Source organism: Neltuma alba, unplaced genomic scaffold (genome assembly GCF_004799145.2).
Source record: "Neltuma alba isolate B1F8T4 unplaced genomic scaffold, ASM479914v2 tig00010421_pilon, whole genome shotgun sequence".
Taxonomy (NCBI): domain Eukaryota; kingdom Viridiplantae; phylum Streptophyta; class Magnoliopsida; order Fabales; family Fabaceae; genus Neltuma; species Neltuma alba.
This window is the reverse complement of record NW_021635323.1, coordinates 1,111,224-1,183,312: the sequence shown is the minus strand read 5'-3', so window position 1 is coordinate 1,183,312 and position 72,089 is coordinate 1,111,224. Positions and strand designations below refer to the sequence as shown.

Genomic DNA, 72,089 nt, shown 5'->3' with positions numbered 1-72,089 from the left:
TCCTCTCTACCCTGATAACCTCTCAAAATTCCTACTATTCAGCTTGTTTTCGCGCTCTTTTATTTGGTTTGGAAGTCAATTTTGCAAGAAAAAGCCTGAAGCGAGTAAGGAATAGAGATCAGAAGTAGAGAGGCTGAAAAGAGACCAACCGCCACAAGGGCTTTAACAGAGAGGAAGGTGTGCACTTCTATGTGAGGCGTCACGGCTCTTGACCATATTCGCCGTGGCGCCCAAGCTGTCCCAAAAGGAGTCCCTGTTCAGTGTAATATGCCATGGCCTATTATCACACCCACCGCAGTGCCAAAGCTGATCGCAAGAAAGCCATTCTATGTAATCCGCCGCGGCAGATGACCACATACGCCGCAGCGCCTGCCCCTCGCAGTTGTGTGTTTTATGATTTAACTTAAAAATTAGGGTATATACAGGGGGAGACTCAGTTTTTCTAGGGACACTTCGACTTTGGGGTGATTTTGGAGGCTTGATCTGCTAACACACTGCGCAATTAGACCTATGTGCCTTATCATCCCTAAAGAAGACTCCTTCCCTGTTGCGATGGATTCCGTCTTGGAGGCTTGGAATCTTTGGGCTTAAAGCTAGAAGAGATTCGAAGCTTTTTACTCAATTTTTTTGGGTTTCTTTCTTCTTTCCTTCTTGTTTCTATAATGGCTAATAGCTATTCTTATAGTTGTGGCTTCTTACTAAACATGTATAGCTAAATCAGTTTTTCTAGGGTTATTTTGATCTATTATATGGATTGAGACTTGGTTTTACTATCTCTTAAGTATTAATGATAATGTTCAGTTGTTTTTACATTGCGCTTAATGCTTTCTTATGACTGGCCATCAGTTGGAATGATTGTTTGATTAGTTTAAACTTGAGATAGTTAAATTAATCTGTGAACTTTGGTAAAAACATGCTAGTCCGGAAGTTTAACTGAGTAAATAGATGGTTTGTTGATAGAACAGAGATGTATCTGTTAACCTGGCATAGACTAAATGGGTTTTGGTTTTCAAAGTGCAACCTTTTCAAACAAATGCAAGACATTGTTATGTTTTATTGTGATCGCAAACATTTGGTTTTGACTTGAGAAAGCTTAATCAATTCTACAAACCTCGGCTAACTGAACTTATTGTTAATTATTACTTAAGAAGTGATTAATCCAGTTTTATGAAGTATTTTAGTGAAAAATAACCCTAGTCCCTTAATTGTTTCAAAGTCAAGTTGACTTTATATTGCCTTAAATCATTGTTTTTCTAATTTCATTTCACAAACTCTTTTACAACATTTGTCTTACTTGACCTAATCAAGAACACAATTATGATTTTTTTAACTCATCTAGCTTTAGTCTCTGAGGGAACGGTACTTTTTATATTACTTGCGACTCGTCCGCTTGCAGTTTAGCTAATCGGCGAACATGCCCCTAGCTTGACAAGTGGCACAATGAGAGCCAAATAAAAAGATGTGTACTTTTTACCTTTTTCAGCACCCTTTTTTTACTGAAACAACTCCGTCTTTTTCTATATCAGTGATTTAAGCTTCCTAATAAATTTCTGTTAGATCCTTAACACTTCCTTATCAATTTTTCCTTCCTATAGAGCCCTCCTCTGCTCCCGTAATGAATTTATATCATTAAAAGAAAAGAAAACCAATTTTCTTACCATATTAGTTTTCTTACTCGGGAGTTACTTTTTTGAGTCTCTAGGCTCAATAAAACCTTCCTAATTATTTCATAACCTCTTATTAATTCTGTAGAAGTTTAATAAATTTTCTTGGAATTTATCTAGCCTCATAAGTATTTATTTGGAATTTTTCCAATTAAATCCCTAAATAGCATAATTGGACTTTAAATTCCCTTAAAGATTAACCAGGGGTATTTTGGGAATAAAACCACTTGTACAATGTCTTATAATGTTCAAGACACTTTATCCTTATTTTTCCTTAATTTTCTAAGGCTCAAAACTATTTTTCATAATTAATTTTTGACCAATTTTTCCTAATTAGTCAAAGTTCAATAATTACTGAAAATTCAATAATTATTACTTTCCATTATAATTTCAACTTTTGAGCCTAGAAAACTATCCAGGGACCTTTTCTCTACCTTTCATAATTATTTGCTAATTTTTGAGAATTTTTAACATATTTTCTCAGATTTTCATATTTCTTTCCACTATTCTGGTTCTTAAATGTCTAGAGATTTCCTTACTCTTAGTTATGAAATCTCTAGATGTGACACCGAGAATCTATCTTCAGGTACCAATACTATTTATTCATCATGAGGAATTCTTCTAATTTTTCTTAAGTCAAAAGTCAACCTCTATATAGTTGACTTTGACTTTTTTTGAATAATGTATAAATAAGTTTTAAATTCTATTAAAACCAATTTCTTTGCTTTTTGGGGACAGAATTATTTTTAAAACCTATGATAATTTTTCAAGTATTTTTTTTTCATTTTTCTGATTATCTAAGGCCTCCCTATACTTTAAATAATTTATTTTCAATAATATTCAAATCAGTCAAAACCCTGGGAATTTCACAAATTCCTTCTAGAGGCATTTTCGTCATTTTTAGCCTCATACGGGCCTTTGAACCTTATTCCTATTTTTTTAAAATTTTTCTGAAATATTCAGGCCTTAACCTACCATTTTTCATTTTTTGGGATTTTTTTGGGATTTTCGGGCATAATTTCTATTTTTACCCTTACAAACCCAAAACTTTACAAAATTCCAATTTTGTCCCTGATTTGGCTTAACCTCATAATTCACCTAATTGAGGCCTCTAACATAACCATTGGCCTATATTTATCTTTATTTCTCATTCCTAGGCCTTGAGACTTCCTCCGAGTCTCTAACTTCCTATTTTCTCAGTCCCAAAAAACTTTTCTTTTACAATTTAGTCTCTGGGAATCTCTTTATCCCTCCAAGGAACCTCTAGGGCCTCTGCCAAAAAGAGTTTGGTAGCCTGCTTATTTTAGACTAATTCTGATACTTCTAAACTCAAAATTCGAGATGTGACAAGATCCCTTAATGAGAAGTATTCTTTTTAATTCCACTCTTTCCCCAAACAGTTGGTTTTCATTTATTTGTTGTTAAATAGCTAGTATTCTATATAGTTTTGCAATTCAAAATATTAATGTGAAACGTTATCTTTCATGCATTTGAAAGTTACTAGATTATCTCAATTACATATTATTATTATTGATACTACTACCACAAATGCCTACTATCATGAATTAACGTAAGATAATATAATCACACAAGATTTCAACATGCATTTTGCGACAATGCTCTCTTTTTTTTCAAACCTAATATCATCAAGTTTTGATTATCATTATCTTAAAAATCCACAGATTTTTTTTCCACATCTACACTTATTTTGTGATAAAAAAGGTCTTACATCTTCCTCTAAATAGTAAGAAAATATTTGATAATAAATTTTATCATTTCTCCGAATGAATTAATTGTTTAAAAAGAATAATAAGGGTAAGTGATTATCAGAAATATATTTATTACTTCTCCTATAGAGAGTTTAAAGAGAAAATTTCTATCAATAATTATTTATACTCTTATTAATATCATACTTAACTAAATTAGTAGTCTCCACTTACATTAAGTGACACATTTTTTGTGTGACCTTACTATTAAATGTGATGTGAAATTTACTTATCTCGCTTAAACACAAGATTACCTTAATTATTGTTTATTTATCATCTCATCTTATCCATTTGTACCTCTAACATTCAAGTTTATTCATACAAATTGTCACATCCAGTCATTTGATAAATAGGAGTATGGATATTTCTAAGTATTTAATGGCCAAAATAATAGGAAGAACTAGAAGGATACAATTCCCAAAATTTACGTTAGTGTCGGGGTAAAAGAATAATTTCTAGAAGTTATAGGCAGGCTTACGTAATTTTTTAAAACATGTTGGAAATTTTCAAAAATTATGAAATATAGATAAAAGCCCCTTGGACATTATAGTAATTTTAAAAAAGAAGAATTTTGATCGGAATCATTTATTATGATTTTCCAGTCAATCTTGAACGCTTGACTAATTAAGGAATAATTGGTCAAAATTAATCACGGAAAAATATTTTCAAGCCTTAGAAAATTGAGCAAAAATAGAGATAATGTACCTTGAAGATTATATGATAGTGTATATGTGGTTTTATGCCCAGATTACCCCTAAAAAATTATAAAAGTATTTAAGGATGAATTAGGCCAAATTCAGGTCTTTTATTTGGAAAATTCCAAATAAATACTTTTAAGAGAAATAAAATTCCAAAAAAATTCATAAGGTATCCCAAGAAATTATAAGAGATTATGAGATTGAAAAGAGCCCCTTAAATGTTCAGGATTTTCTTAATTCTCATGCTGAGTAAAGAAATCCCTATGAAAAGGAAAATTGTTTTTCTCTTCATAATTAATAGAAAATTAATATGGTAACAAAGGAGGGTATTTTGGGAAGATAAAAATGAGAAGAATGGATTATGGATCCAATAGAAAATAATTACAGTGGCCAGGATAATGTAATTATAGAATAAGAATTAATCTCAAAGCAAAGTGCACTGATAAAGTAAAAAGCACTTTCTTATCTTTTACTCGACCCACAAGTTGCCACTTGCAAGCCACCAATGGAGAGAATTTGAGTGCCATGTGTCAAGCCAAGGGTGGAGAGAATTTTGACTTTGGAAAATTAATTTCATTCAGAATTAAATTAATAGTGGAAAAGGTTGCAAGAAGAGATAGGGAAGTGACACCTCACCATTGCAATTAGTCTGATCTTAAGGGGTTAATGCAAGAGACTTGGCCTATATATAGACACTCCCTCACCTCTTGCAAGACCATATTTTTGGCCACCTTGGAGAAGGTCTTGTAAATTGATTTCTTGAAGTGTAATCAAGAGGAAAGCTACTACCTTTGGTCAACCAAACTTGAATCTAAGATTAGTAGGTTAGTAGGTTGTTTCATATGTTTCTTGCTTTGATTTCTTGGTTTGGATAGTTAGAAATATTGTTTCCCTTATGGAGAGGTGTTGGACGAATTGTCTTGGGTTAGGGAAAGGAAGTTTTAATGCTATACTTAGCTAAAACACATTGAATAGAGGTTGTTTCAAGTGGTTTTGTGTTGATATGTGACAGATTTCATGATATGGTTATTGATGTTGCTATTCAGCCAACCTGAAATCAGTACCCTAGGATGTGATTTTCATAGTTTTGATGCTTCCATTGTGTTTAAAATAGAAAATGGTGTAGGGTAAATATAAAGAACAAGCATTGGAATTAAAGTTAGAATTTTTGGATTTTAAGAACAGCTATTCAGCCAACACTGCTTCATAAGGAAGGAGTTTTCTTTTCATGAACCCAAGTTCGTATTTGGATTGTACATGAAAAATTATGTAGGATTGAACTAAGAGGGTAAATTTTAGGTTAAAGAAAACAAAGCTCCAAAATTCAAAGAATTAAGGGTTAAAGGGTTACTTAAACTTTATCATTAAGTCTTGTGTGGTTTAAAGTGTAATGTTGTTGCCTTTTTTGCAATGTGATATTTAGGCTTTGATATTTGTGGAGGGAAGGAGCAAAACAAAGATCAAAGAAGCAATTGGATCAAGGTAGCAAGATTTAATTAACTTTTAATATTGATATTGCATTAATTATTAATGCATGGATGATTGCTATTATGCGGTTAAACTATAATGATTGTTATGTGGCTGCTCCTTGAATAGCCTTGGCTATTGCATGTTAGAGATTGCCTAATTGTGAGAAAGAATTAGTTCTCCAATGATAGCTAATGTTAAAATGCTTTGATGATAATGCATGTTTGATGTTATAGTTGATTTATCTTGCCATTGAGATTTCAGTGAAATCTCATTCCTTCCAAATTTAATTCCATATTCTAGGGGCTAAACCATCCAAGAAGAAGAAAATTCATGAATGAATTGTGTATAAACCATGAAACCACTTGACTTTTGACAATATATAACAATGTATGCATAGATGCTGTAACCCTATTAAGCTATTGAATTGGAGCTATATTTTGACTACATTACTGGATGAATCAAATTCTAAAATTTGGTATGTTTATAGTTCACATCTTGAGCTTCAAATCAATGGGTATAATGTTCCAATTGGACATTTGTAGGATTTATGGTGATTTTTCAAACTTCAGGTTTGAAATCTGAAAAAAGTTTTTAACTAATAAAGTAGTAGTAACTTCCATACAAATCTGGCATTGTTTCACATCAAATTGGTTCTTCAGATTATTTTTTCCTTAAATAGCATTCAAATAGCTTTTAGTAGGACTTGGAACCACTCCATTTTAATTTTTTAGGATTAGCTATGAATTTTTAAAGTTGGACAGAGATTCTAAAATGATCAAATAAACAGTAAATCCAAAACCAATGTCCTAATTACATTTTCTTAAGATTAAGGCCATCCAAAGTGGTCTGAATTGATATTAAATAGATTCTAAGGTGTTATAAAATTAAGGTGTAACACAAATATAACATTATCTTCTTTATCTGGCTCAAAATTGCATTGTTTTTTTTCTTTTGTTTTGTTTGTGCTAAGATGGGTTGCATCCTTAGGATATGTTGAAAATTGTATAATACAACTATAATCTACATGCAATGCAACAAACAGACCTTGGAGTTGTAAGATTGTAGGCTCTAATACCAAAATAAAATAATCTTCATAAATAAATTGATAAACTCAACTTTTCAGAGTAACTACAAGAAATAATTTTATTTCTTTTATAATCAAACCATGCTAGCAACAAACTCAAATCTATCATAATCATATAAACTAAGACATTATATAATAATGTTATTTATGATAGAAAAGAATAGCACCCAATCATACAGCTTATCACAGATAAAAGAATTTTTCTTAACTCATTTAAATGCAAACCACGTAAAAAAATATCAATCTCATCTAATATAATTATAAAACAACATATTTATATACCTCATAAATCAAAATAGTAAGAATTAAGTCCTAATTCATATTTTATAATAAATTTATAATAAACAAATCACATGTAATCTTAGGCCTTTGGCCAACTACCAACATGCGTACCAAAACAAAACAGATAAAAGAACACAAAAACATGATAGTTCATAAATCAATTAGATGTAGATTGTCTTAGGGTGACAATATACAAGAAACAACATAACTCATGATCGAGGAGGTGCTACAAGTTGCTATTGTAGCTTTACTTCTCCTTAGTCTTTCCTAACATCCCTCCTCTAATGCTTTCAACTAAAAATTGTTAAATAAAAGGGTGAGACAACTTTTTAGTAACTAAATCCCTACATATCATACACTAACATGGGCTAGCGAGGTATCGGGTGGGATACACAGAGTTAATAATAGTCAATAGACATTTATTTAATAGTTAAATCCACAATGACTATATAAGTCAGATATTTCTACTAGTCTCATGCAGCTGATAATATTATAAGAGATAACATACTTTTTATTTATTCAAAAGATATAAATATCAATAAAAATTTCATGTCATATGCAATCCATAAACCCAAATTCACCCTTATATCGTTCTTATTTTTGCCGATTAGACCCATGGGCTAAGTTCTTTCCATTTGACTAGCTACTCTCACAAGCTCACCACAAAAGTGCTGTGGACCGGCTGTACCATCCTAATTTTTAATCTCTAAGACTTAAGTAAATCTTTGGGTAAATATTTATTGGCATTGCTTTAATAGTCGTTAAATATATATACGCAATTAAAATATTTATGATCATATGTATGTATTTATATATATAACTATTTATGTATGAATTCATAAATAAAACAAAAAGGCTAAGAAGTCCCCCATCAACTAAATGATATGAAGACGGGACTCTATGAGCTTTATAAATAGGTGGTAGTGGGGGAGAATTAAGAATAAGTTAAATATTTTCACACAAAACTGAGACTATCTCAGTAAAGTGTTGTGTCCAAGTCCATAAACCGTTAGATTAGGCTGCAATTTGGTCTACTAGTCAAAGACATCTAGCTCGCCAATTTCAACGGTTGGATTAGTGATTCAATCTTTGAGGTATGAGTTATTAGATATGCGTCAAACTTTTTTTTTTTTTAAATTTTATAGATAGAACCCTGAGTAGTAAAGTATCATTTTTAAATTTGTTGACCGTTATATCGAACTAAAATTTTGAGAATAGACTCAAGACATCTAATATTTTAATTTCAATAGTTAGATTAAAAATTGAATATCTGTAGTGAGAATAATTTAACCCATATTAAATATGCTTCTCTAACTTTTTTGAAAATAGAACATAAGCTACAAATTGAGGGTTTTTTACTTAGGTTATGAATCAGTCATAATGATATAATTTAGAAATTTAAAGATAGAATGAGCTAAAGAAACTTAAAAATTGAATCTAAAGCATGGTATCCGTGTTCTTACTCTAGATCATTAAAAATTGTACAGGTTAGAATTCTGAGTAACAATTCAGAAATCTTAGAGAGGGAGTTATGCGTTAAAATTTAATACATAGCTTACCCATAAGATACTGTAGTAATGTTTTTTTTTTTTTTTGTAGATATGATATTTGGTTTGACAACCCTAAGTTCAGGGTCTGAATATTTGACTTGTAAGCATTTGTTAGACACCAGGTAATATGAATTCTTACTTGTTTTCTCCTATTGCTTCCTCTATGAGGAGTTTTTAATTAAATTGAACCCTTTAGGATAGGTTTTGAATAATATGGAATAAGGAAATTGTTTTGAAACAATGAAAAAAAAAACTTTCTAGACATTTGAAAGTTGCTCTTATGAAAAACAAATCAATTGCTATAACCTTAGGACTGGATAGAAGCCTGATGAGTGATTTTTGAATGAAATTGTGGAATTGGGATGTACTTTGTAGTCTGTTGTGGTGAAAGGTTATTTGTTCACCAAGGTGAAGTGTCCAAGCTGCTATTTTATTTAATTATGTTTTGTATGTTAGCATGAGCCTTTGGAATAATATGTTTATGCCCTTGATTATCTAAGAATACTATTATATGGTACAATATTAAGTATCTTACATGACTGACATATGTTTTAAATCTCTTAAGATACATTTTCTTTAGATATCTGATGAGAATTAAGAAATGTAATGACTATGATTAATTAGTTTAACATCTGGGGGAGGTGTAGTGATAGAGATTAATATACATATATTACCACGTGGTTTGCTTTCATAGCATGCACTATGGTTGGCCTATTAAAGAAGGCAGCATCCCCTTATTTGTGACACTCCAAGAGTATCCCGAGGTAGCATCCCTCGAGGGTAGCATCCCTATTAGGATATTGGGTAGTAAACCCACTGGGGCAGAATGCCCTTTTTCTGGAGGAACCTATGGCCTGTGTGTACTTTGCTGACTTTAGCCGGTTTGCATCACACATATAGGAAGGTCGTGAGAGTCACCAACCATGTGATTAAAACTTAGCCCATGGGTTTAAGTTAGCAAGTGTAAGGAGGATGTAAGGCAAGAATTGAATGATTAATAATGATAATGAATGATGAGTAAAGCAAGTACATGTGATGATATTTTTCTAGCTTTTATGTTTGTGATATCTAGTATCTATTACGTGACAGTAACATGTTTAACGATTCTTTTAATTGTTAGTCCCATTTGGCACCTCTTAAGCATGCTAGTAGGTAAGGTGAGTAGGAGTTTTCATTACCGAGACAGTAATCTCATTCTATTACATCTACCATTTTTAGGTGAGAGTAATAGAGGAGCAGTGGCGAGGAGGGAACTAGAGGCATGAGGTCACCTTCATTGGTGATCATACCCTAAACTCTGGTTATGTTAAGTCATTAGCTATTTACCACCTAGGATATCATTATGCATCTCTTTTTATATTCCCCATGTTGAAACATTTATGATTATACATTTATAAAAACGTTCTTGAAATAAGTTAGACTTAGTTTGGTTATATTATTTGTAACAAACTGTGTCAATCAGGTATATGAAAGATTTTTTATAACCATGTTAGGGATATAATCTTTTTGTAACATAGTTATGCATAATGGGTCAATATAATTCTTTTATAAACATAATATGTTGTATTGCTAACTATTTGTCTTATTCTTTTATATCATGGTTATGTGACAATAAGTAAGGAAATTTAAAATAAAGTTTGTAAACCATTTTCTTTAATTATCATGGTAATGATGTTGACATTCTTATATTATGTTAAGTTTGGCAAGTTCCTAGATAGGGTGTTACACCAGCCAAATACCATAGAGCGCTCAGTGGACCATAGGTTCCCTCTCAAAGAACCAGTGATGTGTCGTAGTCTCTTAAAAAACTAGCAGAACAATAATAGTGGCCAACCATAGAGCTCCGTATGGAGGCTAGTACCACGTGACTAGTATATAGATCTCAATAACTTTGATCATCTTCTCTACAACTCATCCAAAGTGCACATGATTCAAAACATTCAAATGAATATACAAATATACAAGAACATAACTCATTAAAACTTTAACTCACATCATATTCCAAAGATCAATTATTTCTAAACTCACTATATTAGATTTCCTTCAAAACAATATCCTACAAGAGAGTTTATGCAAATAAAACTTCATATAAAAGAATTTAATTATAAAAACTACTCACCAACACATACTGAAGCATGCAACAGATAAAAATTCAGTTATCTAGGCTCTTAGCTAATAGTCAAATACAAATGATGCCTGTACTAAAAAATACCATAATAGTATGTACATCTACAAATGAAATTAAAACATTATTTGTACAATATTAGAGTAAACTATCCACAAATTTCTAGCCTATAACTCTCCCTCTAATACTTTCAACTGTTACTTAGAATTCTAGCCTGAAAGGCTTTTTCTAAAGTTTTGGGTAAGAATACATATATGAGAATTTAGATTCAATTCATAAGTTCCCTTAACTTATATTATCCTTTAATTATTAAATATATCATCAGAATCACCAAATTCATAACCTAGACAGAGAACCCCAATTCATAGCTTATATTCTATCCTTGAAAATCTCATATAAACAGACTTAATATGAGTTAAGTTATTCTTATTAAAGGAGTCTAATTATTGATCCCACCATTGAATTTAACATCTTAGATGTCATAAATTAATTCTCCAAATTGTAACTTGATCTAATGGTAAAAATATTAAAAAACAATAATTTACTTTAATAACTCATACCTCAGAGTTCATATTGACGATCTAACTGTTAAAATCAATGAGTATAAAGTCCAGGACCAGCTAACCAAATTGCAGCCCAATCCAATAGTTCATGAACTCATAAATAGCACTTCACTGAGATTGTCTTAGCTTTATGTGAAAATTACTTAACTTACTCTTAACTCTGCTCTCCTACCATCTATATATAGCCCCCAAGACTCCATCTACCCATCATTTAGTAAATTTTGGACTTCTCAATATTGGTATTTTATCCATCTTTACCATTATTTAGTCAATATAGGACTTCTTAATATTATTATTTTATTCATTTATTCATATATATGTTTATACATAGACATAAACACATGATTTTAATTGCTTATATATATATATTTAACATCTATCTATTCTATCTTAAAAATTACTTAAATCATAGAGATAGAAAATTAGGATGTTACAATAGCTATACTGGAACCTCGATAAAAGATTTACAACATGTTGTCTTTATCACGACATTTGAGATGGAAAAATACAAAACTTGCAGATACCAGGAGCTTTGATAGTGGGATCTAGGCCTTCTAAAGTGATTCTTTCGACTTTACAATGGACTTCAAAACTAATTACTTCGTTCATGCTACAGTGATAAAGTAAAATTAGCTGAATGGGCTATTACTATCATCTTTGGAGACCTGGTATACAATAAATGTTGTTTCCTATGGCAGGGTCTCTATGATCTAAATAGCATCATAACGGGTTGATAGGTAGTGGCTGAGGATTTCAATGCTACTCTCTTTCAGGAAGACCAAAAATCTTCAACAAGAATGCATGTGTCACTGAAGTTGTGTCTTGGTGATAGGTGATGTCTAGTGATATGCTTGATGTAAGGCTGAGTAGACCCAAGTATACTTGGTGTAGGGGAACCAATTATAGTCACATTGATCTGTTGCTAGTCAATAGTCAACAGTGCAACACTTTCTTAAATGCATCTATCACCCATCTTGTTATTATAAATCAGACCATTGGCCTCTCCTCGTCTCTACGGGCCCTAGTGATAGGTCCGTGGCATATAATCAGCCATTCCATTTCCTTGCTCCTTAGGTAGTGCATGAATAGTCTATTAGTTAGAAATAACTGGCCTTAGCAAGGTGAATGGGCTGAAAATATTCTGAGATTCACAATGGAAATCCATCGATGAAACAAAGATATGTTTGGTAACATTAATAGGAGGAAAGAGTAGTTTTACTGACATTTGGAAGGTCTCAATAAGAAAATAGCCTTAATTAGATCCACAGAATCTTGAACATATTAGAAGAGATTTGTGGATACAATTAAAGGAGGTACTAACTCAAGAGAAAGTGATGTAGCTACAAAAATCACAATGCAATTAGTACCAATATGATGAAAGGAACACACAGTACTTCCATGGTGTAGCTAACAATAAGCGTTGAAGGAATAGAATCAAGGCTTTTAAGCTTGAATAAGGTAAATAGTCCTACGACTCCAAAGAGATTATAGATATGGGAACAAAATTCTTTAAGTTTCTTTATACTAAGAAAGATAACTCAAGTCACCATATTTTCTTTGATGCGGGGTTCCCCACGATGGATAGTGCTTACTTAGAATGTTTAGGGAAACTGATCAATAATAATGAAATTAGACTAGCTTTGCTTGACATGAGTCCCCTCAAAGCGCTGGGACCTGACGGTTTAAATCTCCTATTGTTTTAGGGTCAATGGGAAGCCATAAGTGAAAGAATCATAAGAAAAGTGGAGGACATTTTTCAAGAACCGATACTAGTGAAAGATATGAATGGCACTCAGATAGTATTGATCCCTAAGATAGATACTCCTCAAACGATTAGAAAATTTTGGCTAATAAGCTTCAGTAATGTAATATACAAGATTCTAACAAAGATTGTTACCAACGTACTCAAGGAAATTATGCCTATTACCATTGCTCCTATTCAATGCAATTTTGTGATAGGGTGGCAGAGCACAGACAAAATAATCCTAGCTCATTAGATTATTCACTCAATGAGGAATATGAGGAAGTCTAAGAGCTTTATGGCTATGAACATTAACTTAGAGAAACCCTATGATAGGATTCGATAGAGCTTCATTTTTTACTACTTAAAGGAGTTGCGTTTTTGACCTTGTGTGTCTAGCCCCACTATATACCTCCTTTGGAATGGTGAAAAACCTAAGCAATTTTGGCCTTCTCAGGGTGCTCGATAAGGTGACCCTCTTTCAATGTATCTCTTTATTATTGCTATGGAGAAACTTGGCCATCTTATACAGGAAGCAATAAATCATGATGAATGGAGGCCCTTCAAGTTATATTAAAGAGGTATAACAATTTCACGTTTGTTTTTTTTGTTGAATTTCTTTCTTTGTTTACAAAAGAAGATATGGAACAAGAAAGAATTATTAAAGCCATCTTAGATGATTTTTGTATGATCTCCAGTTAAAAAGTTAATGCTTCAAAAACTACAATCTTCTTCTCAAAGAATCTAAACCATATTCAGAGTAATAAGATGAGCGAGTTCTTAGGGTTCCTACCCATAGCTAACTTGGGCAAGTATCTCGGTATGTGTCTTTATCATGAGTGTGTGTCAAAGGCAAATTCCTTCTCCCTTGCAGCACAATACACTTTGGTCTCTTCTATGGTTTCTACCACACCAAACTATGTGATGCAAACTACCGCACTTCTAGCTACCACGTGTGAAGAAGTAGATAAAAGAGAAAGGAAAACCAAAAGCCATACCTTGTTTCTTAGGACACCATCTGTCGTAGCATGTTTACAGCTGAGGCATGCTTCTGATCAGAATTCTTACTATATGGTGAAATTAGGAGGGGGATTAGCAAAATGTCGAGACGCGCCATGGGTTAGATTCTTGCGTGAGAAATATAAGTGTGGAGATGATCTTATCCCTAAAGTTGAGAAAAGGCAAAATTGCTCACAGACATGGTCTAGTATCTATGCAATGTGGGACCACACCAAGCAAGGCATTTGGGGGCAATTTGGTTCATGACAACAAACTGATTTCTAGTCTCATAGGTGGACCCCCAAGGTATAATATTGGAAGATATTGCTGTTCAAGATATCCCTAGTGATGTCAAACATTAGAAGCTTATTGATGTCATATCAGCCTTTAGTAGCTGGGATTGGACGAAACTCAAGCAACTTCTCCCTATAATAGTTCTTGCCAATTTTTGTCAATTAAGAATCCCATAAAATAATATTGATGATTTTCCAATTTGGACGTGGACGGCGAATGGGAGATTTAAGATCCACATACCAATCTCTTCGACCAACTCTATAACACCTTAATTTACCACCCTGTTTTATTTCAAGTAGAACTAATTGGAACCATTTAACAAGTCTCTAAGTTAGAAAAAATTGAATTTTTAAATTTCTTTATTCAGGTTACTATTCATGGTAACCCTAAATTTGGCTCAAATTTAAAAAATCATAACTAATTTTAGAAAAATTTAAATGATATGGTTCCAAATTTTACTTTAAGATTTCAATGAGATCTTTAAAAGAAAAATACTTCTAGATTGTGATCTTAGCTCATGTGCGCTCAATTCTCATGTCAAATTGTACTGTTCATTTAGTTAATTTTTTAATTTTTTTAGAATTTATGCCTAACTTAGGAAAGGCATAACTTTTTGTAGAAAACTATAATTTTTATAAATTATCACTCATTTTAAAGCTAAAAATAAGATATGTTAATCTACCAAATTTCATGACAAAATTCCTTCATTTGCTTAAAATCATGTGTGGTCAAATTTTGACTAATTTTAGGTCAACTTTCATCCCTTAAGTGTTCAATTTGCCATAATTTAACTTTAGCAACTCAAGCATATTTAAATCATAATTCACATCATATAATAAGCATATTCACATAGATTACAAGTCTCAAATAGTTAACCATTCACCATCTTATAATTATTACAACATTATAACATAAAGTTCATAAAATATTATCAAATCATTCCTTAAGATATGTCTCACCTCCTTCCCTTTCTCATGACCACTTGCAGCCCTAATAGTATTATTTTAGACATAGAGAAGAGTGAGATTTCATGAAAATTTCAGTAGAAAAGAACTACAATTATAATGTTAATCAAGCAAGGTATGTCACATGCAATCAAACAAAGTATCAATGAGTTTTCATGCCTTGAGAGAGAGCATTAAACCATTCCACAAATCAAATCAACAATGCATATAGCCAATACATATAATGCACTAATTCAAACACATTATCATCTATCAAACTCATCCATAACATCGCATACAAACAAGGATTTACATATAGTAACAACCAAGCAAGATAACATTAAATTCCATGTTCTAAGCTACCTTTAAGTGTGGGGGAATTGATAAAGCCTAATTTTTATAAATTTTATTCCACATTAATTTACGATTTAAATGATAATTTTGAGCTTAAATGAACTTTTTATGCATTATTGGATTAATTGGTTAATTTTTGGATTTTGCATAAAAATGGAGATTTTGGATTAAAAATATAAATATTTTGTGATTTCCTATTTTTGACTTGGAATTAATTTTTTTCTATTTCTTTGGAAACAAGTCTCATATTTTCAGAAAGCTTTGCAATTTCTTGCCTAATTTTTGTGCATATCTGATATTTAATTTTTGATTATATTTGGATATAATCTACATTAATGGATGCACTTAAATTCTTGTAGGTCAAGAAAGAGTACATAGGAAATCCAATGGTACAAGATTATTTCTTGGGATTTAAGCACAATCCAATGACTAATATCAATGAATTCATGCCTAATATCCGAAGTGACAGATCACGTTGAGGCTGGCAGTCAAAGAAATTATTCACTTCTACATTATTCTTGCGCAGTGCCTATATATTCCCTTTATTCACGTCACGTAGCAATCGGAGGATTGAAACAATTATTTCACTCTCACACTCATCTTTTCCCTACGCAAGGATCCACTTCATCTCCACATAATAATCATCTTCTCTTCTTTACTCCTTATGGCCACGGCATCTGATCACTTTGGAGGGAAGATAATTTTCATGGAGGCTTAAGCTTGTTAGGGAGACAACTTGGGAGGAGCATAGAGGAGACTTGAGCCTTAAGCTAGCATTTGAAGACCACAAGGAAGTGATGTTCCATTTATCTTTTTAATTCAAGGACTTGAAATTATTTAGTTTTAAATAATTTTAAGTTGTATTTCTGTTGAGACAATTTAGTTCTAGATTGTCACTTTTATGCTTGGATTGGATTGATATTTGGATTTTATTTGTGTTGAGACACTTGTTGGAATTTATTTTAGAATCTTTGTATTGTTAATTGAATTTATAATTGAGTTTTCATTATGAGTTTAATTATCAATGTGGTTTGAATTGTAAAATTTGGGTTCTTTTGCCTCTTAATTGTTTAATTAAGTTGGTTAATTGTCTAATTGTTTAATTGGATAATTTCAAACATAATTTCCAGAATTAATTTGAATTATTTTCATTGGTTTTAATAAGCTTAATTAACCAACCTTATACTGTTATAAGTTCTCTAATAGTTTAAGGGTTTTTGAGATTGAGGGTTCCCTTTGTTTCAAGTAGATAATTAAGTTTATTGATTCCACTCTCTTATCACTTCCCTTTGGTCTAATTAATTGATTAAGGTTATAAAGGTTAAATCCATGCGAATCCTAAGTTGTCTCCTCTACCTTACTGAAAAGAACTTCTCAATTTTCACTTGTTAATTTTCTTTGCTCTTTAGTCAATTTTCTTCATTTATCATTTTAATTTTTTTCAAAAAAAATCCCCCCCAAAATTTGCATTGCATTCATTTAAGTTTAATTTAATTTTCATATAGGTTTTAGGACATTTACATCTTTCATTTAGAATTAGAATTTTGCATTTTAGTTTAGGTCCAGTTTATTGTATTTTTTTTATCACCTAAATTTTTTCCTAAGAAAACCCATAACTTGCTCCTTGAAAGTAATGACCTAGGTCAATCCTAAACTACAAATTAATTAGGACCTAGTTTAATTGAGTGCTTTAACGACAGAGGCATCATCAGCTACCCATGGTGGTTTGACAGTGAAAAATAGAAGAAAACTAGGGTTAGATGAGAGGAAGTGAGAGAGAATGAGTGAGAGCGAGAGATGGAGGCTGTATGTCAATGAATGATGTTACTTACCCCAAAATAGGGTTTTTCAACCGATAGTGAGGTGTATTGGGTCAGTTTGCATGAATGGGTAAGCAAAATTTTCAAAAATGGTTCAGGTATGGGTTGCTAATTCAAAGAGTTCACCGTGGTGAACCATGCCGAGAGGTATATGGCTTGATGTTGTGGCTTCGCCGCGGTGAACCTTTCCCAAGAGGTCTTCTGGTGATAATCCTAGCTTCGCCATGGCAAAAGCATAAGTTGGCCGCAGCGAAGTATGGCAATGTTGATGCTGTTGAACTTGTGTGCTACACTTTCTTGGTCTTCACTTTTGGCTCCACTTCTTGAGTGTCCTGCAATGAAAAGCAATGGTTAGAGGTATCGATTGTCCTAAAAATCAATTGCATGCAATTAATGAATAAATATGACAATTTTACCCTCAAACAGTACTAATTCAAAACGAAGACTCTCAATCTCAATTAAGCACAATTATGACCAAAAGGAGCCAAGAATTGTAACAAAAACCTTAAAAATATCATCAAATAATATAGACAATTTATGCTCAATCAATTAGTGTTTAGGGCAGGTAGTAAAATGATCCGTTTTACTACCTCTGGTCCTTTGTTATCTTTTATTTTTTTTGTTTTCTTTTTCTTGTTTTCCTTTCTTCTTTTTCCTTTTTTTTTCCTTTTGTTTTTTTTCATTTTTTTATTCTCCTAAAACCTGCAATCAAAATTCAAAAATAAGGTAGTATTAATTGTCTTTAAAGATCAATTAATCACAATTATGATAATTTTGCCCCTATTATACACTAATTCAAAGTAAAGCACTCTAATATGAATTATACTTAAATAATGCAATTAAGAACCAATAATAATGATAAAAGCCCACTAAAAAGATATCAAAATGCATGTAAAACATATGTTTGTCATCCTTTCTCTCCTCTTCTTCCTCTTCAAATAGCTGAACTCCTTCTGCCTCCAAAGCTCCAAATGGGTCAAAAGAAAGGTGAAAGAAATGGGGAGGGAGTGGTATATATAAACCTTGAATCAACTTACCATGCATCACAATCTTAACCCTTAATTTTTATCACATAACACATGTACAAATCTTCTTCATTCTCCCTTGATTTGGCACCACCTTAATAGCTTAGGTGTCCTCCAATTTAACGAAATTGCCACCTCATTGGACACTTAATCATCCACATGTGAACATTCCACATATTTTATTTAAAAATCTATTCTTCCAATTCTATCCTTCAACAAATTGTATTATTCTATCTAGGTCCTCAACCCTCATAATTGGCGCCATTCAAGTTAGAAAAATAGGAGGAAATTTGACCCCATCAAGTGTAAGGTTAACACACTGTGTAATTTTACGTAATCGGTTAAATTTTTCTTGGATACTATTAAATTCACCATCCCAAAAATTCATTTCCTTGCACCAATAGCCTCCTCTTAATGAGAAATAGTTCCCCAAATTTTATAAGATTTCATTTTAGCCTATAACTCCTTCAATTGAATTTTCCGATAAAATTTTTATTTTTAAGTAATTTAAAGCTAACCTCTACATCTTTGGAGGTTGAAAACAAATTTAAAATTCATAATAATCCTTCAAATAAATTTTCTAATTTTTTCATGAATTATTAAGGCCCTTATATATTTTAAATAATTCAATTTGGCCAATTTTTTTAATTACCCAAAATTCTAAAAAATACAAAAAATTCTAAAATAAATTATTTTCATCCCATTTTCATCTTCTAGGCTTCAAATACTATTATTTATCCTTTTTTCTATTTTTCATGATTTTTGAAAAATTTTCTAGAATTTTCAATCTACATTCCTATTCTATTTAATATTGACCAGATATTCCAACAATTACAGTCTGGTCCTGATATGCTCAATTCAAAAGTTGTGCCGTTTCTTTGTTGGCTACCCTGCTTAATCCATAGCCTAATTTATATTCTGATTTTTAAGATTAAAATTAACAGGACATGACAGGCTCCCATTCGATATTCATGTCAGTATTGGCACTACTTATAGAAGTTCCGGGTACCACGAGGACACCGGATTTTTCTCTGGCTTAGTGCAAGGAACAAACTTATAACAAATGAGTCTCGAAAGAAAAAGGCGTTGCATGATTCTGGTATTTGTGGGTTTTGTCGCCTCTATATAAGAAAGGGAAAATGACATTGAGGTCCTATGGAGAACAAAATACATCAAGTAGGTCCCCTGAAATCTGATAATTTTTTTGAAGTCCCAAAGGGACTTGTATGCAATTTTTAGAATCTTCAAATGACTTATTTGCCCTTACTCATGATTTCCTATTCGAAATTGCTGAGACTGAATTTGAAACCCTGTTTGTCGTTCGACCGAAGAAACCGTATGGCGCCTTCGTTCTGTCCGAAATCCTTCGTGCTGAGAATTCAGCCACAACCCACCGTGCTGCTTCAAATCTACTCACAACCCACCAAAAATCATGACCGAAGTCCTTGAAAGCTTGTCGTGGTGGCTCTATTTTGGTGGAGCGAAGTGAAGTGAAGCGGAGCGAAGTCCCAGTTTTGGAAGTGAAGCGGAGTGAAGTGCTGGCGTCTCAGTTAATCAGTGTTTGAAGCAAAGTGGAGGTCGTCCTGGTGTTTGAAGTGAAGTGCTGGCGTCTCCCTTGTCATCCAAGCTCTATTGCCATTTTAATCGTACCCTGTTCTATTTCAATTTCTCTGTATTCCAGCTGTGTTTCTTCTGATTTCTGGTCGAAGCCTCTTCTCTTGTGGTGGGTGGTGACTGTGCGCTGTCGTTGAAATCATCCTCATCGTCGGAGGTTGGAATCATTGTAGTGAAGACCGAAACCGAAGTCTAAAAGCATCGTCGAAGTAGTTATAGCATCGTCGAAGGTTGGAATCATTGTTGTCACGGTAAGCAGTAAAGAACTCGATTTTTGTGTTTGAGTTTGGTATTTGGCCATTGTTCGTTGTTATAGCTCTATTCGGCAATGTTCAAACTTTCAGGAGCCATAATGATTGAAAAAGAGAATTACTTCAAATTGGATAACTGATTATTTGAACCTTTGTGACAATAGTAAGACAAAACTTTAAAAGTAATTTGGAATCCCTTTAGTAAGAAAAATATGTTTGGTTTTTGATGGCTTCATATGTGGAACTTTGTTGCTCGGTAACCTTACGATACAAATTACAAGGCACATGCATTAGCTTCCATGATGAAATACCAGGGAAAATCCAGCCATGATTCACCCACCCACCTTTATGTCTGTGTTTTTAGATCCTTGTATTAAACAAATATTACCCTCCACTTTGAACAACAACAATCAATATGCAGGGCACAGACACAATAAATTTGTATACCATTTAATTAGTGAATTGATAGTATTGAAAAAAGGAAGACATTACCTTTCAGCAAGCATAGCTGATCCTTCTTCGAACAGTTCCTCCACTATATTTATAGCCGAAAGCTTTGTGCTTTTATGTAGTTTGTATATGATTTGAAATAAGAAGCAAAACAGGAAACTAGGAAAATAATTGCTTGATTTTTATTTGATGATATCTTTGAACATAGCCTCTTGAAAGAAATAATTTTGGCATAATTGATGGTTTTATTTACAGAAATGGATTTAGTGCTATTTGATCCATCACCTTTAATTTGATTCATCATTTGTTATCATGCCACATCATCAAATAAGTGTCAGATTTTTTTTCTTTGTTTCGTAGTGCTTGTAAATCAATTTTCTTTTCTATATCTAGGAAGCTCTGCATCTCTGCAAAAGTTTACTAGGAATTCAAAAAGAATTGAAGTTCAATGCATTGGTCTTGTTTTGCAGGTTAAGAAGATGAGGAAGGATGGAACCAACAAAAGTGCACAACAAAGAAGCTGTAATTTTTCTAGGTATGCCTTATTCACAGAGGAATTCCATAAGAAAAGCTCAAGGAAATACAAATCACTTGAATCTAGGAATGAACATGTGAGAAATGCTTGGGACAAATTATCTAAACAGCAAAAAGAAGAGTATTGTAAAAGAGCTAAGGAACAAAGAGCTCCCACAAAGTTCAAGAAGTATATAGTTCCTTTCTACACTAGATGTGCACCAAAACAATTTATGCAAATTTGCAAGATAATCAAAGAAAGGAAGGATCTAATGGACAGGCTGAAGAAGATAGGTTTTGACAAGCTAGTGGAAGTATGTGTGGAGAGTTTATGTCTGCATTTGATCTTGCATCAAAAAACATTTCAATAAGAGGGAAGAGAAGGGAAATGAGGGCAAAAGATGTGCATGAATTTTTGGGGCTACCATTTGATGGAGAAGAGATTAAAGTAGTTGTTAATAATGAAGATGAAGTGTTCAAGCAGTGGAGGATTGTGTATGGCAATATTCCATACAAGAAGATAGCATCATTGTTGAGTGAGGAGAACCAAGATGAAAATTTTGAGGTGCTGTTTGTCATGTATGCATTGGGAACATTGTTATGTCCTAATGCAAGTATTTGTGTGGGTGATTATTTGTTGAAGGTAATACTATCAACAAAGGATAGATTGGATAAGTTTGATTGGTCCTCTTATGTGTTGCATGAACTATATAAGGGGATTGGAGTATACAAGAAACAATTGGAAAAAGGCAAGTTGACTGAGAAGAAGAAGAATGTGCCAAGTTGTCTATACTTCCTAATGGTAAGTGCTGTAATAATTTGTATATTTCTGTTGTCATTTGATGGTCTGAATGTTGTCAATGGCTGCTGTTAACTTATCATTCATGTCACATGTAGTTATATTGTCTACAAAACTGGGAGAAACAAAAGCTGGACATGTAAAGCATGCTGTTGCATATTGGGATGAAAAGAAAGTGCAGCAAAGAGTTAAAGAGGAGAAGGAAAGCAATCGAGGACTCTTGCATCCGGCAAAGCAATCCACCAAATTTGATCCTGAAAATTTAACTCACCTGGTATGTGGACTTGTAGGCTTAATGATTAATTTTTTGTTTTTTTGTTTTTGTTTTTCTACTATTGCTTACTGTTCTGAATTTTATTTGTATAGGATATCAAAAAGACATATAGCTTATGATTATTTGTATAATGTTTTTCGAAGAGTAGTGGCATTTGGAAATATTTGTCCTTCTCCAATAATCAAATCCTTCCATTTTGTGGAATTCATTTGTGGTGTAGGTGTTAGGATCATTTCAACAGCACAAGGAATTGATTACGGCTCTCCAATCACATCAAATAAGGTAGGTGGAGACATAGGCAATTCATTGACACCTCCAAATGATTGATCAATCCTGCAAAAAATGACAAGTCAGGGTGCATGCATTGACAAGTTGGTAGCAATACAGTAACAACTGACATACTAAGAAATCACAATAACAGTTTTGGTAAACTATACTTACACATCTTGCTCCTCCATTGTATTATCCTTTGTTGCTTCTATGTGGTCCTCATTTTCATTTTCTTCGACATACACATGACCACTTTCTTCATTGAACTTTATTAAATGTTCCACCCCATCATCATCTACCAACTCCACAAAAGTTTTTTTTATCAAACACAACTGAGAATTTCAGAAGAAATGATTTGCTTTCTTTTCCAGCAATTGATGATATAATTTCCTTCAATTCTTCATAACTTGTGCCCTCCTTTACATTGGTTGTTCTTACACTACCTCCCACATATCTCATATCATCTTCTCCATCATTTATAAACTTTCCCCCTATGTGAACAAAGAAAAATAGATGTTTTCCAGATGTACTTGTCATCAGTAACTTAAACCTGCATCAAGAAGCACGCAACTGTCATTGACAACTTAAGGAGCTATATTGACAAGTTTAGCAGCACACATTGACAACAATCGCAGCCTGATTGACAACATAGTCCCATTTCGTGCTAAGGGTTTCTACCCTCACTAACCTTCATCTTTTTCTTCCTTTGCCACTAAAGTAACGTCAGAACAGAGGAAAACCACCCAAAAACAATCCAAAAACAGAGCACCCATTATCATTCTACACACCCAACTTAAATCACAACACACGCCAACCAAAAACACAGCTTTTCCATTCATTAACTTCTGAATCCTAAACCAAAAACAAAAGCTTTGAAATACCATCAGTAACTTAAACCTGCATCAACCAGGACGCAACTGTCATTGACAACTTAAGGAGCTACATTGACAAGTGTGGCAGCACACATTGACAACAATCGCGGCCTGATTGACAACACAGTCCTATTTCGTGCTAAGGGTTTCTACCCTCACTAACCTTCATCTTTTTCTTCCTTTGCCACTAAAGTAACGTCAGAACAGAGGAAAACCACCCAAAAACAATCCAAAAATAGAGCACCCATTATCATTCTACACACCCAACTTAAATCACAACACACGCCAACCAAAAACACAGCTTTTCCATTCATTAACTTCTGAATCCTAAACCAAAAACAAAAGCTTTGAAATACCATCAGTAACTTAAACCTGCATCAACTATCATTGACAACTTAAGGAGCAACATTGACAAGTGTAGCAGCACACATTGACAACAATCACGGCCTGATTGGCAACATAGTCCCATTTCGTGCTAAAGGTTTCTACCCTCACTAACCTTCATCTTTTTCTTCCTTTGCCACTAAAGTAACGTCAGAACAGAGGAAAACCACCCAAAAACAATCCAAAAACAGAGCACCCATTATCATTCTACACACCCAACTTAAATCACAACACACACCAACGAAAAACACAGCTTTTCCATTCATTAACTTCTGAATCCTAAACCAAAAACAAAGCTTTGAAATACCATCAGTAACTTAAACCTGCATCAACCAGCACGCAACTGTCATTGACAACTTAAAGAGCTACATTGACAAGTGTGGCAACACACATTGACAACAATCGCGGCCTGATTGACAACACAATCCCATTTTGTGCTAAGGGTTTCCACCCTCACTAACCTTCATCTTTTTCTTCCTTTGCCATTAAAGTAACGTCAGAACAGAGGAAATCCACCTTAAAACAATCCAAAAATAGAGCACCCATTATCATTCTACACACCCAACTTAAATCACAACACACGCCAACCAAAAACACAGCTTTTCCATTCATTAACTTCTGAATCCTAAACCAAAAACAAAAGCTTTGAAATACCATCAGTAACTTAAACCTGCATCAACCAACACGCAACTGTCATTGACAACCTAAGGAGCAACATTGACAAGTGTAGCAGCACACATTGACAACAATCACAGCCTGATTGACAACACAGTCCCATTTCGTGCTAAGGGTTTCTACCCTCACTAACCTTCATCTTTTTCTTCCTTTGCCACTAAAGTAACATCAGAATAGAGGAAAACCACCCAAAAACAGAGCACCCATTATCATTCTACACACCCAACTTAAATCACAACGCACACCAACCAAAAACACAGATTTTCCATTCATTAACTTCTGAATCCTAAACCAAAAACAAAAGGCAAAAACGATTTTTTGATTTCTCATTCCCAAACAAATCCAGAATCTGTCAAGAAAGGTAGGAGAGGAGAGAAAAGAAAGTTTCACACCTTAAGATTTGTGAAGATTCACATGGAAGCACTTTGGAGTTCAATAATGGTAATGGAGAAGATTTTTCATCATCAATGGCTCCTTCTCTCTTTCTCAATCTCTTCTCCCTCAAGCTTCTTGCGCGGGAAATCCTCAAAGTTCATTCTCCCGTCTTTTTTTTTCTGATGGCAGGGGCAGGGCAAAACGGTAATTAGTGGATTCTGAAAATTGTATCTAAGTCCCTTTGGGACTTCAAAAAAATTATCAAATTTCATGGGACCTATTTGATGTATTTTGTTCTCCATGGGACCTCAATGTCATTTTCCCTATAAGAAACCACATTACATGCACTTCGCGACTGTGATAATGCACAGCCGATGATTGTCCCATAGAAATGGATGAATAAATTTTTCCATAACACAAGTGTTAGTGACTGGATCAGATGGAACATCTATATTGCTGACCCTGTTGATAATTTTGAATGGAAGCAGTGGTTCGCAGTTATCTACCGAAATATTTGGCTCGCTAAGAACCGCAAAATCTTCAATGAGGCTTCTTTGGATCCTTTGGATGCTTTAGCACGAGCCAGAGCTTGCCTATCCTGGAGCAAGCCGACCTTCCCCCCCCCCAATAATCGGAAGGTGTGCTGCAATGGACCCCTCCACAAGAGGGTGGCATCAAATTTAATGTGGTCGGTTCATTTGGCGGACAAAGGAATATCAGAGGCGGCTGTGGCGATATCGCTAGGAACCAAAGAGGTGAAGTGGTCTGTGGATTCCTCCACCGTATAACAGAAGGATCTGATCTCACTGCTGAGATGTTGGAGGTTCTTTGGGCCTTGAAAGTAGCTTGGGAGCAGGGGTTTAGAAACGTTGAAGTGGAATGTGATTGCACTGAGGTGATCAATGCATCCCTAGCTGGTGTAGACGAAGATCACCCTGAATTGACTGTTGTAACTGAGATTCAGAGCATGTTAGACCGTGATTGGGGCTGGGCAGTGGAAATTAATTCGTGTCATAACTGCATTTTTTTCGGAGTAACCTGAATGGTTGCGGCGCTCGTTCAACGATAAGCAAGTTTCTAGGTCTCACAAGTTAGTTCAGGCTCTAGGTAGCTAGTTATGATGCTTTGTAATATCACAAAATAAATAAATAAATAAGAAGCTTACCTCCGAAATGTCATCAAAAAGACACCACGAAATCAAAAGGCCCAAATATTTTATTCTCAAATTCTTTCAATCTGGACAAGGTATTGATGTTTTGAAGTGATTTTTCGATTCTCTCATATAATCCAGAGCTGATAAAATAAGATGGGCCCAGGGACAACTAACAGAATTTTAAAATACTACATCCGGTACTTAATATAAAACCTCTTTTGACTTAAATATAAAATCCTAATCAATTTTGTCTCTCACGTTTACTCAATTTTTTTCAAGATAGTCCTTCTAATAATTATAGTTTTAACTAATACACTTAATTAGTAAGGATATTTTAGGAAAGACAATACCTATTTATTACAAATAACTAACTTAACTTCTTTCCTTAATTTTCTCAAATTAGTCAACTAGCTTTTATAATTAGAACTGGAGGTAGTATTTCTTGTTTTTTTTTTTATGCTAGACCCCGAACTCAGGCCCTTTTAGTTTACCCAAAAACAAAAACTTGGCTGTAAAGCACAACGACTCGACAAATTCAAAAGATCCATTCTCTTCTGTACTTTATCACCCAAAATACACGTCTTAGATATGCATTCGCATAGCCGGTTAAAAAAAAAAAAGATATGCATTCGTATAACTTCGTCAAATAAGCATTTTTGCTACAATAAGTTGCAAATAGGCATTGGGATATACTCCTCTATTTCTAAATATAAAACCCATTTTATAGTGTAATTTATATTAAAAATAAGTCTTATATTTAAAACCGAATGAATATATTAGCAATATAAATCAGAGTACTTCGATTAAATAAGCCTTAATCCTACCCAGTTTCGTTTTTCTAAATCAAGTGCAGGTTACCAGGTTTATTATTCAACCCCGGAATAAGTTAATAATTAAATATGTTGTTAAATAATTTTACAATTAGATAAAAATTCAATATATTTTCAGGTTCTGCACGAGCTGCAGTTATAGGCCTCTAATCGGCTTTTCAGGTGGCTTTAAAATAAAGAGGGAAAACAAGTGAGGTGCTTTTACCTCAAAGATTAAATGACAATTTGATACCTTATCACCAAATTTGTCATTTCACTTATTGTCCTTTTAAAATTCAACAAGTATTTTATTGACATTTTTTCAAACATTGTAAATACTTATGGGGTTAAAATACATCCAACACCCTAAATTATTTTCCTAGACACGTTTAATATCCTAAAATATTTTGATACATCCAACACCTTAAAACATTATTTTAAATACGCCTAGTACCTTGAACTATTTTTTGATGCATTCAGCTAGATGCGTCTAACATCTAAATATTTTTTGACACATCCACGACTAAGATAAAAAAAAATACAAAAAAAATACCTCAGGGTGATAGACCCACCTAAAAAATAATTCAAAGTGCTAAATACACCACAAAATACTTCAAAACGTAAAATGCACCATAAAATACATGACACTAAACGTACTTAAAAAAATACTTTAAGGCTGAATAAACCCATACTCGTATTCTTTAAGTTTGAAAAATCACCTTACCGTCAATGAACATCAAAGGCTATAACCTGTTTTGTTATAATGCAATTATGACGATATTTTAAGTTTTGAACTCATTACATATATGAACCAATAACTCATCCTAATACTACACTCACCCGCGGGGCTTCTTACATTTTTGCCCAAAAATCCAAAAAGACTTCGTACATAATTTTACAGCTCAAACTAACTTATAATAATCATTGCCATTTTTTGTGAATCAATTTACCTTATTGAAAATAATCCACAAGTAATGTTAGTGATGTACTCATACTTTGTAAATTTGCAAGGGAAATGATAGCAGTAACTGATAAAGTAATCCTCACCCATCATATACCTAAATCATCACATGGTTGTAAATAAAATAAAAAATCAATCATATTACAAATTATAAATAGATGCAACGAAACAGCTGTGAACTTTTTTTTTTTTTTTTAAATGCGAATCCGTTACATGCCATTAAAAACAGACCTCAAAGCGAAAACTGACATTACAAAGGAATCAACCGGAAATATTAGAACATATTGGATGCAGATTCCCTGATCATTGTTTAATGAAATTTCTGGTAGTATCTCATGACACACTAAAAAAAAAAAAAATGCCAACTACCACCAAAACCCCATTCTCGATGCAAAACACAGCAGCTAGAAACTCAACCAAAATAATACTTTCAGGGACCTATAAAGAAACCTCCATCTGCAAAGATCCTACAAATATTTTACAATGAAGATTATGACCTCAATATGGGAAATGGATCCTTACTTTATCATATAAATAGGCCCTAAAATAGGGGTCAAATAAAACACCCCCACCCCACATCTCATCAACTTAAGCGGGTTAAATTCTTTTCAAACTTTCGGAATTCAAATCCTTGCAATAATAGTTTTCCCAAGAATCAAGAAAAGCAAATTCCCTGCCAGTAAATGCCCCCGTTATTCATTCTACATTAGTCGTTACTATTACCAATTTAAGAGTATCAGTAGGCAAACTACAGTGTTGGGAGCTGAAAAGGAATGCCAAATGCCAAACAAAATATAATGCAAAAACATTAATTCTGACAGCTCGCAAGACATAACATTCCGTGCTAAGGTTACATTTTGACAGGTCGAACTATTGACTGCCTCTCTTATTTCAACCTAGCCCAAGTTAACCAGGACTTCTCTGAATAATACAAAAATGCTAATATCTACCAAGGGAAAAAATGAAAAAATAATAATTCAAACTATTTCTAGAACACTAGATTATAAGCCAAAAACAAAAAGGTTAAAAAAGGAAAAAACAAAACAAACCTTTACAGAACGAGGTTATCACCTCCTTTGCCTTGCATGATCTTTTGCGGTGCCAGTGCGAACATGTTCCAAGTGTCCAGCATTGAAAGGCAATCACAAAATATAACACAATCTCAACCGTGTTCATTGCCCTGATACTCTAAATTGGCCACAGAAGCAAGCTATCCCAACAAATCCATAAGGGGTGGCTCCTCAGACTTGGGATGAGCGGACCTCATGCTTGAACCAGCTCCCCTCCCTCTTCCTCTTCCTCTTCCTCTACCTCTGCCCACGGCAGTTGAGGGCGGTGGTGCAAGCTTAGGTGCAATCAGGTCATTCTGATCAGAAGCAAAGATGGATCCAAGATCTGTGGACTTGTTCTCTGTCTGTGGAACATTGGATGCTGGAAATCCCTGACTCTGCTTTAAGTACGCAAGAGAGTTCTGCGATTTTATACCACCATGCAGACTACCAGTGGTTGAACTGGAATTACCAAGGCTCAAACCAATTGGATCTTCTGAACTTGGGGTTTTAAAAGACCAACTATTGGTAGTTTGATTATTCCTAGCGTTTGAAGCGTTTGACATTAAACTAGGTCCATTTTTGTCTAGTGGAGGTCCTGAAGCACCATTGTTGGAACTTCCAGGTCCACCTAGTGAGCTGCTAGGACGTGGAGGCCAATTAGCGAAAGGATCAATGTCATCAAGAGTAGACGTAGAAGACGTTCCTGTTGTCTTCATGTGACTCTCAGAATCACCTAAATATTGGTTACCAGCAGCAGAAGCACGAGGAGGCCACTCTATATCGACTGAGGGGCATGAAATTGTAGCCTGCTGATTAGACACAGCAGATGAGGATGAATGTTGCTGTGAGGATGTTATTTGACCCATTGGGATTCCTGGCACAGGTTGACTTGATTTGTCAGTAAAACTTTGGGAAGAAGTGGTGCTCCCTTTCATAGTGCCACCCCAATCTTCATCCCAAGAAGAGCTGCTCTTGGTTGAAGCAACAGTGCTGTTTGTTTTAGCAGTGGCTTCATTGTGAAGACCATTAATTGGAGGAAATGGTTTGGTGACCTCAGGGATTCCAGACTGTGTCACAACCACTCCTCGCTTCTCCTCTATCATCCTGTACCAAAAACAGAAGTTATGAAAAGAAATTCAAAGAACACCTTAACTTACAAATGAAGCCAATTAATGGGAAAATCTGACAGGTGTTTTGTTTAGAAAAAAATGAAATAAAATAATATAAACCTTAGCATATCCTTCACAAAGAGCATATATTTGGCAAACTGCTGAACATTCAGTTGTTGAGTTGTCAGGAGGGGTATAACCAAAGGAAGCACATGCTCAGCAACAAACTCTACTCCATACTGGAAGGAGGAAAATCAAACAAAACAAAGCTGAAACTCCATAAATCTTTGGATGAAGCCGTCAATAAATTAAAATTACTTCAGTTATCAGGCCCATCATTGAAACTATTACCCGCTTATAAATAGCATTTGCAACCCCAAGTGTACACATAAGGGTAGGAGGAGAACGGTCAACAGCAGTACAGCGCTGAATAGTCTGCAAGATGTCTAGGACAGCAGGTTTATCAAGTCGGATAACCATGTCTCCTAAGCACAGCAAGGCATTGACTCTAACCTGTCAAGCGCAAAAATATAGCCTTAATATATTGAAATATTGGAATAGAGTTAAACAAGCAGCAAAACACCTATATAATGTCAGCTGGGATAACTCCAAAGTCATGCAATACATGTGAGTCCATACTCATTACACGGGGGGAAAATGGCAACGTATCAAGTACTTTTAAGAGACATTGAAAAATAAATTAAGATGATCAAGTCTCGACGAAAAATATAAGTACTTCAAATTACAAAGATTAAATAGATACTATTTCTTTAAAAAAATGTCCAGGAATGACCCCAAATATTTGCCAATCAGAAGAAGAAAATAAGAAGTGAAGTTGCAGGTGTGCGAGAAGAGAGCCAAGGTTGGTATTTGGTAGAAGTCCCACATTGCTAACATTGATGCATTGGGTGGAGAGCATTTGATATAAAAAGGAGGGAAACTTCTGTCAGTTAAAAAAGTTATGAGAAGCTCTGGCCCTCATGCATTAGTCCAGAAGCATTGTTTTTTCCTCTCTTTTTTTTTTCCCCCCTAGATTGTTCATGGTGGTCCAGTTTTTTGAGTAGAACCAGTCCGATTTTGACAAGTTTGGCTGGTTGTCCATCAGCTGAGCAGGTCTATGATTGGTTTTCTCTAAGGCCTGTTTGGGAGATCTTCCCAAACTGGACCAAGAGCTGGTTCCCAGTTTCAACCAGTTGAACCGGCCAGCCCCGTCCTGTCTTTCAATCCTTGCAAAATAGTGAGCAGATAACATTAAAATCTTCAAGACAACCATAAACGCAACATCTATTTTCTAAGCTGATGCAGAACCAAGCTGCAAGTTTCAGCATTGTACTTTTCATTTTCCACAGGTTTAGGAATATTAAGAAAAGTAAGTAAAAAAAAATCAAAATGTACATTGGCATGTGTCATTTAAGGATATAACTTGGTTATTATGTATGTATGAACTAAGGAGCCTAAACAATTAAGCGCTAAACCATGAACATGGGGCAAAACCAAAACCAACTCAGAAAGGAATGCATATTAGCGTGATAAAATGATAAAAGTCAAAACAAAATAGAACATACCGCAGCAATTGTCGTTTTAAGCGCTAAACCATGAACACGAGGCAAAACCACTTGTTTGACCAGCTGAATGAATGAAAATATGATAATGATTACTACTTTGATCCTGAAATATCATTATATCATAAATAACAAAATTTATTGCAAGATACACTAGGTATAAGTCATGAACAGTATAGCTCATTCATTAAATTTCATGCCATGTACTGCAAATTATATAATCCAAAATAACCTCTGGTTGAAAAACTAATCCAAAATAACCAAAAAAATGCATCACTCATAGTCATCAGAATATAGCCATCACCTGGGTATCAAGTTGCTTAGCAAGGGATACAGATTTCTTCAGAACCTCTTCTTGAACACGAGCATCATTCTCATCGAAAGCCCGAACAACCATTGGCAGAACATGTGAAACTAAATGATCCTGACTAGTCTAAATAAAGAAAGAATGACCTTATTACTGTTGGTTTATAAATATCATTGACAGTTTCAACGGTAATGCTGAACAATAAAAGAGAAGTTTTTAAGCTTCAAGAAAACTGACTCTCGATGTAAAAAATCTTTAAACGTCATAATAAATGAACTGAATAATAACTAAATTACCTTGTTTATTAAAAGCTCTGCATGCTTCACAAGCAGCAACAATGTCTCACCAGCTGCAGCACTCAAGACAGGAACAAGTGCTGGAAGAGTTGTAATCTCAAAATCACTTTTATCCTGTAAAACATCATAACAAATGAATTCATTATAGTCCCAAATCATATTTACCTTTAACCATACTCTCATTATCACACAAACCAAAACAAAAGTTTCACCATCCCCTGCTATAGCATTAACTCTTGATAATAACCGGTTCTACAGAGACCAGAATTTTCATTTCTTTAGAGCATTATAAAAAGTAAAACAAGGTATATTGATCATGATCCTTTTTTCTTTTCTTTGGGGGTTGGAGCACACAAGGAAGGCTTGTTAGAGTCAGATTCCTTAAGATAGACAAATAGTATACATAAATCAGACACAATAATTATTAAGCCTCTACCAATAAAATTAAGGAAGAAAAGATACAATACTATATGAACATATAAAAAAGGAAAATACAAATAATGCGCTCTCAAGTAATGAACAAATTTCCACTTGCATAGCACATCTGGCAGAAAAACTTCTGTGCATAGATGGAAGGGTTTCGAGCTTATGAGGAAATTGACATTTTCAAGGAAGTGACAAGTTGAAGCCAACATTTTTCAAGATTAAAAGGCTAAAGGCAGAGAGGCAGTTGCTATAGCAACTGAATCAAAACTCAAAGGCAAAACCATTTTTTCCTAAAAAAAATGAAGACCGTAACAAAACCATTTTTTCCTTGAGAAAATGAAGACCGTAAAACTTGTATTGAATATTGATGCCAATTTCATCATAAAAATTTAAATGACGAGAGAGAGAGAGAGATTTCAATTTGAAGAGAAGACAAGAAATCATCAGAATGAGTAGCATCTGCCTCTCTCCCTCTCACCCAACAGTCATCAGAACAATCTAACCTCATTAAAGTCAAACCGCATGCAGAGGTTTCAAGGTAAAAGAGGAGATAACAAACAATTTTAGGAACTCTATCAATGTGAAGTGAGTGTGCATATGAAAGAAAGGGATGACGAGATAGCAGCACCTGAGACTCCGCAATAGTTAGAACCATAGGAAGAATCATTGGCTGCATCACCACATTCCTAAGCTCAGCACAGAGAGGCGGAAGGACCTGAAGAAAAGTTATGTTTGTAAGTTATGTACAGCATAGCATATAAAGAATAATTCCAAATTAAGATTTCGGAGCATAGAAACATCATCAGCAAAACTCATGATATGAGATAGGAACAAGAGAAGCAACTCAGGCTATGCAAAAGAAAAAGAACGAAAAATAAGAGTAATTTGACATGCACAAACCTTATTTTTCCACTCAATATCAAATTCATATTCATAAAAGTGATTAGATATGTTGTATTTTGAAGTCCCATCCATGAATACAAAGTAATTGACAGAGAAAATTAATTTTATTAAGTACTGGAAAAAGAATATCAAATAAATTGATTTGTATAAGCATATAAATCAACATAGCCTTATAGCAAACCTTGTACCGCAATACACGGCTGTCAAAATCTTTCCACATGTCTGACAAAGCTTTTAAGAATTCTGTCTTCTGCATGTTATCTCTTTCCTGCAAAAACAGAAGACACACCATCAAGAACTTCAACTTTTCCAATGCTTTTTGTTTGTCTTAGACTCTTAACCAAATTCTGTTGCTAGTGGTATTGTTGCACAAAGCAAGTGTTAACAATGAAAATGCACACTCTTACAAGCATATGGTCAAGGAAGCGCAGAGCACGCAACCTAGTGTCATTCCGAAAAAAGGGGGACCCTGCAAAAATGAAGGAAAATACATTGCCACAGATTTTTAATAACACATTACGAACGAGGAAATTTGGCAATTGGGACAGAGCAGATGGTATAAATTTATTTTAATCTTCTACATTCATTTACATAGATGATCATAATTTAGCATTCCGCTTTGAGCTCCTTATATCAATGGCCTCCAGAAAACAACAGCAACACTATATTATATGTGGTTAATCATTTAACTTCAGCCTCCCATACATATTAATGGGATTCTTACCAGTTGTAGGTATAACTTTAAAACTAAGTGAAATCTTCTGGTATTTTTGCACCACATTTTAGAAAATCAAACTAAAGCTACAATGACATTTTTAAACCGTCTGTTTACGTATCAATAAGCTTTCAATGAATTTGAGATTTAAGGAGTTTTATCATTGGTAATTGATTTTATGGCCTCACAGAACTATTTGATACAAATGCTGCAGTTGCAGTTGTCAGGTAAGAACATCAATCATCTGAAAAATGTTAATTTAAGATGTTAGCCAGCATTTTCCCTGTCAAGCTAATGTTTTAACCAGCTTCTTGATGTACAAAAGGAGTAAACAAATCACCTATACTGCAATGTTCTTTAGTTTAATATCTTCCATTATTTCCTTGTTAGTCGATATTATGATTACGACCTACATGCCTGCTTTTTGCAGGAGCCTTAAATTGAACAATCAAGATTGGCTGCCCACTATTTTGAAATAACTAAGCCTGGTGAGTCCAATGCTGAAGTGGGCCAAGTTTACACTAGACGAACCGCTGAGGAGCCAGCTGCAGGCAAATGGGGGTAAAGTTTATGAAAGGATGAGTGCTACAGGAACCACTTCAGAAGTGGCACTAAAGGCAGAAAAGAGACCCAGGCAAAGGCAACTAACTTTTGTCTGTTTCCTTAAAGTGATAGAATGAGGGGGCAGTGAAACTTTAGGGAGCAGTAGCAGCGGTAGACAGATTATGTGAGGTTTTGGCCCTTTCGTTGCCAGAGAGGGGATCCAGACCCCTTGACTGTCAGGAGGAGTCTTGTTTTGAATTCTCTACATTTTTCCTTTCCTTTTTCAGTGTGTGATCTCAGCTATAATAGAAGGGAGTGATTTTGTAATCTGTTTCCCTCTTCAAACTCCTCTCCCAATATCAATTAGCATGTTCCATGTTATCAGACTATTTAATAAAATAACAAACGAATCTCAAGCAATCTTTATTTTCTTTTTGCTGTTCGTGATTGATCCCATTTTGATTTATCAATCATCAATCAGGGAATGGATACAGAATGAGATTTTAACATCCAAAAAGCAAACTTTACCAGTAAAAGCCGTTGCAGTTGGTCTTGAAGACTCGTTTGAAGATAGCATCCTCTGCAAGTCAGGAACCAACTCCGGTGGAATAGATGAGAATGTGTCACTGGATAAGTAAGTCAGAGTATTCATGTACTGCATAAGTAAAATTCCAGGATTTCTCATTACTCACAAGTGGTTAAGAAGAAACAAAAGATATTGTCACCAAAAAAATTAAAAAAAAAAAAAAAAACAGATGTTGTATTCATGAATGGGCAAAATTTTAATCTATTATGGGATTTTTATCGTAATCTATAATTGTATTCAATATTTGTAAGCATCTCCAATTCATTTTACACAATGTCCTTGAGTTGCACGTTTAGTGCCGTCAGCATATTTTCTTTTCATTTGACACAAAAAAGGAGGTCAAGCTATCCACATGAAAATACGTGACAAAGATCCTAAGAGGTTTAAATAACCACTAACATGTTCAACCCTCTGCATATTGGATAGGAAAGGCTATCTAAAAAGGCTGCTGGGAGAACATAAAAGGAGCCCATGGACTCATCTTGTAACACACCCAAGGGCAGAGAAATTCCCTTGAAATTATAAGCACTTCACTAAAGTCGTATATACCAGAAAACAGCATAAACAGCACAGTATCAAAGTTTGGGTGTCTTTTTTCATTTTGAATCATTTAAAACCTATCATGAGAAGCTTCTCTCAAGTAGAAGGACACACCCAGTATTCACCAAACAATCCAAAGAGATCATTCCATAAGTTGTGACCTGACAATGCAAAAACAAGAAGGCAACTAACCCATCCTTCCACATGTAACATTTTAGAGGAAAATGTTGTCTAAGATCAGAGCCGTGACGTGTCAATGATATTATTCCTTTTAAATATTACTTTCCAAACAAAAAGATATGACTTCAGAAAAAGGTTTCATGTTTCAAAAGGGCGTTGGTAAAGAAAGAGGATAAAAATAAATAACTATAAAAAGTATTAATTATCTTGAAGTTTGGACTTGTAAGAAATATAACCGCCATGAAATAGACTTTCCAGAGTCGTCAATTGATGGGAACCCAAGGGGTATGGGATGCTGCTTAAGTACCACATTGACATGTGGCAAAGTAGGGTGATCAAAGTGGCGCTCTCCCCTAAAAAGCTAGCTTTCAAAACAAAGGGAAAAAAGAAACAGAAGTTACACAACATGCATGGGTGCCTATCAACATCAGTATGGACAAGGAAGAATTGCTAGAAGTAAGGTTTTCTTTCTCTTTTTCCTTATCTAAAATGTAAAGCAGTTAACTCTATTTTCTTCTCTACTTTTTTCCCGAGAGCTTATGTTGGAAGACAAAGCCCAGGCCCAATAAGCTGTGTTTTATTTATTTCGGTCTGTTTTATTTATTTCAGCCTTTGTATTTTTAAGTTTATTAATCTGATTAGGATTACTAGCCTAATTAGAATAGAGCCTTTTTGGTTTTATCGATTATCCTAGATTTACCCTAGATTACCTTAGCTGGTTATATATTGTACCTCATTACTTCAGAAATATTGAAAAAAGCAGGTTCATTCTCGCCCTATTTACTCATGGTATTAGAGCGGGTAACTGCGACTAAGACCATCCAACTTGGTCCCACGAAGGGCGAGTAAAAACAGCAGTCTTGTTCGTGACTAAGACCAGACAAATTAGTCGCACAAAGCCACATCCCCGGTCACACAAAGCTAGCAGCAATTCGGTCCACAAAACCACGTCTCAGGCCAAACTAAGCTAGCATCCAGCAATTCAGTCGCAGATAGCAACTAAGACTGAACGTGGTCACACAAAGCAAACATCAATAATCCAGCAACTGGGTCGCATCGGAGATAACGAATAACTGGTCGCACAAAGGCACGACCATTATTGTGCAATCCGAGGAACGAGTAGTTGCCAGATGGAGTCTGAGTTTCCGCCTCTGTTTGGCACAATGAGGCATCCTTCATCAGCATTTACAACAAATACAGCAGCGCCTTCCTCTTCTTCTGCATCTGGTTCTTCTTCTTCCTCAATGTCTATAGAACTAGAATGGCCACCGAGACCCAAAAGATGTTGACTGCCCATAAGTTGAATGGAAGTAATTACTTACAATGGTCTCCAAGTGTCCTTATGTAACCTACAAGGCTGAAGAAAAGAAAAATATATAACTGGGGAGGCTCCACAACCAAGCCCGAAAGACTCAGAGTATGATACTTGGTTTGCCGAAACAATCTAGTGATGACCTGGTTATGTAATTCCACGACAGTAGACATCAGTGAAGGTTATTTACTTGCTAAGACAGCAAAAGAGATATGGGATGCTGCAAAAAGAACATACTCTGCTATGGAGAACACTGCTACTTTGTTTCAAATAAAACAATTACAAAGAGAGATGAAACAAGGAAGCATGACGGTGACACAATATTATACTTCTCTCACACGTTTGTGGCAGCAGTTGGACATGTTTGATGTCCATGAATGGAAGTGTAGCAGTGATGCCCAAGTATATAGGGAGCTGGTCAAAAAAGAAAGAACCTCTAAGTTCTTACTCGGTCTCATTAACATGTTTGATGACGTGAGAGGAAGAATTATGGGAATGAAGCCGATGCCATCATTATTTGAAACTTTCAACATGGTCAGATGTGAAGAAAGCAGAAAACAACTTACCCTAAGTGTATCTGCACCCTCTGAGAGTTTAGCATTGACAGTACAGGGCAACAATGGACCAAAACAAAGAGGAAAGAAGAATCCCAAATGATGGTGTGATCATTGCAACAAAAATGGTCATACTAGGGACATATGCTGGAAATTACATGGCAAGCTAGCAAATCTGAAACAAAAACAAAGACCGGAGAGCAGGGGATACGTTGCTGTGACTAACGAGAATGAGGAGAATGGAGAAACTCTTGGCCGAAAAGAACTGCAAGTACTCAAACGAATTCTTGAGAAGCATAACAACTCAACCTCTACCCCTAAAGCAAATCTGGTAAAGTCAGGTAATTCCATTATAACCCTAAATGTCATGGTAATCAGTGATAATAGTTGGATTGTTGACTCTGGAGCTACAGACCATATGACAGGTAACAAAGCTTTGTTCAGAATTCTAAAGTATTGTCATGAGGAGAACATTAAAGTGAAAGTTGCTAATGGAATTTTTTCCAAAGTTTGTGGTGTTGGAATTGTTGAAATCTCAGAAAACCTAGAATTACAGAATGTTCTATTTGTCCTAGCACTCGCATGTAATTTGCTATCAATGAGTAAAATAACTAGAAATCATCACTGCCGAGTGTCTTTTGATGATACAGTTTGTGTTTTTTAGGATTTGACAACAAGGAGGAGGATTGGTATTGCTAAAGAATGGGATGGACTCTATTATCTTGAAGGCTCTAGGATCACCAATAAACAAGTGGGCAAGGCGTTTTTTAGTTCAAATTCTTCAAATAAGGATGTATTGTTATGGCACTCTAGGATAGGCCATCCCAGTTTTAATTATATGAAACACTTATTTCTAGCTTTATTGAATAAAAGTTCAGCTCCTTTTCATTGTGAAACTTGCCAACTTGCAAAACAAACACGAACTTCCTGCCCCAAACAATCCTATAAATCAACTGCACCCTTTACTTTAACACATAGTGATATTTGGGGACCCACAAGAGTTAAATCAACCTCTAACACTAAGTGGTTTGTGACTTTTATTGATGATCACACCCGAGTAACCTGGGTATACCTAATGAAAGAAAAATCAAAATTTTTTAGCATTTTCAAAAGTTTCCACACATTTGTGAAAACTCAATTCCAAGGGACAACCAAGATTTTAAGAAGTGACAATGCAAGAGAATATCTCAACACAACCTTGAAAGAATTCCTTAACCAGCAAGGAATCCACCATCAGACCTCATGTACATACACCCCACAACAGAATGGGTTAGCTGAACGAAAGAACCAACATCTCCTAAAAGTCACCCGAGCTATGATGATTGCCAAGAATGTTCCAAACCTCTTCTGGGAAGAAGCTATTCTCACATCAACCTACCTTACTCCCATCCAAAAACTTCTTGAAACTTACCCAAATTCACTCCTAGTGTCAGACATTCCCTTGAAAGTATTTGGATGTGTAGTATATATACATCGAGATGCTAGCAACAAACTTGAATCAAGAGCTCTACAATGTATCTTTCTTGGGTACTCCCCTACCCAAAAGGGTTATAAGTGTTATTGCCCTACAACAAGGAGAGTTTATGTCACTAAGGATGCTGTTTTTCAAAAGATGCCTACTATCCCAAGTTGCCCATTCAGGGGGAGAATTATGACACGGAAGAATGGCTAACCTTGGGTGCCCCTGCTCAAACAAACCTAGACAGCCCTAAACCAACCCAGGCCATACACAAACCTAAACCAAACCAGGCCATAGCCGAACCTGAAAACCTAAATCTACAAGCTTCTGAAAACCTAAATTTCCCTACTCAACCCGAACCTGAAAGTCCAAACCCACAAGCTTCCTCGACTGAACAAAATCACAACGATATGGAAAATAGTGTTGAGACAGGGATGGACCAGGGGTATAGTACCGAATCAGATTCAGAAAAGCAGCAAAATAATAGAGTCCCTCACATTCCAAGGCACAACCAAGTCTCCAATGCAATGTTAGATCCTGAGGAACTTGGGTGGCCAATTGCTCTTAGGAAAGGGGTAAGATCCTGTACTCAGCATCCAATCAGTAAATTTGTTTCCTATAATAAATTATCTCCTCGAATGCAGACTTTCGTAGCAAACTTGTCCAATGAGAGAGTACCCAAGACATTTCAAGAGGCTATTGGTAACTTTAATTGGAAACAGGCTATCAATGAAGAGTTGGAAGCATTAAAACAGAATGAAACGTGGAAAATCATTGATCTACCCCCAGGAAAGAAGATCATGGGATGTCGGTGCGTTTTCACGTTTTCACAATCAAGTACAATCCAGACAGAAGCATAAACAAATATAAAGCGAGAATTGTGGCCCAAGGATATACACAAACATATGGGGTTGACTATCAAGAAACCTTTGCTCTGATGGCAAAGCTCAACACCATTAAGGTCCTTTTATCAGTGGCAGCGAATCTAGATTGGCCCCTCTATCAGTTAGACATGAAACATGCCTTTCTAAATAGGGAACTTAAAGAAGAAGTGTATATGAAGATACCAGCTAGCCTACATAATTCAACAAATAGCTCAAAGGTTTGTAAACTCCAGAAATCATTATATGTGTTGAAACAATCCCCTAGAGCTTGGTTTGGGAGATTCTCAACAACTATAAAAGGAATGGGATACTCACAAGGGCAATCAGACCATACACTTTTCATAAAGCATACTGATGATCAAATCACCATCCTAATAGTGTACGTAGACGATATTGTGATTACAGGAAATGACAAGTGCCGTGAGAGAGCTAAAGAAATCACTGGCAGCTAAGTTCGAGATGAAAGATCTGGGACAGATGAGGTATTTTCTCGGGATGGAGATTGGTAGAACCAAACAGGGAATAAACCTTTCCCAAAGAAAGTACACACTAGATTTATTGCAGAAAACAAGAATGCTTGGAGCCAAACCTACAGAAACTCCCATGGAGACAGACTGCAATTTAGAATACAAAAAAAATGGTATACCGGTTGACATTGGAAGATACCAACAGTTGGTAGGAAAGCTCATTTATCTGGCTCATACACAGCCAGAGGGAGTTGTAAGCCAGTTCATGAATCAACCGCAAGAATAGCATATGGAATCAATGTATAGAATTCTGAAATATTTGAAGATGAATCCAAGGAAAGGATTATTCTTCAAGAAAGGAGAGTCTAGAGGAATAGAAATTTACACAGATGCTGATCATGGGCAGTCCTTGCTAGATAGGAGGTCTACTACTGGATATATCACTTATTTAAGGGGAAATCTGGTTACCTGGAGAAGCAAGAAGCAACGAGTAGTTTCCAGAAGTAGTGCTGAGGCAGAACTAAGGGCATTGGCTCTTGGGGTCTGTGAAGGGATTTGGATAATTTGAGTTCCAAAGGAACTGAGACTGATACATATTGGACCAATAAAACTTTGGTGTGACAGTAAATCAGCTATAGAAATGGCCCTAAATCCTGTGCACCATGACAGAACAAAACATGTTGAAATTGACAGACACTTCATAAGAGAAAAAATTGAAGGAGGTATAATTGACTTATCTCACATTCGAACCAAAAATCAAATGGCAGATTTGTTCACTAAGCCATTACCCAGAGACTCGTTCGAAGGACTGAGGAGCAAGTTGGGAATGATTGACACCTACTCGCCAGCTTGAGGGGGAGTGTTGGAAGACAAAGCCTAGGCAAGCTGTGTTTTATTTATTTCAGTCTGTTTTATTTATTTCAGCCTTTGTATTTTTTAGTTTATTAATCTGATTAGGATTACTAGCCTGATTAGGATAGATCCTTTTTGGTTTTATCGTTTATCCTAGATTTACGCTAGATTATCTAAGCTGGTTATATATTGTCCCTCATTACTTCAGAAATATTGAAAAAAGCAGATTCATTCTCGCCCAATTTACTCAGCTTCTTCTTCAAGGGAAAAATAAAATACAATGTTATATAGCTAACTATCCTCTTCTTAACAATCCAAGGCAGTGCCAAATTATCAATTGAATAAGATAAGCTCAATGTGATAACAACTAATTCAATACAGGCCACACTCAACCTCTTTCTACAAGTTCTGCTAATTCAATTTTTTCTTGGCATCAGCCACACTAATCTCAAACGCCAACATAAGCCACACATATACTTCACCAGCTTCAAGTTCAAAGTATTTCTGCTTCTCATCCCGGTCAAATAATTTAAGCATCTTCTTTGCTCAAAGATATTTTTGACCAACAGTACTTTCTAATGCAGATTCTTGCCATCCCATATATCAAGTCTTATCTTGTGCTTCTGTTTTTGAACTATTTGGTGTGTAATTGCACATCTCACCTATAAACATAGAAGATTGAATCCAAGAGGTAATGCTTGCATTCATAATCAAGGCCTAAGGCTTATCCTTAACGAAAAAAACTATTCTATGTCTGGCCTTGCCAATTATCATATAGTTCAGATATCTTAGTTTAGCTCAAAGCAGAGGTAACCCCAGCCACTTTGATTAAAACTAAAATGATCTAGTACAGTTCAGAGAATCTTATGACTATTCAAGAAACTCTTCTGCAATCTACCAGAAACTGCAAACTCTTAATGAAACTTTTAGACGAGAAGGAACAAAATTCAAATGAAATTGAATTCGATTAAATTCAAAACGTATCAGCAATATGGCCCACCCAAGCTTTCCATTATTCATCATTTTTGTATCAACACCCCTTATTTAAAACTACAAGCTATCACATAATATTATGTCCAGCCTATTAACAAGAGAGAAAACGACACAGAATATGAAAGAGTTACATCCTTTTGAAGATAAGTATGATAATGATAGACACCAAGGTAGTATGAATTTCTGGATTTGGATCCCCTACAATGCCATCCCCCCTCAATTGCTTAGTTCTGTATATAGAGAGAGATAAATTTGTTATGAATAAAAATAGAAGTATGAAAATAACATAAATATTCTAACTGATTACACTACACTTGATCAATTGACGGATATAGGCATTGCAAGGGATCCAGTTCCTAGATTTCCAAGCCCTACACTGAGTAGCATGTACAGTTCACTTCAGTGGTTCTCACAATTCAATACCTAGCTTACAAGAGACCATTCTTATGTTTCTTTAATGCCTAACAAATAACATAAGAATAAAAATGTCACTGCCATATTTACAAAAGGATTCAACAGAAGAAAGAGAAAGGTTAGACAGACTTCAATTCTGCTAATGCAAATAAGTAAATACATATGCACATGAAAATCAGCCAAAAGCACAAACGTTCCTTCTTTAACTGTACAAAACTTCAGTTTTAGAAAAACTTTAGCATAACATAAAGCTAAATATAAGCTGAATTCCATGAAAAGGGTAGACATGTACTCATATATACCATCTTCACATTGTTGTGGCAGTCAAACAAAGGCCTGCGAGCAATTAAATGGTAAGCAACGCAACCAAAACTGAAAATATCAGAAGCCCACCCAGCTGATGACACAGTGCTTTTAACCAGCTCAGGAGCGGTGTAATTAAGTGATGGCTGTAGTGGAAGAATAGAGTCCTCGACATCATATTCCTGGGCAGCAGTCATAAGAAATAAGATGCTATTTCAAATGATAAGAGCAAGATTAAACAGAATCATTGATAAAGATGTGCATAGAATTATCAAAAAAATAGTCCTTGTCAGAACAAAGCTGACTCAACAATTCTTGCAAAGATGAATGATCATGCATAACAGGTACAAAATGCCGAGACTTGGTGGAGACCGAAGAAAGAAAAGTAGAAAAGAGAGCAAGAGAGATAGAGTGAAAAAGAAAGTGGAAGAGAAGGCTGACAGCAAATAAATCTATATAGCAATTCAATAATGAGGTCTGCAAAGAAATAACCATAAGGCTATTTATAGAGCCCTATGAATAGAAGAACAATATCGAGATGAGAGAGTAAGAATACAGTGGGAACTGTAGTAGCTATTAGGAAGGTGTTTGGGCGGAAACCAAACTACGGTTTTAAAATTGATTTTATGATGTATCTAAGAGGAGTTTTATTACGAATTGCATGAAAGCATTTTTTGACTGAACCAGACACCCCCTTAATCTACATAAGCTTCTTATTTATAATGAGAACAGAAAGACAGTATATTGATGACTAATAATTACAGAATAATCTCCCCAACTATTTACGATATAATGAAGTACTAATTATTTACAATCAATCATTAAAAAGGTGGATGAGTGGAAGAAAATATGTTGAAGATGATGAAATGAACATGAATTGCTCCTATAAATCTCATTGGTGAATTATATTATATATAACTAAATATTATCGAAGTTATATAGAGATGACCTTAATAATCATGCCAACAACCCACGGAAGCAAAACCAAATGGTTTATCCCATGATCAACAACAGAACTACAGGGTACCCTATGCAACAAAGAAGTCAACAATAATTATATAAAATGTTTCACGCACAGCATAATGGAAAGCTTGCAGATTAGTCGAGTCACCAGAGGCCTGAGCTGCTGAAACTGCAAAACCAAATCCGCCAAGTTTCCAAGCTCCACTTGAAGTGATAAGAATATTCTGTGAAAAAAAAAATATATAAATTTACATTTGATAAACTCATCAATTTCATCATAGAGCACAAAAGATCAAGTATTCAAGTGAGGATCCATGTCACTTAAGCAAGGATACCACAGACATGAACAGGTTGTAGTCAAAGGAGAAAGGCGCACTTGTGGAACAAGACCTCTAAAGCACCCATATTGCAAAATATTATTTATTTAGTTTACTAATATTTTGTAAGCAGGCCAAAAATGACACAAGACAACACATTATAGATGGATAGAAAGAAAGCGAGTGCCTGGGAAGAAGATCGCCTGCCGCCTAAAGCCTCTAAATCAAGATTCAACCTCTCTGACCGTCATGGATCCGAATCTGATAGTCCAGATGGCTAAATTAACAATCTCTAAGTCTATTTCTCTATTTATTACATCAATATTACTGGACTTGACTGCAGTTTAACTGCTTTTATTGGTATATAATTTCACTTACATGGCTACCACATATTTTGGGTTCCAACATTAACTGCTTAACTTTATATTTGATAAACGACTTGATGATTTTGAGTTCACCTGAAAAAACAATGGGTTATTATGTTTGAAAAGCCATACTACTAAAATGGTTTCTGTTATTATAAGCTGACATTAATTTTTTTATTTTACTTTCTATAGCATATTTTTAGAATTCTTTCCTATTTTAGCGTCTTGCTTCGCTCAAGCATATGATCTCTTTTGTCTACGAATACTTTTGCACTTATGTAACATAATAAATATAACCCAGATGCTCCAGATTTAACAAAATAGATGTTTTCCACGTTCAAAAAGAGATAATACAGATTTGTTTCTATGATTTAATGAATAATTTCACCGAGAGAGGAATGAAGAATCAATGAGCAAGAAGTTCAGGTGAAAAGACATTTGCAAGTATCAATCTCTTTAAGCATTGGTTGTCATATTCCATAATAATCTTGATGAAAAATGTTGGAAATGGGCCTGCCGCCACTCTTGGGCCCTCTCATGACTTAGCATACTTTTAAATCTATAATCTGTAGTATCTTATCTATATTTATATCTCTGTTATCATTGTCCGAGACTGTAGGAGCCTTTTAAGGGATTAGAATCAGATTTTATTCTCCTTTTCCCTATATATGTAACCCTCACGTATAAATAAAGTTTCGGAGCTGTTTTCCCATATTTAATTTTATGGTATAAGAGCCAAGGTAACTCTGCCTATATTGTATAGCCGGTCACAAGCCCGGATAAAGGAGGAGGGTTGTGTTAGGCCCTTGACAGCCAACATAAAAACCCATCGAATCTCATGAACATGGATCAACAAAGTAATTGTGCTAATGCTAGGTTGTTGTCTAGAAGTAACGGGCTGTATGGCTTGAGTACAGTGAGAAGTGAGCTAAAACTGCTGCATTGTCGCCCAGATGTAGTGTTAAATGAGCAAGGACTACCGCACTCTCTTGGACGGAGGCGGCTAAAAAAGTTAGTTCATGAGACCAAGATTAGATTTGGCACTTGGAATATTGGAACGCTGAATGAGAAATTTATGTAGGTAGTAGGAGTTATGAGGGACAGAAGGATTAATATCTTGTGCCTCTAAAAAACCAAATGGACTGGAGAAATTGCCAAGGAACTTGGAGAGTATAAACTTTAGTACACAGGAAAGGTGAGTGCAAGGAATGGTGTTGGTATCATCGTTGGTGGAATATGGAAAAAAAATGTGGTAGAGGTTAAAAGGTTTGAGGACAGAATCATATCTTTAAGAGTAATTGCTGGAAAAGATACTATCAATATCATTAGTGGCTATGCGTCTCAGATAGAGGCAAAGGCACACCTTAAAGATAAGTTCTAGGAAGATATGGAAGGGTTGGCTCAAAGCATATCACTCGAAAGAAAAAAAATTTATCGATGGGGATCTTAATGGACATGTCAGTAAGGAAGCAGAACAATTCGGCAAGGAAGCAGAACAATTCGACGAGGCTCATGGTGGTTTTGGTTTTGAGGAGCTTAATAATGGAGGACAATCTATTCTTAACTTTGCTCTTGCATATAATCTTAAGATTGTCAAAACTTGTTTTAAGAAGCGAGATGAGCATTTAATCACGTACAAGAGTGGTACCTTAAAATCACATATTGATTTCTTTTTGGTTAAGAATGCGGACATAAGATTGTGTACTAATTGTAAAGTGATTCCTGGAGATGGGATGACTGCCCAACATAAAGTACTTATCCTTGATGCGCATTTTAAGAGTACCAGGCAAAAGTACCATCAAGTGGTAAAACCCAAGATTAAGTGGTGGCCGTTAAAGGGTGAAAAGCAAGAGTTATTCAAAAGGCCTCTTTTGGAGGAAGGAATTTGGGAGTAGGAAATGCAAACATGATGTGGGAAGAGATAGTTACAAGGATTTGTATGGTAATTAAAGCAATTTTGGGAGAATCCAAAGGTTCTAATCAAAGAGACAAGGAGACTTGGTGGGATAAGAATGTGCGAGAGAAAGTCAGACAGAAAAAAGATTGTTTTAAGGTTATACATTTGTGCAATAGTGTAGAGAACCAGGAAAAGTATCAGTTGGCTAAAAAAGAGACTAAGTGAGCAATGAGCAAAGCACGTACTAAAGCTTATGAGGGGTTTTATCAGGAGTTAGGAACAAAGACGGGAGAAAGAAATATTTACAAGATTGCAAAGCAAAAGGAGAGGAAAAAGAGAGATTTGACCAAGTAAAGTGTATAAAGAATGAAGATGGTTAAGTGCTAGATATTAATGGTGATATTAAGGACAAATAGAAGGCTTACTTTTACAAGTTGTTTAATGAGAGAAGCAATTATGCAACACAGGACTTACATGACTTGCTAATTAACGAAGATGATTGGAATTTGGCTATTTACTGCAGGATCCACATCAGAGAGGTTAGGACAGCTCTCAAGAAAATAGACAATAGTAAAACCGTTGGGCTTGATGGTATCCCTATTAAAATTTGGAAATGTTTGAGAGATGAGGGTGAAGCGTGGATAACTAAGCTTTTTAATGAAATTTTACGCTCTAAGAATATGCAGGATGATTGGAGGAGAAGCATTTTAGTTCCTATTTACAAGAATAAAGAAGACATTCAAAACTGTGCAAACTATAGAGGGATAAAACTTATGAGTTATATAATAAAGCTGTGCGAAAAAATGATGGAATATAGATTGAGGTTGGAGACTTCTATTTTGGAAAACCAATTTAGATTTATGGCAAGGAGGTCCACAACAGAAGCAATCTATTTACTAAAAAGGTTGCTAAAAAGATATAGGAGTAAAAGAAGAGATTTACACATGGTTTTAATAGACCTAGAAAAGGCTTATGATTGTGTGCCGAGAGAAGTAATATGGAAAGCTTTGGAAAAGAAAAGTGTACAGGTTGCTTATATCAAAGCCATACAAGATATGTATGAGGAAGTAACTACTAGTGTAAGAACGCCTAAAGGTGAGACAAAAAACTTCCCTAGTAAGATTGGCCTACATCAGGGATCTTCTTTGAGTCCATACTTGTTTAATATTGTTCTGGATGTTCTAACCAAAATTATTTAAGAAAAAATCCCTATGTCCATGCTCTTCGCAGATAACATAGTTCTCATGGCAAAATCAAAAGAAGAGATTAACACTAGATTGGAGTTATGGAGAACGACTTTGGAGTCAAAAGGTGTCCGCTTGAATAGGAACAAAACAGAATATATACATTGTAATTTTGGAGGGAGGCAAGACAATAGGGATTTGGAAGTGAAGATTGGAGACCAAATTATTCTCAAGTATCAGAATTTAAATACCTAGTATCCATTATACATGACGATGGAAAAATTGATGGAGACGTTTCTCATAGAATACAAGCTGGATGGTTAAAGTGGAGGAAGGCTACCTAAGTTTTTTATGATAAGAAGGTACCTAAGAAGCTTAAGGGAAAACTTCATCAGACTGCTATAAGACCAACTATGTTGTAGGGTAATGAATGTTGGGCAATAAAGGGAAAACAAGAGCACAAAGTTGAGGTAGCAAAAATGAGTATGTTGAGATGAATATGTGATCATACAAGAAAAGATAAAATTTGAAATGAAAATATCAGAACAAGAGTTGGTGTGGCACCTATACAAGAAAAAATGATTGAAAATTGCTTAAGATGGTTTGAACATGTACAGAGAAGGCCATTGGAGGCCCCGGTGAGGACGGTAGATTAGACAATATGGAGTCCCATAAAAAAAAGCCAAGGAAGACCAAGAAGAACATTTAATGAGGTCATTAAACGAGACCTCCTAATCAACAAGATATCTAAGGACTGGATTGTTGACAGAACACGATAACGTCATTTGATTCATGTAGCTAACTCCACCTAGTGGGATAAGGCTTATTGTTGTTGTTGTTATATAAGAGCCAAGGTCTTCAGCCCTAGTATGCCATTCCAGGCAGCTCTAACCAACCAACAACCACGAGCCTTCGATGTTGATGATGGAGATCGTCATTCATCATCAACCAGTAAGGGTTCACAAGGGTCTTGTTCGCACGGAGGAAGCCATGCAGTAAAACCATCGTTGCTACATGTGGTGTGCAATGTCACACCAGATTCTTTCTCCCAGGTTATGATCACACATTGCTTCAATGGTAACAACAACCTTCAGTAGTCCCAAAATGTTCTTATGTTTGTGAGGGAAAAGAACAAGGAGAAGTACCTCATCGATACTCCACCTAGCTCTACCAATGATCAATTTGAAGCTTGCAGTGCTAAAAAGAATATGGTAATGGCGTGGCTCGTGAATTCTGACCCTGGAAATAAGTAAGAACTATCTACTCGCAACTACTGCTAAGGAGATCTGGGAGTCAGTAAAAAAAACCTACTCGGTGAGGGAGAACATAACTGCCATCTTCCAGCTAAAGCGTCTTCTCCGTGGTCTAGTCCAAGGTGAACAATATATGATGCAGTTCTATAGTGCACTGGTGAGGCTTTAGTAGCAAATAGACCTCTATGAAGTCTGTGAATGGACGTGCCATAAGGATGAGTTATACTACAAACAACTCATTGATTGAGAGAGATGTTATGAGTTCTTGCTTGGGCTCAATGATTCCTATGAGGATATTGGAGGCCGAACAATGAGTATGAAGCCTCTTCCCTCATTAGAAGACACATTCAATATGATATGATGTGAAGAGAGTAGAAAGACATTGACTTAAAGACCACCTGTGTCATCACCAGCTCTAAATAAGGGATCCACACTTGCCATTCGCAGTTATCAAGGCGATTCAAAGAGCAAGAAGGCTGCAAAATGGTATGATCACTACAGTAAAAGTGGCCACGCTAGGAAGAATTGTTGGAAGCTCCACAGCAAGCCCTCAAAACAGAAAAATAAACCAGAAGGAAAAGGTTTTCTGGTTGGTATAGACTGTGGGAGTGCATCTTTAAGTAGTGGAGAACTCCTAATACTAAGGAAAATTCTAGATAAGCACGCTGCATCTGCAAAAATATGTGAGGAAAACTCTCCTTCTGTTACCTTAGCACAAACAGGTACTGCACTAACTCATGCTCTTAGCAGTAAAGTTAAACCCAGCACTACTTAGATTGTGAATTCAGGGGCCACTCATCATGTTACAGGGTTTAAGGGTTTAAGGAGTTATTTTCTGAATTTACTACTGTTTCTGAGCATGAAACTGTTGAGGTAGCTAATGGACAACATGCAAAAGTAATGGGTTCTGGCACTGTTCACATCTTAGAAAACATTGTCCTAAGAAATGTTCTATATGTTCCAAACTTCCATTGTTGTTTGATATCTGTGAGATGCATAGCTTCTCAATTAAATTGTCCAATTATTTTTGACAAAAATGGTTGTGATTTTCAAGATTTGACATTCGGAAAAAAGATTGGGAATGTAAAGGTACGGGATGGGCTCTACTGCATTCAAGGAGCATCATCAAATAAAACTCATGCCGTTTTTTCTACCATGTCTTGTGAAGATTTTACATTGTGGCACTCTAGGTTAGGCCACCCTAATCCTAAATATATGCAATTCTTGTTTCCTAGTATTGATAATAAAACAATTTCTAAGTTTCATTATGACATGTGTCATTTTGCCAAGCAAATTCACATTTCTTATCCTTCTCATCCTTGCACGCCAACCCATCCCTTTCACTTATACATAGTGATGTATGGGTCCATCCAAAAAAAAAATTCTAAAGCAAGATAGTTTGTAACTTTTATTGACGATCACACTCGACTCACTTGGGCTTTCTTGATGAGGGAAAAAACTGAAGCGATCACAATCCTTAAAAACTATCATGCCTTTGCTCAAAATCAACTCCAAACCTCAATAAAAATTCTTCGAAGTGACAATGGCAAAGAATATTTGAACTCCTCTTTTAAGAAATTTCTAGAAGAAAAGTGTGTACAGCATTAAACTTCTTGTGCTCGAACACCACAACAAAATGGGGTTCTTGAAAGAAAAAATAGACATCTCTTAAAAATAGCCCAAAATATCATGATAGGCAGCAATGTTCCTGATAATTTTTGGGGGGCCGCCATTCTTACCTCTACCTACCTAATAAACCGCATGCCTTCCAAGACTTTACAATATCATACCCTTGTCTAGAAATTGAAAGAGACATATCCCCATTCTCCTCTCCATAATTCTCTCCCACAAAGGGTCTCTAGGTGTACAACTTTTGTATTCAATGAAGGAGGGGGAATGCTAGACTCTAGGGCCATCAAGTGCATCTTTCTAGGCTATTCCTCACAGCAGAAAGGGTACAAATGCTACTGCCCTATCACACACAATTGTACATTACCATGAATGCTAAGTTCGTCGAGAAACAACCCTGCTATCCCAAGCCAACTATCCCAAGCCACCCATTCAGGGGGAGAGAATGACAAATGAATAGCTTGTATGTGATGTGTTTCTCAAACTGCATAGCAATCAAATAGACACCAAACGTCACTAGGTATACCCATTCTCCTTCAATTCCTCTCCCCACCACTAATCCTGACCAATCCAGTCTAGAAATTAGTCCAACAGAACCACCAAACACTGCAAAATCCTTGCCTGCACCTGTGTTTCAGGATGCTAACCCTTTTGAACCTCTTTCTAACCTACCTAAGTCCTGGACAGAGGCAAAACTGAGTTGTGATGAAGAAAGCCCTACTTCCACACCAACACAAACTCAAGATTCAATACCTGAAGCAGATCTTGAGGATCTACACTAACCCATTGCACTTCAAAAAGGAAAAAGAACCTATACTCAACATCCTATTGCTAGGTATGTTTCTTATGAGAAATTGTCTCCTAATATGAAGGCATTTGTGGCGAATGTAGAAAAAGAAACTATTCCTAAAAGCTCCAAGGAAGCTATTGATGGTCCTAGATGGAAACATGCCATTGAAGAGGAATTAAGGGCACTACATAAAAATAGAACATGGAAAATTGTTGATTTGCCAAAGGGAAAAACTGTTGAGCAGTAAATGGTTTTTTACTATCAAGTATAAGCTTGATGGGAGTGTGAATAAGTATAAAGCAAGACTAGTTGCCTGGGGCTTCACTCAAACCAATGGTATTGACTACCAAGAGACATTTGCCCCAGTTGCCAAACTAAACACTATAAAGGTACTCTTGTCACTTACTGCAAATCTAGATTGGCCCTATACCAACTAGATGTTAAGAATGCCTTTTTAAATGGTGATCTAGAGGAGGAAGCGTATATGGAAGTGTTCTTAGGAATGAAAAATGCTGAAAATTCTTATAAAGTTTGTAGATTGTACAAATCCTTATATGTGTTGAAGCAGTCACCCAAGACTTGGTTTGAGACTTACTCGGGGAATCAAGACTTGGGGCTACCATCAATGCCAATATGACCACACATTATTTGTTAAACATTATGGAGACAAAATTATAATTCATATTGTATAGGTTGATGACATAGTGTCGATAGGAAATGATGCAAACGAGATCATAAGGCTAAAGAGAAAATTAACAACAGAATTTGAAATTAAAGACCTTGGATCACTATGATATTTCTTCAGCATGGATGTAGCATGAACAAAAAAGGGGATTACTGTGTTGCAACGAAAGTACACCATAGACTTACCAAAAGAGACAAGGTATGTTGGGGGCAAAACCAACTGATACTCCAATAGAACTCAACCAAAAACTGACCATTAGACCTGATGGCACAGTTGTAAATAAAAAAAGGTACTAAAAAATGGTGAGAAAATTGATTTATTTGTCACACACTAGACCTGATATATGTTACCCAGTCAGTGTGGTAAGCCAGTTCTCAAGCAACCCCCAAAAGGAGCATATGACAGTAGTCTACAGAATTCTCAAATACCTAGAAAAAACACCAGGTCAAAGCCTGTTCTTTGCAAAGGGCAACGCTAGAAGTATTGAGTTATTCACAGACGCTGATTGAGGAGGTTCTAAGGCGGACAGGCAGTCTACTACTAGTTCTTGCTCCTATATATGGGGAAATCTTGTAACTTGGAGAAGCAAAAAGCAATCAATAGTTTCTCAGAGTTCTGTTAAATCCGAATATAGGGCTTTGGCTCTAGGAATTTGTTAAGGTATGTGGATAATCAGACTATTAAGGGAGCTCAAGATCGGAAACATTGGACCAATAAAGGTATGGCACAATAACATTTCTGTAATCAAGATTGCCAACAATACAATACACCATGATCACACCAAACATGTGGAAATAGATAGCCACTTCATCAAAGAAAAGTTGGAGACAAAAATAATTGACCTCTTATACATTCCCTCAGGAAAACCGATTGTAGATGTCATGATCAAGTCCCTTACTCAAGAAAAATTCGAGGGCTTCATAGACAAGCTAGGAATGATCAACATCTATTCACCAACTTAAGAGGGAGTGATGGAAATAGGCCTGCCGCCTAGGCCTTCTCATGATTTAACCTAGTTTTAAATCTATAATCTGCAGTATCTTATCTGTATTTATTATTTTTTGAATCTCTATTATTATTGTCCGAGATTGTAGCAGCCTTTTAAGGGATTAGAATCAGATTCTATTCTCTCCTTTTCCCTATATATGTAACCCTGACGTATCAATTAAGTTTCAGAGCTGTTTTCCCATATTTTATTTCAAAAAAGATAAATTCTGGTTGCTGCTTTGATCACAATAAGCCATGAATGAGCAGCAGCTCCTAAAATAGAAATCAATGTTATCAACACAACAGATGTAAAAGGAAAACTCCAAAATAACCAATTGCAATATATCATTTCTAGTTTGATCCACTAGCTGGTACTATTACTTTGGAACAGAACAAAAAACTAAGGCAAAACGATCTACACCAAATTAGTGAAAAAAGATTCATCAATAAAGGAAAAAAAATGTTACCTCAGGTGATATCGCGCGATGAATAAGATGGGCATGGTTGTGCAAGAAGTCCAGTGATTCTGCTACCTGAAGTAAGCCATGCTTCACTTCCAACAGTCCCATGTCCTGCAAATAAATCATGTTCAGTAGCAAAGAGATCTCCATAGAATTGTGATTGTGAATGCAGTAATTATAATGGTAAGTATAGAAAACAACGCATGAATGCATTAGAAATTTTAAGATATCCACAACTCCGCATTAAAATAGAAGTTAAGGGCACTAATAGATCAACCATGGGCCTTCACTTAACAGCTTAAACTTTTGGATAGAGCGGCCCTTGATATGTCATCAAAAGATTTTATGGGCAAGCAGTTAACATTGTTGCCCACATTATCTTGATTAAAACTGAGTCGCAAGCTTTCAGGATAAAGTATACAGAGCCTATGCTTAGACCACTTTTGCAGCCCGAAAGGCTTTTGAGGAGAAATGGATTTAATATTAATAATTATAACCTAAAATTTGACTTTTCCCCTTGCTAGCAGATTTTTTTGACAAGTTTTGCGCAACCCCATGATCAGTTAAAGTGGAAGCAAAATAAGTGGGGACCACAAACACAGACACACCGAAAGGTGGCGGGCATAAATTTAAATCTGGGAATCAAACTAGTTTGATGGGCATCGCTGTAGATTTCAGCTGGTTTAGAAAGAAGAAAGAAACAACTTGAAGAAAAATGATGCCATAATTAGCCTGCTATTAACCAGCTACCATAAAATATGCATTAATTGAAACTTTAGAACAATTGAACATGAAATCGGACCACAAAATTCAAAATCAAGCCCAAAAGTCGGTCATTTAAGATAGCACTACCTTTAGTTGAAAACCCATACATGTTATTTCAACCTAAAGAGTATTAAGAAAACGGAATATTGGAGCAAAGGATGATAAACGATAAGCCCGAGCATAGAAGAATAATTCAGCCTATATTAAAATCAAGTGTTCGATCTGGCGAGCAGCCAATGGTACTGCGTTTTGCAAACATCAAATATAAAACACCATATCATGCACGGACATATTGTAATCCCAACCACCAAAGCATTCAGTCATTAGATCACACAAAACAATCAAAAGCTCAGACATGCGCTAACTGATGCTACTTACCATTCCCCTGAGCTCCTTAGGAACATTCGCAACATTCTCCAGGTTCCCAAGAGTATTAGCCACCGATGCAAACAAGGGTTCAGTCACCATCGCCATAGCATTCTTGCTCTCATCCAACGCTTGCACTACATGCACTACCCCGGGATGCCTCAATCGCACCAGTTTACCCGCATCGGCCCGAATCAAATCCAAAAACGAATCTTCAGCTGCCTTGGTCAGCCCAGCACGCATTCGCGCCTCCGACAGCACCCGCTTGTCCAGGATCCAAACACAAACAAGGGGGTACTGTTGCTGCCGCGATGGTTCCCTGGGCCTAGCCGAGTAAAGCCTCCATGCGAGACCAGGCCCAGCGGACGCGATCTGATCAAGAAGGTCGTAGTCCTGGAGAGCCTTGGGTCCGGTGACCTCCTGCACGGTGGTCTGAACCTTCTTCTCGATGACCGCCGCGGTCTTAGCCAAGGCTTGCGTTAGGGTTTTCATGTTCAGAGACATCTTTGAGGATTGACCACAGAGTGAAGGATTCTGAAGTAGAAGAAGAAGAAGGAGAGGAAGGAGAAGGAGGAGGAGAAGACCGGCGATTTGGAATTGTGAGAGATCAGACAGAGCATGACATCTTACCCTTTCTCTCTCCGTCCGCTCTTTCTCTCTCTCCTTCTCCGTGTTTCAGGTCTATTAGCCTATGCTTCATGGGAGGCGGCTTCGGTCGTCGGTTGTATTGTTTCTTTGGCAGTTTCCTAATTAAAGTGTGCAACTAAAGTGTCATTTTTTCCGCAACCAGGCAAATTAAATCTTGAAATTACATTATTTAAAACATTAAAAATTATTATCCAGAAATATTGTATATATTTTAGTTGCTAGTGAAACTTGTTATCAAGGAACAAAAAACCGGATCGGACATTAAACCGGTCAAGACAATAAGTCAAGGATTACTGGTCAAACCGGGGTCGGACCGGTCATATTAAAATAATATAATTTAATTCACAATATTAAAATAAAACAAAATTTATAAATAATAATCACTAAAAAAAAATATGAGAAGCCACAAAAGTAGTTTAAATGTTTAACAGTACCAAGAAAACACATTTTTAATCCTCCACATTAATTCAAACTATGCTTCTTGTAGGTTCTAAAATAGCTTTCAGATTTACTTCCATATTAAAACTTCCAGACTTTCAATTCCGTTAGCACTCAACCTCCTACACATGCATACATTCTCCCATAGCCTTATAATCTTCTTATACAAACTTTAATCTATGCCAACATATCCTCTAATCATTTAAAATTCCTATCCATTGGTTAGTAACCTTAAGCACATTTCAACAATAAATTTAAATCGACTCCTCTACCTTTCATAATCTGGAAATTATTCCCAACTTTAAAACATCAATTCAAGCCTATCCTTTAAACTTAAAATCGTATATAACTTAAAAATTTAAATTATCTAAGACCCTCCTTTCAATTCATCAACTCCAAGCTTCTTCGATCCCTTCAAGAATGTAGATCTAATCAATTAATTTAATCGTTCAACATTCAAGACCTACAAGTTAAACTCAATATAATATATTAGTTCAGTTCTTCCCTCTTATCTCCATGAATTCGAGTCCCATGAACCAAACATATATATTCAAATATATATCTACGCATATATAAAACCCGAACGCTCCAAATGCTCATATACAACAAATATAGAAATTTTCTAGATTCAAAATACATTTTTAGAACCAGCCTCGCTAATCACAGAAGGCAAAATAAGCACCAATCAAGCTTATATATTTATTTATGTGTATCCTGTTTCTAAAACCAACCCACCCAACACCAATGCAACAGAAAGCCAAAATTACAGTTCCCAACTTCGGTTACTCTTGGCGAGCATGAGTATACCGTACTAAGAAAAATAAACAACATGCAATCCAACAAGCTCACTCTATAAACACAACCTGTAATCATCCTAAACCAGCAACTTATTCCCCTGTTCGGCCAGTAACAAAACAGAGCAAAGAATTTGAAACTCAAACTTGTAGAAATTTCAACCTCTGTTCGACCAACCCAAAACAGAAGTATCTAACATCATGCAATGACTGCGATTTTGGAGGTCAGACTTGCGGCGACTTGTGATGACTACCATTTTGGAGCTCAGACCCTTAGACTTGCGAGCTCAAACGGTTCAGGGAGACCGAAGATTAGACTTGCGATGAGGTTGAGGGAGACCGGAGATCAGACTTGTGATGACTGCAATTTTGGAGCTCTGCCGGAGACCGTCTTACCGTCAGTGACGCTAGGGAGCAGGTATTTTGGAGGAGGCGATTTTGGTTTTTGGGAGGGAGGCGATTTTGGTTTTTGGGAGGGAGACGAGCTGCTGTGCGAGCTAGAGGAACGAGGAGTCAGATACAGGGGAGGGAAATGGGGGAACTTCGACGGGAAAGGAAATCAAAAAAGGAAGAAGGAATTTTTTTTATTTTTAATTAAAATGAGGTCGTTTTGGGGTTCTGGCAGATAAAAAAAGGGAACCGGGTAACCTAGTTAACCGAGATTATCCGGTTCTATACCAATTATGACCGGTTCAACAGTTTTTTACTGGTTTGATTGGCCCCCGGTCTAGCTATTGAACCGGACTGGACTGCAGACTAGTTCACCGGTTTTCCAGTCGAACCGGCCGGTTCGGTCCAGTTTTTTTCCCCTTGCTTGTTATATCAGACATTCATGCTCATTACTTTCTTGACAGATAATTTAAATTTTTACTAGAGTAATATAATATAATTAGCACCCGTACTCAGCATATCAATATCGAAGTATAGTTGGAAATAAAATTATGATTAAACTCCTACACAGAATACAAATTCAAAATAATTAATAGAATTAAAGAGATAAATCATAATTCTGCTTTTAAGTAGGAGGCAATTTTTAAATTTAAATGTAAGATAATTAAGACTTAATTATATGCAAGATAATTAATATTAGTGTTATCTCAAATTTAATTGAAATTCTGCTTTTAAGTAGGAGGCAATTTTCTTTGGCCCTAAATTTGATAGAATTTTCAAAGTTGGAATCACATCAACTCAAAAAATAATATCAACTGCTATATCAAAAATCTACACCCATCTTAAAAAATGTGCCCACAAAAAAGTACAATTTGATTGTTGTAATTATTTATGAATCAAGAGTTTTCATTGTACAAATCAAAATCTTCAAAACAATGTTTATGCATCATTAGAACTTCATCTCATATTATTGATGTGACAACCTATAATTGCTAGAGACCCTTGTCTAATATTACATGTTGAATAAGCATATGCTAAATTGGTTGGAAACCCCAATTAGGGCAAGTATTAGACAACCTACTATATAAAAGGGGTTCAGCTTCATGTATTAGTTGGTTATTGTCTCGAATTTAATCTTTTATTAGTACTTTGAATTAGATGGTTATGGACCTTAGCCTATATATAAAAGGGGGTGGTGGATTTATATAGGTAAGATAATCACTCATGCAAAATGGAAGAGAAACTAATATAACAATTTTGGTGGATCTACCGAGTGCTAAAAAAAAAAAAAAACATGTTACATGTGCATACTAAGTAACGTTGATCTACTCAGTATTGCAAACAATGGATCTACCCTAGATGTATGTGGACTTGCACTAATGTTGAGGAGATGAAGAAGCTCATAGAGCAAATGTAGAACTGAAGAGAATGTGCCTCTATGTGTTGGTTTTATTCATGTCTCTTTCCTCCCTCTTTACAAACAAAAGGGGGGTAATTTTTCTTTGGCACATGATTTGGGATACATAGCTACCATCTGCCACAAACTTTCTCCACTTTCTGATCAAGCCATATGCATGTCCTTGTGTGGCTTGAGTTACGTCCATCATTCTCAAGGCTACAGGATAAGTATTTTATAAAACTAGATATATCTCTCATGCGTTACATAGGAAATGTTGTCCCAAGGAGTGTCAGTTGTGAAAATTGTATAAGATAATTCTACCTTTTTGTTTTGGATATATAAAAAAAACAAAATTCAATTAATAAGGGGTGGGGGATTGTAGGGAAAGTCATCTTATTGTGTGAAACAAAGTTGAGAGATACATGCTGGTGCCATGATTGACGAATATAATATTGTATTATGAAACGCAAATTTTATTGACATGGTGGAATTATGGTAAACATATTTTGACAACGTAATTGTTCTATCTATAAAGAATGTCCTTTTTTTTTAGAACAAAGATATGAAAAAAAATGTGCGTTGAAGTATCTACCTCTATGTTTTGCAAGTAGGAAAAATTAAATAAACATGTGATGGATTTTTTTATGACAACTTGACAATGGGCTTGTATATGTTTGTTTATTGAATATGGCTTGAATGACTATTCAAGTTTATTTGTTGAATAGAATGACGTACGGATTGTTGTATAATTTGAACCTCAAAAAATTCAAGAAGGGAGAGAAATATTTGAAATAGTATCAATGTCCTTCATGTATGATCATGAAGAATTTATGAAAAAATCTATAGCATCCTGAAATTTAATCATGAGCTTTAGAGTTAAATTAGCAACAACAAAAAAGTATTAAGTAGTTGAAATTGGAAGTTTAAGACTTAAAAATGCTAAGATTAATTATTCGAGGTCATATCTCTGTAACTTTTTGGACACTCCTGAAAATTGAGCATTATCAAGGGTTAAATGATCTTATTTTTTAGTAATTTTTTTTTTTACATTGAAAAATAGACATCTCAAGCTTTCTAAAGAATCATAGTTTGTAATTTTTGGAAATTTGAAAGTAGTTATGAATTTTTTAAGTCAACCTTTTTGTTTGTGTTTTTCGTTGCACATTCATAGTGTCACATAATTTCAAGTACCTTTTTTGTGTTTTTCGCTATATCAAACACATCAAAATCTAGTTTTATAAATTAGTCAACAAGTGCCAAAAAAAATTAGAAGGGAGATGGAAGGGGATTGACTAGGCTCTGTTAGGGCTTCATTATCCGACCTATTGTGGGTGTTTTTCAACTTCCTAACATTCAAGTAAGCTTCCTAGACTTAATTTCTACCATTTCCTCTTAGATTTTTCAAGGTTTAAATAGTTGAAAAGTAAGGTCTTGGATGATTTTGGAATAGATGATCTTCCTATTGAATCTTTTGCATTTAAATGACTTAAACAAGGATACAATAAGATGTTTAATTGGTTAAATTTTGTTAACATTCTAGTTTGGTGAAGACTAAGCCTAGAATTTGATGTTAGAATGGGGTTTATGATGGCTAATGGTAATGTAAATATTGAAAATGAGTTTTTAATGAGTATGTTATATTAATATGAGTTAGACTTGAGATTAATCAGTTTATATTGTTGTTTTAGCTTGATTTTATCAGATAGGTACTCTGAGGTAGAACTTGAAGTTGTAAAATCAAAGATTTTGATTAATTTGAGTAATTCGATGTTAATGATTAGTTTAGTTGAGTTGTTTAAGCCACTAGGAATCAATATTTTGTGTTAGCATGATTGTTGATGATTCTAGTTGAGAGTGAGTTTCTTAGTATGGCTTGGAATCTTTCCTTGTCACTAATTAACCACTTAATTATTTTTAAACTAATGGTACATATGTGCAATTGGGTTGATTGTTTGTGACTTTGGATTGAGCATGAGGTTTTTGCAATTTGCATATATTGTATGTATCAACTAGCATATACTACCAATACGCTACATGGGATGATTGTGCACATACCAAATCACTCCATAACGTGTCATCTGAAACTTATTACCTCTTCACAGTACCCAATTACAATTTCAAATTTTTACTTCATATAACTATCTTCAATATAACAAAGGAATTTTGAATGATAATAACATGTCTCCTATATATTTGTGAAAGCTGTTTTAAAGGGATAATATATTTTACAATAAGGATTATTTTTAAATATTCAATACTTGATAAATAAATTACGGGTGATCCAACAATTCAATGTATGAATACTCATTAACAAATTTGCAGTGAGATGGATCTCTCTGTTTTTATGAAAACGGCCCATTGCTCCTTCCTAGTGAGCGTGCCTCCTTGCTTCTATGTGTGAGCATCTCTATCTTCCCTATCTACCATCTTCCAGGTTCTCTCCTTTGTCTCTATGGTCATGCTCTAGCTTAATTTTTGTTTTAAAAGTGAAGGGCCTCATCTTAGGTCACATGAAATGGATGTGTATGCTAATAGTTATAGCTGTTCAAAGTTGAGGCAGGACTTCTGGAAAACACTGTTGTGACCAAATGAAATATAATCTTTGATGATTAAACTGTACGAATTGAAGAATCTTTTGGCTCTTCAATGGGTGTTCATAGGAATTTTCAATAATTCTTCACATCATAGTTGATTTGGGGTGGCCTAACCAGTCACCAAACAATAAATGTGTTTTTATCAGTAAACTTCTAGTTTACTGTAGCATTTGTTTTAATGGTACTGATATTTGTATAGTACAAACTAGAAGATAATGTCGATAATTTTTTCATGGCATATTTTTCTCCATTTCTTACCATTGTAACATGTAGATATTCAATGTTCTTCTCATTTAAAGTCTCAACATGATATCCATTTCGACGAATATCTTTAAAACTTAATAAGTTCCTTTAAGACTTAGAGTAATATAAAGCATCATTAATAATAAATTTTGTTCCTCTGGGTAATATTATAGTTGCTCTTTAGGAGCCTTCAATTATTTTTGTATTACCCTTATAGTCTTGATGCTTGCACTATTTATTGTAAGATGAGAAAAATATTTTTTTTTAATCATTGAGTATGGCATGTGATGTAGCACTATCCATGAGGCATATATTTTTATCCTTGTGCCCAACAAAAGGAAGAGAAATATCCATATTCTTTACCAAAAGAAAAGAAATGCATTAACATAAATTCCATGATCAATAATGCTCTTTAAAAAAAAAGGAAATAAATCGAAGTAAAGCATAAACTAAATTAAAAAGCATAAATAAAGCAAACTAAAATATTTTCTTTATCCAAACTCTTCTAATCATGATTCCCAAAGAAATGAGCCACCTCCAAATGTGCCATGGCATCAAGGCCATTAACATCATCTAGCTCATTAACATTATCATTCTTGTATGCAAAATTTACCTTCACATCATCAGTTTAAAAAGTCAAATTTGCTTCCACATTATTTGAACTCCTTTTTATGGGGGCCTGATAAAGTTTTGCTAGATGCTCAGGTGTACGATAGGTACGTGACCAATGTCTTTTCATAATGCACCAGTAACATTGATTTTCAACAACTCTTGAAGGGCCATTCTTTTTTTTTTTTGCCTATTGCTAAGTTTCTTCTTTTGATGAGTATTTCGGTTATAATTGTTACTTCTACCACCATAATAATGGTAATTAATGCGTCCCCTCATTCACTTTGTTTCAGGATACAAATGCCTTATGCATGGCCTTTATTTATAGGTCTTCAAGCATTGAAGTCCTATACTAAGGTTACAAAGGAATAAAGAATATCATAATGGCATTAACAATGAGAAACTTCTCCCAAATCATTCATTAGGGAGGTTATGTAGTTTATGACACTTGAATGTAAGGAATCCTATGAGAATTCTAAGGATTAGAGGTTATGGGCATCCACTCATGCAATATTCATAATAGTAATATCTAAATTTTTAGGATTAGAAGTGTAGGAAATAGCCTGAAATACGTAGTCTGCCAAACCCTTTTTAGTAAGGGTCCCAGAGGTTTTCTGAAAGGATATAAGGATTCTTAGGAACCAAATGACAACTAGAGAGTTTTCTTGGTACCAATAAACAAGGAAGATAAAGACTTCAATGAAGTCTTAGGGGCCGAGTATGGGAAATTGAGATAAATATGGACTAGAGGTTATGATAGAGACCTAATCATAAGATGCCCAAACATTCTAGAAAATTCTCAGAAAATGGGAATGAGGTCTTGATGTCACATCCAGTAATATGACAATTAGGAATAAGGATATTTCTAAACATTTAAGGGCAAAAAAGGATCAGGACAAATAGAAGCATTGTACTGGAAAATAAGTAGTATGATCTTCCAAGTCAATTATGAATGTTTGACTAATTAAGAAAAATTGGTCAAAAATAATTATGAAAAAATATTTTCTAGTCTCAGAAAATTAAGAAAAAATAAGGACAATGTTCCTTGAAAATTATATGAGGTTATATAATTGGTTTTATGACTAAATTGCCCTTAGAGAAATTACAAAGGAATTTAAGGGAGATTTAGGCTAATTTGAGGCCTTTTAGTTGGAAAATTCCAAATAAATATTTGGAAGGAGAATAAAATTCTAAGAAAATTCCTATGATATTTCAAGGAATTATAAGAGATTATGGGACTAAAAAGAGACTCTCAGATGTCCAAGATTTTTTCTAATTATCTGGAGAAGTGGAAAAATCAATAATAAGAAGGAAAATAGTTTTCCTTTTTATTCAATTAATAGAAAATTGAGTTTGAGCTAAGGAGGGCATTTTGGGAATAGAAAAATGAGAAGAATAAATTATGGATCTGACAGAAAATAATTACAGAGGCCAAAGTACTGTAATTATAGAAAAGAAATTAAACCTGGACTAATAGTGCACTGACAAAGTGTAGATTAGAGTCTTCCACTTTAAATGACCCCTATTTTGCCATCTGTCAAGCCCCTAATGGAGAGTAATTAAAGTTGCCAAGTGTCAAGCCTTGAGAGGAGAGGATCTTGACTTTGGAAAACTAATTACATTTGGATTTATTTAATTAAGAAAGAGGTTTGAAGAAGGGATAGGCAAGTGACAAATGGTATAGCATTAAAGAATGGTGGTTGCTATATTTTTAGCATTTATGATGGTGGGTGAGATAATTGTTGAGCATTAAGTGAGCTCATCCTCCCTTAATCTCATATTGTTCTTTTCGGCTAAGGAGAGACGAGAGAGAAAAAGAGAGAACTTGAAGGGTGAACAAAGAGGAATCAACCACTTTGGATCAAGAAGGCTTGGAGTTGAGGTTAGTGGATGATTCTAAGCTATTTCTAGCTTGATTCTCTTGAGTTGGGTGGTTAAAATTTCTGGTTCTTTGCTTCCTTTTGTGCTGGCCAAAATGTATGATGTATAGGGGAGAAAGTTTTGTTGTTCAAACTAGTTAGAACACTTTAAATCATGGTAGTTTCAAGTGGTTTAGTGTTATATTTGAAAGATTTCATGGTTAGGTCTAGAGGAATGTTTTGGCCAAGTCAAAAACTCAACCCTAGGATGATTTTTTCAAAGTTTTGATGCTTCCATGGTGTTCAAAATAGAAAATGGTATAGGATAAACCTAAAGAACAAGTGTTGGAAGCATTAGAATTAAAGTTGTGATTTTTGGAAAAATCTAGACCCTACTCGACCAACCTTGGTTCTTGAGGAAGGAATTTTCTTTTTTTAAATCCAAGCACATATTTGGATTCTGCATGAAAAATCATGTAGAAAGGAACCAAGAAAGAATTTTTAGGGTTTAAGAAAACAAAACTCAAAAATTAAAGATCAAAGGTTAAAGCTTTAAAGGGCAAGGGTTTAATTGAGCTTTGTTATTGATTTTTGATATGAATTGGTTGGTAATGTTGCTGCTTTTTTTATGGTTTGTGATGTTAGGGTTTGTTAATTGTGGAGAACAAGAAGAAGGTCAAAGAATCAAGAGCATTTGGATTGAGGTAGTGGGATTTAATTAGCCACTAATGTTAACTTTGTGTTGTTATTTATGGCATGAATGCTTGCTATTGTATGGTTGAACTATAATGATTGCGATATGGTTGCTCCTTGCATTTATTGCCATGGCCTTACATGTTGAGGTTGCCTATTTATAAGAAGATTAGTTCTCCTTTGATAGCTAATGTGAAATGCTTTATAATGATGCATGTTGATGTTTTGGTTGATTGATCTTACTATTGAGATTTCATTGAAATCTCATCCCCCATATGTAACCTAACATTTTAAGGTTGAATTACAAAAAGGGAAGCTACAAATTCAAGGGTAATTATGGTGGTGATCCATGAGGAAACAATAATAATTTGGTTATGCAAATGTATGATAATGGAATGCTATAACCCAAAGCAGGATGCCAACTTGGAGCTACATTTTTATTAAGTTCCCAAACAAATTTCTTCATGAAATTTGGTATGTAAAGTTGATGTCATAAGCTTCGGATCAATAGGTAGCACGTTAAAAATGGACAACTCTATGATTTTTGGTGATTTTCCAAAGTTAAGGTCTAGAATCTGGAAAAAGGGTTTTTTTACCAAAATGACAGAGTTGACTTTCACAAAAGGCACTTTCTCATAAGGAATTAAATTCTAAGATTATTTTTTCTTGAAAGGGTATTCAAAGAGCTTTCCACAAAATTTTGAACCACTCCATTTTGATTTTTCTAGATTAAGTTATGGTTTTCGGAATTGGACTAGAAAACTAGATTTTTACCAAATGAACAGTAAAAATCCGAAAATCGGTGTTTTTGTGAAAAATTTGAGCCCAAGACCATTCAATGTAGTCTAAATGGTTCTAATTGAACTCTAAGTCATTCTAGTAGTAAGGTGTAACACTTGAAGCCTGTGCGAGGTTAAAAATAACCAAAAATACTCTCGAGCAAATTATGAAATTCTCAGGGTTTTAGATAATTACGGGCTATTAGCTAAAATTGCATTATTTAAAACATTAAGAGGCCTTAGAGGATTGGGGAGAAATGAGGAATAAATAGTTGAGGAATTATTGCAAGTTTTAAAATAATTTCATCCCCATAATACATAGAGATTGGCTTTAATAAAATTTAAAACCGATATATATACTATCTAGAGAAAGTCAAAATAAACTGCTTGCAGGTCAAAGTTTAGGTTGAGGAAAATTAGAGAAATTCCCCATGATAAAAAGGAGTTAGTGATGCCTAGAGACAGATTCTCAGAATCATGGATTGCTATAAAGAATTTGGTCAAGTTTACTCTGAAATAAATATTATTAAATGTTTAATGGAGAGACAAGGAGAAAAGTATATATCTTTATGTATATGCATATATAATGCCATGTGAAGTTATTTTTTATGAAAAAAGGTAGCAGAACATGTCTCAGTGTTACCAAGCAAGTCAGGACCAAAAAAAGTACTCGATACAGATTAAAATTGTAAAATAGGTGGAGGAATAGTCAAGGTTGGAAGGGAGCACGAATTTCCCCTTATTTTCCTCCTTATTTTAATGTTAATTTGACAAAGGGACACTAAAAGAATGATACAATTTGTTATTTGGGAAAAAATGAATTAAATTATTATTATTTATCAATCACATGTTAAATAAGAGGGAAAACACATGGCAAGTCTTTAAGTGGCATGACAAGAGATCAAGTGGCATGGCAAGGGGTTTGAACACATGGTAAAGAGGCATTAATAGATGGTAAGAGATCAAGCCACAAGACCCTTATAATTTAAAGCAACTTAGAGGATGAAATCATAACCAAATGTTTATAAATAACCCCCCCACAAGAGCACATTTAAGCCAAGTTAAGAGTTTTAGGGGAAAGGTTTTACTAACCAAAAAGAGAGAAGAGGAAGAAGAAAAGGCAAGGATCAAACAATAAATAAGGTATGTAATATGATTCTAGCTCTTGATTCTAGTATTACTTGTGTTTTTGAACTTGGTTTTGAGTTCTATGAAAGTTGAAGGCATGAAAACCCTAACAGGAGGTGCTGCACAAAATTGGTAAAGTAAGAACAAGAGGAAATTGATGCTAGAACTATGTTTAAAGGGTTGGAAATAACAAGAAGCAAGTGGTTTTGTGGTGAGATTGCAAAGAATCCAACCTCCCCTTAACCTTTGTGTAATTCGGCCAAGACTAGGGCTTGAGTTAGAGCTTGAGTTTGATGATATTGATGCTTTCAATGTGTTTAGAATGAAAAATTATATAGGACACAACTTAGAATGCAAGGTTAGAAGCAATGGAATCGAAAAAAAAATTTTGTTTTAAAAACCCCACGTATTTGGCCATGTCCAAATAAATGGGAAGGAGCTGAATTCTTTTTTGATTTTGAGCTTAAAAATAGATTCTACATGCAAAATTATAGAAGAATAGCATGTAAAATTAATTTAAAAAAGCTTGTAATTAAAGTTCAAAAGTTAGAGGTTAAAATTTGTTATAGAGAAAAGTATGAATGTCATTGATTCCATGGCTCCAATAAATAAATGGCAATGATATGTTAATGTGATTAGGGTTATGTGACATCAAGGAAGATGAATGGGAAAGGTTGAACAAGCAACCTTAATAGTTGGAAACAAAAGGGAGCAAATGAGGCCAAGAAGAAAGCTTAAAGTTACAAGGTAGTAAACTTATCATTATTGTATGCTTGTGTTGATATGTATAACGTTATTTGATGATAACATGAAATATATGTGTATGACTGATATTGTCACACATCCCGTAAAATTTAACCTTGGTAATGGTTATGAAAAATTAAGTCAAGGGTCAATAAGGAGAGTAGACTATGTCACATCCTATCAATTTTAACCTTGGGAATGTGAATAATAAATTAGACATAGGGTCAAGTAGTGAAGTAGACTCAGAGGCGAAACAACTTTTGAGTTGAGATCCTAATCTTGTCTGGACTAATATTTTTAAAATTATCAATCTATGAAGGGCAAAATGAAAAAATTGGTGAAAAATTCCAAAAAATTCTAGAAAAATGGAAAAAAGATAAATTAGAGGTTTTAAAACCCCATATGAAGCCCTAGAAGTAGAAATAGTATAAAAATAATTTAATACAGAAGTTTCTATAAATAGAGGTTTTCATGAAAAACAGTAAAAAAATTAGTCCAAAACAATTATTTTAAATAAGTAGAGGCCGCAATAATTCTTAAAAAATATGAAAAATTATTTGAGGATTTATTTGAGTTTATAAAATTATTTTCAGGCCTTAGAAGTGAAAGGATTAATTTTAGAATATTTATTACAGAAATCTTATCGGTAAAGCCTGATTTAGGAGAAAATTCAAAATAAATAGTTAGAGATAGAGATAAATTCTCAAAAAATCCAGGGGACCTTCCTGTATTAAAATATGATTGTTGATGGGAAGAAATGAATTTTTTAGGTCCAGAAATAGTTTTAGAAATTGGAAAAAAAATTTTAGCTGATACGCCGAAATTGGGTGAAAAATATTTAGAAATAAATGATGATGCTTCCTCCTTCTTTCTCCAGCTCATTGGATTTGATTTTGGGCTAGGAATGAATAGTAATTTCATGGCCCAAGTGGTACACATGGTTATAGAATAAAATAATACAAAATATCATATGGTTTTATCCAAAATCTTATCACTTAAGGGACACTTGTTCACCATCAAATTTCTATAGCTCTTTAAGGTGTCCACATGGCCCTTTATCTTCATATTTTTAAGGGACACTTGGAAGAAAGAGAAGGCCACTTTGAGGTCTATAAATACCCTCTCACAAGCCTTCCATTTTGGGTTACTTTGAGCACTAAAAGGGGGAAGGTTTTGCTGTAGAAAAACCGATCTCCTAAGCCAAGAAAACGTTGGAAATAATCAAGATATTATCAAGCAAGAATCAAGGATCAATCAAGGTATGTTTAAGCTTTAATTTGGCTATGTTTCTAGCTTGTTTCAAGTAAAGTTTGGTGGCAAAATTCCAATGGTGATTTTTGGAAGAACCTTTAAGTTCCCTAAATTCTGTAACATTTCAGCCAAGCTTGGTTCATGGGGTTAGAAGTTGTTTTTGTTTAATTTGATGATTCCAATGAGTTTAGAATGTTTTTTGTGTGGGAATATGTCAAGAGAAAGTGTTTGAAAGCATTGGAATCAAAAATGAAAATTCTAACCCTCAATTAGATATAATTCAGCCAAGTGAGAATGAATATCCTAGGGTTGATTTTTGTTGTTTTGATGCTTCGAATGGATTTAGAAGGTGATTTTGTGTGGGGATATAAAGAGAATATGAGTTTGGAAGCATTAAAATTAAAAATGAAAATTTGAACCCTAAGGTATTAATTTGGCCAAGAGAAGAAGTGGTGGGGGAGCTAGATTTTGATGAATCTAAGTTCAAAAATCGATTATGCATGAAAAATTGTATAGAAATAATCCTAGAGATTGATTGAAATAAAGATGGAAATTAATGTCAAAAAGTCAGAGAAAGAAAGGATTATAGAGTTATATTGATACCTAATGGTATTTCATGTGTTATAGTTGATATTTTGGCATACATTTACGCATGGATTGATAGTCATCAAGTAAGAGAACAAGGAGGAATAACAAAGAATCAAAGAGGCTGAAATTCTTAGATTAGAAAGAGGTAGCATGGAATTTACAATTTTTAATGTTGACTTGCTTGATTATTACATGATATTATCCTTGGAATATATGCCATATGTTATTTGAAATTGTTTGATGATAATGTGTTTGATTTGCTTGCATGATATGCCTTGGCATTAATTTATTAACTTGGAATGATTTGATATGGTTTTTATATGGTAAAGAGGTAAAGAAATGTTTTATAAAATTGATTGTAATATATCTTGCATGTTTAACATTATTATTGTAATTTCTTTGCTACTAAGATTTTTATGAAATCTCATTCCTCTCTATGTTCAAATAACACCAATTGGCGAGCAAGTGGTATGGATAAAGGCAAGGAAGTGATGCCATCTTAAAGGAGAATATTGTGAAAGTTAGATGGAATTATGTTGAATTTTATGCACAAGTTTTATAATATTTATGGATATGTGTATGGATGATTAAATTGGATTGTAAATTATGTTAAATGACTTATTATCTGCTATAAAATGTGACTAAATAATCTTGGAATGGCTATGGCTTTGTTTGAACAAGTTTTGCTTTAAAGAGGACAAAAGTTGACTTTCTAAGGACAAAGTTTGATCATACGAAATTTTAAGCAAATGATGGATTTTGTATCTGAAACTTAACAGTCCAATAGATCATGTTTTTAGCTTGAAAACAAGTTGTATTTCATAAAATTTGGAGTTTTGTACAAAGAGTTATGCTCTTCCAAAGTTGGGCATAAATTTTAGAAAAAAAAAGGAAAAATGACTATGAATAGTACCACTTTGCGTGAATTCTAGGATTGACTGGTGAGTTATGGATATCATGGAGTATTTTTTCTCTAAATATCATATTAAGAGCTTCAAGTAAAACTTGAAATCACCTCATTTTAATTTTTTTAGAACTAGTTATAAATTTTCAAAGTTTGGCCTTTGTTAGAGTCACAATGAATAGTAACCCAAATTTAAGAAATTTTAAAGTTTAAAATTTTCTAACTTAAGGCTATAAGAAATAATTCTAAATAGTTCTAATTGAGATAAAATATGTTTTAAAAGTTAGGTGTGACATTTTTGGCATCAGAGCAAAGGTTATGGCTTACTATGGTATGCTCTGATTATATGGTAAGTTGTTATGAATAAAGATTTTAGTAAGGGATCAAGCAAAGGTTGTGATATGTTGTTGTGTATTTGATTAGGTGAGGAATAATTTTTCATGAGATAAGTAAGTAAAGGGAAGGAAAGGATATGGCTTTTACTGATGAATATCAAGGAATGATAATAAGAGGACAACTTGAGAGATGAGTACCCATTATTTGAGAAACTTCTCTCTGGAAAAAAAGATTGAACTGAAAAAGTTTAAGTAGAATATGAGTTAAAGTCAAGAGAATTCTCCAGAAAGAGATAGCATTAGTAGAGCAAAACAGGTAAGGGATGTTAGTCTATGTCTTGATATGATAATGGAGTAATAACTTAAGCCCGAGTAATTGATGAGACCTTGATAGTGGTGAGGTGACAGGAAAAAAGGCTATTTCAAGTCCTGAAATGATAGTTAGAAATTACTTGAGAAATCAATAGTACCAAGTGATTCGCTATTTATTTTGACATAAAGGTGAAATTTCTATGACTATTGTTCCATAATAGAAATAAGTGGAAAAGGATATAATGTTAAGAATGTGGTCTCTTTATTTCTTTAAATGCTAAGGAAGATATCAAGATGTATAGATTCAACACTAATGTTCAGATAGGAACACAACAAGAAGAGCAGGCTAGATCCTCTGCTAATCTGTTAGAAGCTCTAGTAAAACATCTAGATGAACAACAAAGGAAGATGGAGCAATTCATGGCAACACAGGCTAGACAAGATAAAGAAGCTGCAATGGTAGCAGTAGCAGCTAGTATCTATTGATTGCAACTAGAGCCGAGGATCATAGGACTCCCTCAGATACTAATGCAATTTCAAATTCCCTCATCAGAACAAGCTGGGATAGTTGTAGGACAAGAGTTAAGGCAGTAATGGATTATAATCCTCCTATTTTTGGAAAAAACACTTATATTCAAACAGTGGAGGATTGGATTATGAATCTGGGGACCATTTTTCAAAATATGAATTGTCCCTATGAATAGAGAGTATAACTAGTTGTTTTAGAATTGAAAAGAGATGCTGAACAATGGTGGCAGGATATGAAGCCAATTCTACAAGCAAGGAACACCTCAATAACTTGGGAAGTACTCTTGGAATAGTTCTATGCAAAATAAGTTCCCCAAGCTGAGAGAGATAAGAAGGAAATGGAGTTTCTTACTTTAAAGTAAGATGAAAACGAGTCCTTTGAAGGCTATTTGATCAAACATATGTATGTTATATTACTCCACTTACTTATAGCAAGCTGCAAGATGGAATACAGAAAAGCTTATTAAAAGTCTCAGATCTGCTCTCAAGGAACGCATAGCCCCTATGCAATTGATAAACTTTAATACGGTAGTAGAAGTCTATAGGATGATTGAAAGTGGCCAAGACCATCAAGTTATGATGGAAGGCACCCTTAGGAATAAAAAATTCGAACCAGGAAGTACTTCTAAAAGAAAAAGACTTGGAAAGAACAAGTGGACTAGAAGAAGGCGTAAGTAAACGAGATTCAGTTTACAAAGAGGGGTAAAAGGATGTGACCTATGTGGAAAATCTCATGGAAGCAAGCATTGTCTAGTAGGATCAAATACTTGCTTCAATTGTAACAAGACTAGACACTATGCGAGGCAATGTTATTGAAAGACAGATGTCTTAATACTTTATGATGGGTAAGGAGTTTCAGCTCTTATACAAAACAAGATTCAAAAGCCACATTATATAACTCAAGGTACGATTCAAGTAATAGTTATTGCTTGAATATGGTATTTAAATTAGATAT

The 72,089-nt window shown here is 34.8% G+C and overlaps 1 protein-coding gene across 4 annotated transcripts; it reads right to left on the bottom strand.

Annotated features, from left to right (window-relative positions):
* Positions 1-27,538: 27,538 nt before the first annotated feature.
* On the bottom strand, positions 27,539-55,588 carry LOC114756529 (SCY1-like protein 2). Of its 4 annotated transcripts, none has more exons than XR_003741467.1 (15): positions 54,911-55,588; positions 53,774-53,878; positions 44,313-44,423; positions 43,236-43,418; positions 35,221-35,347; positions 33,842-33,903; positions 33,616-33,702; positions 33,160-33,246; positions 32,106-32,219; positions 31,807-31,935; positions 31,506-31,568; positions 30,292-30,453; positions 30,061-30,179; positions 28,829-29,935; positions 27,539-27,876 (listed from the first exon to the last, which is right to left on the bottom strand). XR_003741467.1 is itself a non-coding variant. In XM_028945471.1 (14 exons), the coding sequence occupies exons 1-14, from the start codon at positions 55,400-55,402 to the stop codon at positions 28,990-28,992; spliced, it is 2,787 nt and encodes a 928-aa protein (XP_028801304.1). In that variant the 5' UTR covers positions 55,403-55,588; the 3' UTR covers positions 28,551-28,989. The 4 variants fall into 4 exon arrangements, 1 of the variants encoding a protein (XP_028801304.1); XR_003741468.1 differs by lacking the exon at positions 27,539-27,876 and adding an exon at positions 27,975-28,246; XR_003741466.1 differs by lacking the exon at positions 27,539-27,876 and adding an exon at positions 28,546-28,700.
* Between the last annotated feature and the right edge of the window lie 16,501 nt (positions 55,589-72,089).

What these genes read in the sequence shown, in the direction of transcription:
- LOC114756529 (XM_028945471.1), bottom strand. Translation starts at nt 55,402, where the DNA reads ATGTCTCTGAACATGAAAACCCTAACGCAAGCCTTGGCTAAGACCGCG. An exon ending in AACTGCAACGGCTTTTACTG is followed by an intron (nt 33,904 to 35,220) that starts GTAAAGTTTGCT and finishes TCATTTTTGCAG; the next exon opens with GGTCCCCCTTTTTTCGGAAT. An exon ending in TAACTATTGCGGAGTCTCAG is followed by an intron (nt 32,220 to 33,159) that starts GTGCTGCTATCT and finishes GATGTTTTACAG; the next exon opens with GATAAAAGTGATTTTGAGAT.